Below are 68,563 nucleotides of genomic sequence, written 5' to 3' on the forward strand. Positions count from 1 at the left end.
TCCCTGCGCAATGAGGAGACGATGATCTGGGCTGTGGGTGAAACAAAGAGCAAAGTCGGTGGGTGGCAACCGCAGCAGAGATGCAGAAAACAAGAATCATTTCTTTATATATAAAATATGAAAATTAGATCAACCCAAAGAGGGACAGCTTGGAACTCCTTTGCCCCCCAGACACCCCAACTCCCAGTTCCGCGCTTGGCCGGTTCTGCAGCGCCCTGCTTGCGCCGGCCCCCTTGGGTCGCACCTGCTGGGGGACACCCCCCACCCACCCAACTCCCAGTGCGCGCTCCTCCCTCCCCCCCCCCCAAAAAAAACCCACCACCCAAGCCAGCTCCTTCCTCCTCCTCCCGTCGGGCGCCGATCCCTGGCTGCAGCCGGGGGAGGAATACCGCGAGAGTTGCAAGCGGATTCCCTCGGCCCGGCTGCGAAGGTAGGGAGAGTGGGGAAAGCGCGCGCGGGGCGGTGGGGTGGGGGCTTGGTTGTGGTTGTGTGTGTGTGTGTGTGTGCAAGTGTGTGAGTGTGCGGGCGACGTGGTGGCGGCGGCGGCGGCGAGGGGGGGTCTCCGCGCATGAGCCAGCGGCGGCGGCGGCGGCGCTTTGGCCGTGCGCATCGCTCGGGTGTCTGTGCGCGCCCGGGCCCCGCTGGCCGAGCGAGCGAGAGGAGCGCGCTGCCCGCCCGCGCCGAGGTAAGCCGAGAGCCCCCCGCCGATGCCCGGCCCTCGCCTCGCCTCCCTCCGGCCCTTCCCCACCCGGAGAGGGGCTTTTACTCCGCCCGGTGGCCCCGGCCCGGCCTCGCCGGCCGCCTCCCCTGGGCTCGCCCGCTTCCTTTCGCCCCGCGGAGCTGGAGAGACCCCGGGCGAAGAGGAGGAAGAGGAAGGAGGAGGGCGAGGGGGGCCAGCAGCGCCTTCCCCAAACCCCTCTCTCCTTCCCCCCACCCCTCTCTCCTTTTCTTTTCCTCCCATCCCTCTCTCTCTCTCTCTCTCTTTCTCTCTCCCCTTCCTTTCCTTCCTTCCTTCCTCTCTCTCTTTCTCCTCCTTCTACATAAAAAGTCGCCATTTTGCTTCATTGCTTTTCCTGGGCTTTTTAATTAATTATTTTGTATGCCTTCCGCCCCCCCCCCCAAACACCTCCCCGCGCGCTCGCCCCAAAGAGTGGGGGGGGGAGAGGCAGGCAGATTTCCTTTTTCTTCCTTTCGGTCTACGTATTTATATGTCTTTTTCTTCTTCTTCTCCTCCACCCCCCCCCCCGCACCTTATTTTTGCATGCACGGAGATCAAACGATCGCGGGTGGAGGGCGGCTGTCGCTGTTGGCAGGGGGTTTATTTGTGTGTATATGTGGTTTGTTTGTTTTTTAATTTCTCGGATTCCCCCCCCCCCATTTGCAACCCTCTCCCTTCCCAAACCCTCCTGCTTCTTCTCGCCCCCTGCAAGATACCCCCCTCCTCTCTCTCTCTCTGTGTGCATTTGCTTGATTATTCGAGCTTATTTTGGGGGGGGGGGAATTGGGGAAGGGAAAGAAGGGAGGTGGAGCAACCGAGTTCTGGAAATGTGGAAAAGCAGAGGAGGTTCGGAGCTTTCGAGTGCTTTGCTGCTTTGGAAAGCTCCCCTGGAAGTGGATTAGAGTTGGGTGAGCCTGTCTTCTCCCTCCCTCCCCCTCTCTCTCCCCCCCCCCCCCCATTGCAAACTAAGCGGCCTCGCCCCTGGGCAGCGACAGGTGGTGCGACCCCCCCCCTTCTCCAACACCCATATCATGCACTTGGTGTTAGGCACACTTGCCGAAAGTGGTGCAGAGCGAGCGGAGAGGTGGGTGGGGCCCAGGTGACGATGCTTGACCTTACCTGGTCAGGTCACTTGGAGGTCGCCAGGGCAGCCAGCTCTTGGGGGCCGCCCGCCCTGCCCTGCCCAGAGGTCAAGGCCAATGGTGTCCGAGATCGAGGTGAGGGCTGAGTCGGAGACCTGAACGACTTCCCTCCTTAATTGGTGTGATCCTGGCTCGAGTTGCACGGATGCACAAGCACCTAGGTTGAGAAACTGGAGTTTTGGGGGAAGAGGTGTGCAATCTGAGCCCTGGATCCCCGGCGATGGGGGCAGAGGGTCTGCTGCAGCGCTGCGGCTGGCCGTCGCAGCACACCTGCTTTCGGGGCTGGGCGAAATGGCTGCGACCCCCCTGCTGCCCACAGGCGGACCTCTTCCTTTGGGGCGCCTGGCAAGTCTCAGATGCCTTGCCCCTGGGTCATGCCTTTGCCTCGAGGTGCTTTGGTGATCCGTGAAGCAGCGAGGCAACTGGAGAGAATGAGAGCGCACAGCAAACATCACCGTCTTCTTGGTGGGCTGGTAGGAAGACCCAGAAGTGTGCATGCACACAGAAGCTCACACCCAGAACAAACTTAGTTGGTCTCTAAGGTGCTACTGGAAGGAATTTTTTAATTTTTTAATTTGTTTCGACTATGGCAGACCAACACGGCTACCTACCTGTAGCAGGGAAGGGCCGCAGCTCAGGGGAAGAGCACCCCGGTCCAACCCCCGGCATCTCTAGATAGGGCCAGGAAAGGCTCCCTGCCTGAAACCCCCTGGGGAGATGCTGCCAGTCAGTGTAGGCAGTATTGAGCCGGGTGGACCAATGGTGCGACTCAGTGCAAGGGAGGTTGCTTAATTCGGAGACATGAGAACTGGGGCAGTTTTAGGGACAGAGCTGAAGCTGTGTGTGTGGTACACAGAAGGTATGCTGGTCAACTCCAGGTAGAATTCCCTTGAGGGTTGCTGCCCGTCAGTGCTGGGCTATGTGAGCCAATTTGCTGCAAGGCAGATTCCAATGTTCCTGTGTCCCCCACCTGTTTTAAGGATTATGGGGGCTGGAGGCTCTGAAAAAGGAAATAGAGATCTTGGAAGAGGCTGCGGGATTATAATCCCCACCTGCACCCAGTCTCCCCATTTATTTGGCATTTATTTGAAATTTTCTATACAAGATGGGGACCATCAGCAGCCTCACAATAGCTAATTCGAACCCCCACATTCAGAGGCAGTCTATCTCTCAATATTAGTTGCGGGGGGAGGGGGCATTTTGCTTTTGCATTCTTCTTATGGTTTCCCTGGGGTTACCTGATTGGCCTGTGTAGGAAACTGGATGCTGAATTAGGTAGACTTTTTGGTTTGGTCTCGTTGGGCTCGTCTTAATGTGTTAATTGCATTTTCTTTCTTCACCTTTTGGTATCCTTATATCTCTTTGTAAACTCCTTGGGGCAGGGACTCCCTCTTCCCTTCTGCTCTATAACATGTCACATGGATTAATGGCAGAATGTCATCTATGTAATCGGGCTGCATTTTAGGAGAAGGCAAGTTTTCAGAGGTATATCCATCTGGAACAAAGTATGCCATCTAAACTTGATGTCTGTGGTGGAATATTTTGCATGTCTTGCAGAGGCAGGGCCCGGAGTCATATGAGGATGCTGTAGTTTGATGATGGTTTAATTTGTTAGGTGCACAGGGTGGTAGTCAATGAAGTTTTACTCCGAATAAGGTAACTGGTAAAGGGACCCCTGACCATTAGGTCCAATCGTGCCCGACTCTGGGGTTGTGGCGCTCATCTTGCGTTAATGGCCGAGGGAGCCGGCGTACAGCTTCCGGGTCATGTGGCCAGTATGACTAAGCCGCTTCTGGCAAACCTGAGCAGCGCACGGAAACGCCGTTTACCTTCCCGCCGGAGCGGTACCTATTTATCTACTTGCACTTTTGACGTGCTTTCAAACTGTTAGGTGGGCAGTAGCAGGGACCGAGCCACGAGCTCACCCCGTTGCGGGGATTCAAACCGCCAACCTTCTGATCGGCAAGCCCTAGGCTCTGTGGTTTAACCCACAGTGCCACCTGAATAGACCCATTGAAATTAATGGACCAAATTCAGCCATGTTTATTCCTTTCAGAGGATCATGCACTGAGTAAAACTTAGTTGAATACAGCCGTACTTTGGATCCCGAACGCATTGGCTCCCGAACAAATCGGTTCCCGAACGATCGAAACACGGAGGTGAGTGTTCTGGTTTCCGAACGATTTTCGGAAGCCGAACATCCGGCATGGCTTCCGATTGGCTGCAGGAGCTTCCTGCAGCCAATCAAAAAACATGTTTCGGGAGTTGAAGGGACTTCTGGAACGGATTCCGTTTGACTCCCAAGGTACGATTGTACCACCCTAAGAGTCTTGGAGGGTAGGTCACTATTATTTCCCATTTCACAGGGAGAAAAACTGAGGCTGACGAATTTGCAGATGTACCCAAGACTACAGAGTGAGCTCCAGTCCCCTGGTAAATTATTCGCTGGGTTCTACTGATAATTTGCCCGGAAAGTTTTTAATGAGAAGGATAAGTCGGATAGAGAGTCTTGGAATTCCTGGGCATTTGTTCCTCCTTTAGTTCCTTTCAGAAATGATTGATCGACGGCATTTAGCATCCTTTAAAATTATCATTACGGTGTTTTCACATTTGCCTTCTTACGCCTGCTGGGAGGCGATCGTTAATCCTCTGAGAAAGGAACCTTGAAATCATGGGATGTGCACACAGATTTCCCGTTCAACTGATGGAGGGGAATTATACCCGTTTTAAAGCTTATCCGTTTAAAAGTGCTGTGCACGGAATCTGTTCCATTCAAAACAGGTTCTTTTCTTTTTGTTTCCCCCCCCCCCGCCTTTTAAATGCAAGGTCTGCGGAAGCAAGGAAAAGGAAAAGAGTCCGTTTTTAATTTAATCCAGACTTTGGCGGGTGGGCGGAGGAATAGAGCTCTCCGTGTCCAAGAAGTTTTGTTGTAAGAAACGCTCTCTCTCTCTCTCTCTCTCTCACACACACACACACAAAACCCACACTGACAAAAACTCTACATACCTTGCATAAAAAGGAAAGGAAAGGGAATTGTAGAAATCCGTAGGAGGCTAGGAAATCATTTTCCTGTCACATAGACCTATGTTTACTGCAGCAAACAACTTTCTACGTAAACTGTGCTTTGCCTAGTAACCCAAGCACAGGGGTGCTTAACCCTTCCCTCGCTGTCGCTTTCTCCCCTGCAACCCATTCCTTCCAAGCCATCTCACCCCAAACGGCATCGACGTCTACAAATGAACCTTGCGGGGCATGTGGAACAACTCAGACGTAGAGATGGTTGGAGGAATGCAACAGTTAAGGGGAAGGTTTATACCCCGCCCCGCTCACTTGCCCAGGGATTCTTCTGTAAAAATGCCCCCGTCCTGTAGGGCACCTGCTTTGCGTGTGCATAAGGTCTTGGGTTCGATTCCCAGCATTTCCAGGCGAGGCTGGCAAACTCCTGTTTAAAATATCCCGGAGACCTGCTGCCAGTCTGTGCCAGTATTACTGATCCAGATGGATCGATACAGTTTTCTGTGGTCTTATGTCTTGTACTGCAAACGTGGGTTTGGGACATTTTGCTTTAGGAGTGGGGCTGCCAGGAGTTGAGATCTTGTGTGACAGCAAGCTTGGTGCCCTGGACGCCACTGCTGCCAGGCGGGCCACTTCCCTGCCTAGGATGGGGCAACTGTAGACAGTGCTGGTGTTGCCACCTTAATGATAGAGAGAGCTGCATCCTTGTTGAGATGCCGGTAACAGGGTGCTTGGGGCAGCCTGCTCCAGAACTCTCCAAACCTGGAGCTTCTCCCAGGCTGAATGATAGTAATACCCCACCCATGTGGATGGGTTGCCCCAGACACTATGGGCAGGTCCGACACATAAAAACAATAAAAAGCGATTTAGCGCTTTGCGCATGCGCGAATTGTCATACCCGGAAGTAACCCATTCTGGTACTTCCGGGTTCGGTTCGTTCGTATCCCGTGACGAACGCAGAATGAAGCAATTGTAACCAGAGGTACGACTGTACAGTGGTACCTTGGTTCTCAAACTTAATCCGTTATGGAAGTCTGTTCCAAAACCAAAGCTTTCCAAAACCAAGGTGCGCTTTCCCATGGAAAGTAACGCAAAGTGGATTAATCCGTGCCAGACTTTTAAAAGCAACCCCTAAAACAGCAATTTAACATGAATCTTACTATCTAACGAGACCACCGATCCATAAAATGAAAGCAATAAACAATGTACTGCAGTCACACAATCAACCCATCAGGTAGGTAGCCGTGTTGGTCTGCCATAGTCAAAACAAAATAAAATAAAAAAATTCCTTCCAGTAGCACCCTAGAGACCAACTAAGTTTGTTCTTGGTATGAGCTTTCGTGTGCATGCACACGAAAGTTCATACCAAGAACAAACTTAGTTGGTCTCTAAGGTGCTACTGGAAGGAATTTTTTATTTAATCAATCCATCAGTCGCTGAACTGGGTTCCGCATAGTCACAAAACCCCAAAAAAAGAGCTGCAAAAAGCAAAATAAATAGCAAAAAGATGACAGACCTCAGCGTAACACTCAAAACGGAAGTGTGGCACTCTAATTGGAAGCGCAACTGTCAAATCGTCAGCATAACACTCAAAATGGAAGCATAAAAACTCAGAATGGAAGTGTGGCCCTCAAATTGGAAGCGTAACACTTAAAACAGAGCACATTCGGCTTCCGAAAAAAGTTCACAAACCGGAACACTTACTTCTGGGTTCGCAGTTTTTGGGTTCCAAGTTGTTTAGTACCAAGGTGTTTGAGAACCAAGGTAGCACTGTAACATCAAACATTAAAAACTTCCCTATACAGGGCTGCATTCAGATGTCTTCTAAAAGTTGTATAGTTATTTATCTGTTTAACATCTGGCAGGAGGGCATTCCCTCGGAGCTGGACCTCAGTGTCCGGGCAAAACGATGGAGGTGGAGACTCTCCTTAAGGTATACAGGACTGAGGCCGTTTGGGGCTTTAAAGGTCAGCACCAACACTTTGAATTGTTCTCGGAAGCATACTGGGATCCAGTGAAGGTCTTTTAGGACACTTAACTTAATGAAATGGACGCCTCCGTGAAGTTTCAAGTATCCTCTTTTTAAAAATTAACATTAGCGAACATGTACACTTTAAAAAAAATGTTTGTTCATATTTTATTAAGAGAGTTTCAGTTAAAAGAAATGAAGTGAAGAAAGAGAGAAAGAAAGAAAGGGGGAACAAAACTGCATTTTTTCATTTTTTTACAATATGTGCGCTTCTGACAAATTTTAAAATGGAGCACTGGCGTTTATTGAGGTATTGACGTACATGACTTTAAAAACACAGACATACTGGGGAAATTGCACAATATTTTACTAGAAACATTTGAAATACATGAGTGTTTGTGTGTGAGAGAGAGACAGGGTGTGTGTGGAAAACACCCACAACAACCAAAGCTTAAAAACAAAATATTTATTAAAAACAGAGCCCGCAAAATCTTTATTGTTCCAAATTGAACAAAATTAGCTGAACGTATTAATGAACTGAATTAGGAAGTACAGACTCCTCAAGACAGTCATAGAAAAACAGGCCGGGTATTGCTTTGCATGTTTACTCGGAAGCAAGTGCCGCTAAACTAAAGGGAGATTATTTCCAAACCATTTATTTCTGTTAATGAAGATTGAGGAAATGGCACCAGAACACAAAGCAGGTGTATGGCGAAGTAGATCGAATCAGTATCTTTACTACGCCGCAGCAAGACAGGTTGGTAACTAGGGGTGGAGCAACAGCAACGATAATGTGATTAAATGATAATAACACCCAGACCGAAACCTGGAGCAGCCAAACACTTTGTGCATTTAAGAATTGAGGAAACTCACAACCTAATTGGCTATCAGTATAGGTTTAGGGATTCAGGGGCGCCGAATGGGGGACGAGACCCCACCTCCACCGTTTTCAAGGAGGGTGCCGGGGTCTCTCAGTATTTTGTGGCCGTGACGTGCCACGCCGGGTCTACCTGCCACCGTGATGGGCCTTGCGTAGCAGAGGCAGGCCCCTGCCTCCCCCCCCCCACCGCATGTGCGTCAGCCCCCCCCCCAAGCGTTGGGTGGAACCCGGCACGTATGTCAGGACTGTCCGCACTTCTGCTTTCCCCATGCCTAAAAGCACAGGTCCAGGCGGTTTTCCATTTGCCCCCCCGCTGCTTTCCCCGGGGAAACCCGTCCGCGGGAAACCCAGTCGGCATTTGGTCCGATTCAGCGGTACAGCGCTGGTTTTTCCAAGGAGAGAGGCGAATTGGGGTGTGTGTGAGCCCTTAGTTCCCAAACTTATGTCTGAGCTGGACCTGACTAGATGGAAAGTGGGTGCTCTCGGGATTTTTAATATCTCTGTTTATAGATGACTAGCATGTCAGGGAGATAGTTCTTTCCTCCCCGGCATGATAAGTTTATATGGTAAGAGTTTTGATGTTTTAAATCCAGTTTATGAGTCTCTGAACCGTTTGACCCAGAAAGAAACTGCCATTTCAGGCAGAACCAGGCCATTGCTTCTTTATTTGCAATGAGTGGTAGTCACCCGAGTTTTACTCTCTGCGGTGGCTCCCCATCCGTGGAATGCTCTCCCCAGGGAAGTTTGCCTGGCGCCTTCACTATATACCTTTAGGTGCCAGGCAGAAACAATCCTTTTTAACAAGGCCTTTGGGTGATCTGATTTACCGTATATCCTATGCTCTTTTAAAATGTGATTTTTCGGGGCGGTGTGGGGTGCTATTGGGTTGTTTTTATTAGTTATTGATATTTTTCTGTGAACAGCCCTGAGACCCCCGGGTATAGGGCAGTATATAAATTCAGTCAATCAACCAATCAATAAAAATAATACTCAGAGTAAACCCATTGAAATCAATAAGCCTAACGGAGGGCTCATCCAGATGGTCTTTCGTGACGAGTTTCTACGCACAGGTCCAAGCGGTTGTGTGTGTTTTTTGTCCTGACACTTTCCCCAGGAAAACCCACTTTTTACCACTGAATCGGAGCGAACGGCAATTGAGTTCCCCACAGATTGACCTTTGCTCCGAATCAATGGTAAAACGGCAAGGCGATAGCCTTCCAGTTTGGTCGCCAACACTGCCTCCCGTTAGCTGGTTTATATTTTGTACTCTTGTCTCCTCCAGGATTCAACTTTGCTGCTTGTCCATGAGTTCTGGCATTGTAAGAGGGAGAAAAAAGTTTTGTCTGTCCATATCAGTGTTTTCCAAACTCGGGTCACCAGCTGTTTCTGGACTACCAACTCCCATCATCCCTAGTTGGCAAGGCCAGTGGTCAGGGATGATGGGAATTGTAGTCTTAAAAAAAACAGATGGAGACCCACGTTTGGGAAATCCTGGTCTATATCCTTTACTTGACTCTTCAAAGAGAGCGCCACACCTTCCAAAAGAGGGTGGATTGCAGATTCTGGACCAGCTGCTCTCCAGGAGAGCGATAACCTTTGCATTGTGCACGGATCCTGTCCAAATCTCTTCTGTTCTGGCACATAAGAAGATGATGATTCTCAGTTCCGCAAATCCAATATCCAACTTCTCCCCTGGCTTCCACCCCAGTGTTAAATACTAACCCATGTGGTTGGCGCTGTGGTCTATTAAACACTGAGCCTCTTGGGCTTGCCGATCAGAAGGTCGGCGGTTTGAATCCCCGCGACGGGGTGAGCTCCCATTGCTCTGTCCCAGCTCCTGCCAACCTGGCAGTTTGAAAGCACTCCAGTGCAAGTAGATAGATAGGTACCGCTGCGGTGGGAAGATAAATGGCATTTCCGTGTGCTCTGGTTTCTGTCACGGTGTTCTGTTGCACCAGAAGCGGTGTAGTCATGCTGGTCACATGACCCGGAAAGTTGTCTGGGACAAACGCCAGCTCCCTCGGCCTGAAAGCGAGATGAGCGCTGCAACCCCATAGTCGCCTTTGACTGGACTTAACCGTCCAGGGGTCCTTTATCTTTACCTTTTTTTACTAACCCATGGGCTTTAATTGTCCCAGAGAAATAGACGGCAAGAAAAAGTTCCAGATTCAAGAGGCCTTTCAGAATTCCTTCTGTCCTCCTGTTCCACGGTTTTTGGTTTGTTTGTTTTTTGCTTCAGGTCGGTTTCCCAGGTATTAAGCCTAATGTGGTCCCAGGCAAAGAGCCAGGCAGAGCCTTTGACATTATTAATTAATGGCTAAGTTGCTGCAAATGGCCACATTGCAGATTAACCTTTTTTTAGGGGTGGGGGAGGAAGGTAAGAGTTGGGTCCCTCAAAGCCGAAATATAACAAAGGCTTCTGTCCTGAAGGAGTGATTAAGCTAAAGCTTTGCTTTCTAGCCTGATTTGCCTGATAATCTGGTTGTTCTACAAACGCTGGCCCAAGAGAAAGCAAAGAATTCTCTTCGTGCTCGCTTGGGCAGGGGGATTCTGCAAAATGACTTTCTTTCATTCTCAGGCATGGCAGAAACTACCCATTAGGCCAGGGGTCAGCAAACTTTTTCAGTAGGGGGCCGGTCCACTGTCCCTCAGACCTTGTGGGGGGCCGGACTATATTTTTTTTTTGGGGGGGGGGGGAAATGAACGAATTCCTGTGCCCCACAAATAACCCAGAGGTGCATTTTAAATAAAAACACACGTTCTACTCATGTAAAAACATGCTGATTCCCAGACCGTCCGCGTGCCGCATTTAGAAGGCGATTGGGCCGCATCCAGCCCCTGGGCCTTAGTTTGGGGACCCCTGCCTTTAGGCCTTCTGTGGGCCTGGGAGCAATTGGTGTTTTGCAGAAAATCTAGTTATTACCCAGGACCAGAAAGCACCGAGGGCCTTCTGGCGTTTCCCTCACTGCGAGAAGCAAAGCTACAGGGAACGAGGCAGAGGGCCTTCTCGGTAGTGGTGCCCGCCTTGTGGAACGCCCTCCCATCATATGTCAGAGAAAAACAACTACCTGGCATTGCCTGTTTAGGGAAGTTTTTTATTTGTGACATTCTAATGTATTTTTGATCTTTGTTGGAAGCCGCGCGGGGTACAAATAAATAAATAAATAAATAAATAAATAAATAAATAAATAAAACAGGTGGTGCAGGAGTGCTTAATTCCATGCATCCAACACCAGCCACCGAACGGCCACATTCACAGCTATGTGAATGTGCTATGATTCCACTTTAGACAGTCGTGGCTTCCCCCAAAGAATTCTGGGAGCTGTAGTTTAAGCGTCCTGGGAGTTGCTAGGGAAACACGCCCCCTTCCTTTCCTTTCACAAAGGTACAATTCTTAGAGTGGTTTAACAACCAGTTGATCTTCGTGGGGAACTGGGAGTTATACCTCTGAGTAGGATGGGGCCTGCTAGCAACTCTCGGCATCTTTAACCAAAGCTGCAGCTCCCAGAATTCTTTGGGTGAAGCCATGACTGTCCAAAGTAGTACTCTAGTGCAGGCGTCAGCAACCCTTTTCAGCTGTGGGCCGGTCCACCGTCCCTCAGACCATTTGGTGGGCCGGACTATATTTTTTTGGGGGGGGGGAATGAACAAATTCCTATGCCACACAAATAACCCAGAGATGCATTTTAAATAAAAGCACACATTCTACTCATGTAAAAACACCAGGCAGGCCCCACAAATAACCCAGAGTTGCATTTTAAATAAAAACACACATTCTGCTCATGTAAAAACACCATGCAGGCCCCACAAATAACCCACAGTTGCATTTTAAATAAAAGCACACATTCTGCTCATGTAAAAACATCAGGCAGGCCCCACAAATAACCCAGAGATGCATTTTAAATAAAAGCACACATTCTGCTCATGTAAAAACACCAGGCAGGCTCCACAAATAACCCAGAGATGCATTTTTAAATAAAAGCACACATTCTGCTCATGTAAAAACACCAGGCAGGCCCCACAAATAACCCAGAGTTGCATTTTAAATAAAAGCACACATTCTGCTCATGTAAAAACATCAGGCAGGCCCCACAAATAACCCAGAGATGCATTTTAAATAAAAGCACACATTCTGCTCATGTAAAAACATCAGGCAGGCCCCACAAATAACCCAGAGATGCATTTTAAATAAAAGCACACATTCTGCTCATGTAAAAACACCAGGCAGGCTCCACAAATAACCCAGAGATGCATTTTTAAATAAAAGCACACATTCTGCTCATGTAAAAACACCAGGCAGGCCCCACAACTAACCCAGAGATGCATTTTAAATAAAAGCACACATTCTACTCATATAAAAACACACTGATTCCCGGACCGTCCGTAGGCTGGATTGAGAAGGAGATTGGGCCGCATCCAGCCCACGGGCCTTAGGTTGGCTACCCCTGCTCTAGTGCTTTAAATTTATAGTGTGCAACTGGTTTGAGGCTGATGCGTTGATATAAGTATCCTGCAGTCAAAGCTGCTCTTGAGTCTTGGATTTTTTGGGGGGGGGGGGAGAGATGGCTTCCAATAGGAACCTGGCTTAACGCTCATCGTTTTATAGGAAAGACCACTTAAATGATTCATACCGAGAATTTAGATAAGGCTCACGTTTCCCTGTTTAGAACAGTTTCCCATTAATAAGGAAAATTGGAAATTTATCGCTCAGATCTCGTCATTAAAACCCGCTCCCTCTCCCCTCCTGATGTCTTCTCATGAAAATGAGAAGGAAGCAAAAGAAAAGGAGCCTCTGTATGGAGGGTCTCTGCAAGGCCTAACAGAGAAATCATGATCATTCACTTTTTCTGTGGGCTGAGCGTGTTTCCCAGAGTTCATTAATGGGGTAGCTTCAACCTCAGCGGCTGTTGAATTGCTGCTAATCCTGGCCTGGGGAATCTGTGGCCCTCCACACCTTGTTGGACTACAGCTCCCAGCATCCTTGACTGCTGGCCATGCAGGCTGGGGTTGATGGGAGTTGGAGTCCAGTGACATCTGGAGGCCTGCAGGTTCTCCAAGCCTGCGCTCATCATGTATATTTGGGAACAACTAGAACATGGCAGCTAGACTGGTGACTGGGAGCGGCCGCCGAGACCATATAACACTGATCCTGAAAGACCTACATTGGCTCCCAGTACATTTCTGAGCACAATTCAAAGTGTTGGTGCTGACCTTTAAAACCCTAAATGGCCTCGGCCCAGTATACCTGAAGGAGTGTCTCCACCCCCATTTTTCCGCCCGGACACTGAGGTCCAGCTCCGAGGGCCTTCTGGCGGTCCCTTCACTGCGAGAAGTGAAGTTACAGGGAACCAGGCAGAGGGCCTTCTCGGTAGTGGCACCGACCTGTGGAACGCCCTCCCACCAGATGTCAAGGAAATAAACAATTATTTTACTTTTAGAAGTAATCTGAAGGCAGCCCTGATTAGGGAAGTTTTTTAATGACTGATGTTTTACCGTGTTTTTAATATTCTGTTACAGGTAGGTAGCCGTGTTGGTCTGCCATAGTCAAAACAAAATAAAATAAAAAATTCCTTCCAGTAGCACCTTAGAGACCAACTAAGTTAGTTCTTGGTATGAGCTTAATATTCCAATATTCTGTTGGGAGCCGCCCAGAGTGGCTGGGAAAACTCAGCCAGATGGGTGGGGTATAAATAAATTATTATTATTATTATTATTATTATTATTATTATACAGGAATTGGCCTCCTGCTCTTGAAGAGGCAGGATCAGGCTGCTTTTTTATATGGCAGGTGACAGGTACAACCCAAGTCTTCCTTCTATCAAGCTCCATTCTCATGTCGAGCAATCGGCCTGTTTGATCGTGTCCTTTCTCCTTTGCTTTTAGCCATGGCAGATTCATATTCCTACAGAGGTGGAAAGAAAGTGGCTGGATCTAGCAAGACCAGCGCAGACAAAGACAGCAGCAAGACAGAGATGAAGATAAACCCGGCGTATGAGCAGTCTAGGCTTGGTGAGTAAGCGTACCACCTTTTCCAGCTGCAATAGGAAGGGCTTCGTTTGAATGAAGAGAACCGCCATTGGCTGGGGGAACCAAAACAGGGCCCTCTATATGTTGTTGGGCTACAACTCCTAGCGTTACCAGTGGTCCGGGGTGATGGGAGTCTGAAATGTGGATGGTTTCTTCCTGGCTACCTGTCTCACGGCAGTGCAAAGAAATACTTTTCGCTCCATAAGACTCACTTTTTTCCTCCTAAAAAGTAAGGAGAAATATCTGTGCATCTTATGGAGCGAATGGTGGTTCCTGGAGCTGAATTGCGCAGGGGCCAAAAGAGGATCATGCTTTTTATTTTATAAAGAGAAAAGGGGGTGTTGAAAGGACCCCCACTCAGCAGCTGAGCAGCAAGAGATCGGGAGAGAGATAAGAGTCCCTGGCTCCCTTTCAGCCCCGCCCTCCTTTGTTGAATGTGCTGCAGAGGGAGGTTGTTTGTTTCCCCAGCGACATGTGACTGGCTGATTAGATTATCTGTCTGGAAATTGTAGGAAAGGCTCCCTTTCCTTTAGAAGCTGCAGAAATGTGAGTTGAACCCCATAAAAATGGGGCTTTTCCTCTTTGCTTTTTTCCCTTTGCAAAAGGAGCTTTGCTTTTCCCCCTTTGCAAAAAAAGCTGCAAAGCTTTTAGCTGCTCCTCAAAAAACCAGGGCTTTTCCCTTTGCAAAAAAAGCTGCAAAACTTTTAGCTGATCCTCAAAAAAACAGGGCTTTTAGAGGAGGAAAACCAGAAAAATATTTTTTTCCTGGGTTTCATCCTCTAAAAACGAGGTGCGCCCTATGGAGCGAAAAATACGGTAAATAGCTAAGAAGCACATACAGGTCAGGGTACTTGATAAATTAACACTTTGGTTAAATAAAAGGTATTATTCCATTGCCTGCCAGCAAATGTTGTCCCCCACCGAAGCGAAACCCAGTGCTTCGGAACAGCAACTCAAATTGAAAATGGCCCTTCTCAAGTTTTGTGAGCTTTGCTGAGTTGAGAACACAGTTGGCTTCCGATGTCGGGCGCAGGTTGCCATTGCCCTTATTCAACGAACTGCCTGAACTTCCACAGTCTAAATTGGTTAGGATGTTGCCTTCCGTTCAAAGCGTACTCATAGAATCGCAGAGTTGGAAGGGGCACCCAAAGGTAATCTAGTTCAACCCCAGCCATGCAGAGATCTCAGCCGCCCAGCCTTTCCGTGCAGCATTAGCAACATTGCACGTGGGGACAAAACAGCCTAGGCGGGGTTGAAAGAGATGCTTGCCGCTTGTGTGAAAGCACATCTGACCAGCGTTATAGGTCTGGTAGGTCTTTTTCGTTTTCAAGTTTACAAGAACGCGCGGCAGAAAGGGCACAAGACAACGCAAGTGAGCAAGAATGCAGTGCAGGTCGAGTAGCCTGGGCTAGTTAGCTAGAACACTCTGCATATAGCATGCAGAGTGTTTGAGTGACATTCGCAGGGAAACCAAAATGCTTGTTTACAAAGCTATTGTACTACCAACTTTACTGTATGCTTGTGAAACATGGACCACTTATAAACGCCATCTCCAACTCCTCAAAAGATTCCATCAACCGTGTCTCCAAAAAAACCTTACACATCACCTGGGAAGACAGGCAAACTAATGTCAGTGTACTGGAAAAAGCAAAGATCACCAGTGTGGAAGCAATGATTCTTCAACATCAGCTTTGTTGGACTGGTTATGTTGTGCGGATGCCTGATGATCGTCTTCCAAAGCAACTACTCTATTCTGAACTTAAAAATGGAAAGTATAATACAACAAAATAAGTTTAAAGACTCAAGGCAAATCTTTTAAAAATGCAATACGTTGTTGTTTAGTCGTGTCCGACTCTTTGTGACCTCGTGGACCAGAGCACGCCAGGCACTCCTGTCTTCCACTGCTTCCTGCAGTTTGGTCAATGTTGGTAGCTTCGAGAACACTGTCCAACCATCTCATCCTCTGTCGTCCCCTTCTCCTTGTGCCCTCAATCTTTCTAGGGAGTATAAAATGCAGTATAAACACTGCCAATTGGGAAATACTGACCTGCGAGCGCTCCAGTTGGAGAAAAGCCTTTACCAAAGGTGTCATGGACTTTGAAGACGCTCGAACTCAGGACGAAAGGGAGAAACGTGCTAAGAGGAAGGCACGCTTGGCAAATCCACACTGTGATCAGCTCCCGCCCGGAAACCTACCAGTATGTCCCCACTGTGGAAGGACGTGTGGATCCAGAATTGGCCTCCACAGCTACTACGGACTCCCTGTTCAGACTGTGTTTATGAAAGACAATCTTACTCAGCTGCGAGTTATCACCTAGTCTTCTTGGTCATGCAGTAGAAAGCGTTTTAAATCAATGGACGTCCAACAAAATGTAAGTTGGACTGATGTATTAATTCAATCCACCACGTCATTCTTCCCCGTTCTGTTTGCAGGAAATGCAACTAACGATAAAACGGAAGGTAAAAGGAAAGGGAGGCCGAAGGCAGACAGCCAGGCTCTGAAGGATATTCCGGTAAGATTTTAATCGTATTTCATTTTTCCCCCCTTGGGAGCTGGGGAAAAGGAAGTAGGGACAGGATAGGACAAGCTTGGTGCATTTGAGCGCAGGAGGGTGCCTGATACTGGTCCCAGGTCTTTTCTCTGGGAAGCCTTTGATTTGATGTGAGAAACTGGGGGTTGCATGTTCAGAAATTTTTATTTCATTCCTCTTGCATTAAGTGGGTCTCCCTCCCCTCCCCTCTGCTCCATGGATGTTTCCTATATCACAGCTGCCTCTGATGAACCAGTGGAAAGAAGAGTTCAAGGCCCACTCCAGGGTGAAATGTCCCAACTCGGGCTGTTGGCTCGAATTCCCCAGCATCTACGGCCTGAAGTACCACTACCAGCGCTGTCAAGGGGTAAGGAGGATGGAGGTTTGTGTTCCGTTTTGGTAACCCATATTTACAGCTTGTGTTGTTGTCCGTGTCAGATGTGGCCCCTCTGAACTCTGCTTTGACCCTGCCGGAGCTTGGCCGCCTTACTTTATATGTATACACTCATCTAGGGAAGTGGGAGAAGAGATTCGATTCGATTAGTGTTTAAAAGGCGAACATGCCAAATTTGCACCTTCCGAAACAATGCGCGATCCAAAAGACAGCCCAACCTTTGAAATCTGTACTTCTCTGAATTTTGCAACGCAGTTCTCCAACCCAGAGTGCACAGGAAGGCATTTTAGTTTTCAAAGAAAAAAGAAAAGAAAAGTGCAATGTCAGGGAAGATCGTTGTGCAAAAAGGAGAAATTTGCACTAAAACGCCGAGGAATTCATGAGGACTTTAAAAATAATAAAAAAATCACAAACTGATGTGGAAATGTGGAGGGCTGAACTTAAGATTAGGAAAATGAGAAACTCAAGAGAAACCAAAACTGAAAGATATTCCCATCTGTGCACACCAACCCATCTGGTCACTGTCATTTTAACATAAAAATTGCATTATAAGACTAAATTACGAATCTTGCCCCCGTGGACTCTGATGGATTCTAGTACCATTTGAAGCCACAGAGGTATTTAGATTCTGCTGCCTTACACTGTGCTAGAAAACCAGTCCATCCTGCTCAGTATTGTCTACCCTGACTGGCAGCAGCTTGCCAGGGTTTCAGGCAGGGGACATTCCTCCCTGGAGATGCCTTGAAGACTAAATTGGGGGTGTTCTGCTTGCAATAGAGGTACTCTGCCACTGAGCTACCCCTGTCCTCTAATTTGCCTGTTTGTAGGATGCGGGTGGCGCTGTGGGTTAAACCACAGAGCCTAGAGCTTGCTGATCAGAAGGTCGGTGGTTCGAATCCCCACGACGGGGTGAGCACCCATTGCTCGGTCCCAGCTCCTGCCCACCTAGCAGTTCGAAAGCACGTCAAAGTGCAAGTAGATAAATAGGTACTGCTCCGGCGGCAAGGTAAACAGTGTTTCCGTGCGCTGCTCTGGTTAGCCAAAAGCGGCTTTGTTATGCTGGCCACATGACCCAGAAGCTGTACGCCGGCTCCCTCGGGCATTAACACAAGATGAGCGCCGCAACCCCAGAGTTGGACACGACTGGACCTAATGGTCAGGGGTCCCTTTACCTTTACCTAGGATGCTTTGATATGCATCTTCTTCCCTATAAATTATGCCCCACTTCCTAAACAAAAAAGGTTTGGAAAGGCCTTGCTCCAGTTCCCATCTATTCATCAGAAATATAGGCGTCTCCCAGCTTGTGCAGGTCTTCATTCCTGGCAACCGCACACACCCCGGGATGTGTGCGAGTGGGGTTTCCCCCCGTGGCACTCTTGCCACCTTTCAGTGCTGAAAATGGCTTGCATGTCTTTGCAAGTGAGGAGTTGCTTTGTACACACATAGAAGGAAAGAGGTAGAGATCCTGTTCCCACAGTGGCCAACCAGCTGCATATAGGAAGCCGACAACAAGAGACCTGAGGGCAGTAGCTCTCTCCCCACTTGCGACTCCTGCATTATTCAGAGGCATCCTGCCCTGCAACATAACTTTCTCAGATCCCGGAGAAGAACTTGGGTCAGGTGCAACATCATCGTAGCTGCAAACCCCTCTTCCAAAGGAGACCTGATGCATCTCACTCTATCCCGGCCTCCAAGAGAAAATCTTCCCTGCTTAGACAAGTTTGGGCAGTTGTTTGAAGTGGTGAATTAACTTCTTCTGGGACACTGTTGTTTGCGCTCTTCTGCACTGCTCTATTTACTTTGCATTTGTGTTACTTTGACAAATGCTTATTGATACGCTCCAAGTTGCTTTGAGCTTGGAAGGGAAATCGTAGCCGGAGGAGCAGGAAGGAAATGCCCAAACTTGCCTAAGCGGGGAAATTTTTAGGATTACACTTAAGTAACAGGAGTTTGCATTCATACCTCTGCAAGCCCTTAAGCTTAAATGCCCATGCCTTAAAGTTTGGGGGCAATGCCTGATACAAAGAGGAGAATCCAGCTTGTGGGACTGCTGAAAATGAATTACTCAAAATAAGCACAGCGAATTTATTTGCTTTTGAATTCGGTAACTACCTACACAGTCCATGTGGATACATACCAAATGTGTTTCATTTGCATAGCTCCAGGCAGATCGTGAAGTTCAGATGTTTTGGCAGAGAATTTGGGTTGCCATGGAGCTGGGGTGGGTGGGGAGAGGTCTGTAGGGACGCAGCGTGCAGCCAATGAACTGATCATTCATTAGATATATGTTGCAGGCCTCCTGACATTTTTAAAATTGATTTAGAAAAGTGCTCCTGTTTAGCAAGGCAGCAGTGTGTGTGTGTGTGTGTGCGCGCACACACACACACACTTTTGAATTGTTACTTATTTTTAATGTCCTTGCAAACTCAGAGGAGGCAATCTCCTCTCCCCCCTCCTTCACAGGAACATAAGAAGCTGCTTTATCCCAGGTCAGGTTGTCCCAGGTCAGATCTCAGTATTCTGTACACGGGGGCCCACCTGCCAATCACCTGACAAAGCCCTGACAGTCATAGAATCACAAAGTTGAAAGGGACCCCTGAGGGCCCTCTGTCAAACCCCCTGCAATGCAGGAATCTCCACGAAAACATCCAAAACAGATGATTGATGGTGCCTGCACACCTGAAATAATAATAATAATAATAATAATAATAATAATAATAATAATAATAATAATAATAATAATAATATACTTATCTATGCCCCACCCATCTGGCTGGGTTTCCCCAACCACTCTGATGTGCTTCCAACAGAATATTAAAAACACGATAAAACATCAAACATTAAAAACTTCCCTAAACAGGGCTGCCTTCAGATGTCTTTTAAAAGTTGTCATCTGATGGGAGGGCATTCCACAGGGCAGGTGCCACCAACGGGAAGGCCCTCTGCCTGGTTCCCTATAACCTTACTTCTCACAACGAGGGAACCGCCAGAACGCCCTCGGAGCTGGACCTCAGTGTCTGGGCTGAACAATGGGTGGGGAGACAATTCTTCAGATATACAGGGCCGAGGCTGTTTAGGGCTTTAAAGGTCAGCACCAACACATTGAATTGTGCTTGGAAACATACTGGGAGCCAATGCAGGTCTTTCAGGACCAGTGTTATATAGTCCTGGTGGCCGCTCCCAGTCACCAGTCTAGCTTCCGCATTCTGGATTAATTGTCGTTTCCGGGTAAAACAGAGAGAGAATGCTATGACGTATTTTGTTCCGATGCAGATGTATGTAGATGCAATGTCTTGAATGTCATATGCTTAATTAGGATCATGGAACTGTAGAGTTGGAAGGGACCCAAAAGTTGACACCTGGGTTGCCCTCGTTTTAAGCACAGCCCTAAGGAAGGGTCGCCTTCTTCCGTCTCTGCTCTGGTCCGACTTCCTTCTCCCTCTCCCTGCTTCTTCCAGGGTGCCGTCGTGGAGAAGCGGACCTTCCCGTGCCCGTTCTGCGAAGCCGCCTTCACGTCCAAAACCCAGCTGGAAAAGCACCGCCTCTGGAACCACCTCGACCGGCCGCTGCCGGCAGCCGCCGCCCCGGTGGAAAACAGGTCGCCGAAAGTCTCCGGCAAGGGCAAGAAACGGTACTGGCCTGTGGCCTTTGAGGCAGAGAAAGGGAGAGCTCCCTGACCCTGTGGATTTTGGGATGGAAGGAGGGGGTCAGGCGTGAGAGGCCCCGATGTCTTAAACCCCGCTTTAAACCAGCCCTCTGTGCTTTGCCCTAGAGCTGCCGAGGGTTCAGCTTCCCTCACCATCCATCCCAAACAGGCAAAGGTGGAGAAGGCCGCCGCCCTGCACCGCCCCGAGAACGGAGAATGTGCGGCCGTGAGCCCGGGCAGCAAAGACTTCCCGACCAGGGCGGCCGCCATGCCTGGCGCTCAGCTGTCGGGCGGCAAAGGCTCCAAGCATCAGTCGAGCAGGCAGGCCTCTGAGCAGGAGGAAGACCCCGAGAGGATGAAGCACAGTAAGAATAGAACAGCGACTCCCATCCACCCCGAGTCCCGGGTTTCCCCCGCCCAGTTTAAGATTTGAAGCATGCACTATGGTATTCGTGGTAGAAGTTTGAATCTTGAGACTTCCGGTTGGTCGCGAAGCCACTGGCAACCAGGATTCAGCCTCTCGGGGAGAATCCAGCTTTTTGGGTGGAAAGGGGGGCATTGCAACCTTTTTAAGCCGTGGGCCGGTCCACCATCCCTCAGACCATTTGGTGGGCTGGACTATTTTTTTTTGGGGGGGGGGGGATGAACGAATTCCTATGCCCCACAAATAACCAAGAGATGCATTTTAAATAAAAGGACACATTCTACTCATGTGAAAACACGCTGATTCTCGGACCGTCCGTGGGCCGGATTGAGAAGGCTATTGGGCCGCATCCAGTGGTTGAAGCACATTATTCTTGTGCCTGGAAATAGTTTTCCTTAAAGCTCGTGCAGGGGTAAGATCTTCCATCACCTGAGGAGATTCCACCCCCACCCCCTATTTCTGTATGAGTCTCCTTAACCTGAATGCCTCCTGATTGGAGAGAAGCAAGCCTATAACAGGGACTCATGCAGCAATGCAACGCGCAGCCTCCCTACCCACATTTGCTATCGAAGGGTTGCAGCAAAGATGTGGCAAAATGACCTACCCTGGAAAAGAGGCCCTTTGTAAGGAGGAGAGGTCCAGTGAAGCATCCGGGGGGCTCAGCTGACAAACCCCCCCCCAACAGCAGCATACAGATTGCGAAGTGGTGGCTTGTGGCTACCCTCTTTCTGCAAGACATGCCAAGAAGGAGAAGGCAGAATAGGTTGATTCAGAGCTGAGGAATCCTAGTTCGCTTTTGTTCAGGTTTCCATTGATGCTCCTGCCGTTTTGTTTTCTCCCCGAAACAAGTTTGAGCCATAGTAGTTGAGACACTGTCCGCCATGTCTTTGCATCCTTGTATAATCACACCTGTTTTTGGGAATGCCTTGCCTTAATCATATACTAAAGCCTCCAGCATCTATTTTGTCTATAGAGTCATAGACTTGGAGCCTTGTAGGCTTCTTAGTCTAAGTTCAGTAGAGAAAAACCAGAAGACCCCCCCCCCCCCAATTTTCTTCTAATGTTCAGCCAAAATCTATCCACCTGTAACGTGTCAGGTAAATGAAGTTCTGCACTCTGCAAAAGCAGAAAACGCCTCTTTTCTGTGTGGCACCCACCCACCCCCCAAAATGCATTTCGAGAGTGTTATTGAATCTTCATATCGGTCTTCTGTTCTCCAAGTTAAACATGCCCAATTCCTCCATTCTTTCCTCATAGGGCTTGTTTTCCATAGCTGCCCCTGCTCTTACTTGAAAAAAGTGTGTTTCTAGTCCTTATGACTGTGGGGATAAGCTTGAAAGCCCATGGGCAGTGAGAAGCCGGGGGGGGGGGGGGAAGCCAAGCAGGGCTTTCTTTTCTGTGTCCTGGAATAAGATTTCAGCCCTGTGCTTATTCCCTGGGGAGTGAAGCAGCAGAATAGGTAACGGGACCCCTGACCATCAGATCCAGTCGCGGATGACTCTGGGGTTGCGGCGCTCATCTCGCTTTACTGGCCAAGGGAGCCGGCGTACAGCTTCTGGGTCATGTGGCCAGCATGACTAAGCCGCTTCTGGCGAACCAGAGCAGCGCATGGAAACGCATTTTATCTTCCCACTGGAGCGGTACCTATTTATCTACTTGCACTTTTGACGTGCTTTCGAACTGCTAGGTTGGCAGGAGCTGGGACCGAGCAACGGGCGCTCACCCCATTGTGGGGATTCGAACCGCCGACCTTCTGATTGGCAAGCCCTAGGCTCTGTGGTTTCACCCACAGCGCCACCCGCAGCAGCAGAATAAATTAGGCAAAAAAGGGGCTTCACTGAAATGCTGAATTGCTCTACGTAGAGAGGGGTGTTGCACTCTGAGCTTACCGTGCAGGTGTTTGACCCAGTTTTTATTTCTGCTTTCTCCTTTTTGAGTTAGGAAGGAAACAGAAAACTCCTAAGAAATTTACTGGAGAGCAGCCGTCCATCTCCGGAACATTTGGACTGAAAGGTAAATGACGATTCTGATGCTTTCCTGTTCTTGGGAAGTATTTTGTAGAGTATTCCGAACTTTCTGTTGCCGGGCAGCACCTTCCGCCTCTAGTTTCATGGAGAGCCCTTTGTGTGTTGCAGAGGATTCTGGGAAAAATTCTAGGCAGTTGCCTTTGGTTTAAGCAGGGCAAACACCACCACTTTGAGCTGCTGGGCCTCGCTGTCACCTGGCATGAAGCGAGAGCACACCCCGAAATACGCATTTCAGGAGAAAATCAGCCGTGGCGGGCAAAATATCTTTGCGAGAAGTTTGTCGCAGGGAGATCTTGGGCTCATGCAGCACATAATTAAACTATGGAATCCACCAACACAAAATGTGACAATGGCTTCGGATTAGACAACTTCACTGAGAGCCAGTGTGGTGTAGTGGTTAAGAGCGGCAGACTCGTAATCTGGGGAACCGGGTTCGTGTCTCCACTCCTCCACATGCAGCTGCTGGGTGACCTTTGGCTAGTCACACTTCTCTGAAGTCTCTCAGCCCCACTCACCTCACAGAGTGTTTGTTGTGGGGGAGGAAGGGAAAAGGAGATGGTTAGTCGCTTTGAGACTCCCTAGGGTAGTGAAAAGCGGGATATCAAATCCAAACTCTTCTACTGAGGGCGTTAAGAACTATCCGCGGCTACTAGTCCATGTGACTTTGGCTACCTTCACACGGCAGTTTATTCCATTTTCACACCGTTTCCCTAACTGTTGATTTTCACGTTATATTTGGACGTAAAAGGCGCCTCTGTAGTGTAATACGGTGCATGTTTGGCACTCACTTCCACACTATTTGCAAATAGACCCCCCCCCCCCAGAAGCAAATAACATGGAAATGAGCAATAAGCTTGCACCTACATTCCCTTATTGTTCCCGAAGGGGCTTTTACCCCATGTGAAAGCTCAAACAAAATGCAGAACATGGGTCAGGAAACTTTTTCAGCAGGGGGCCGGTCCACTGTCTCTCAGACCTTGTGGGGGGCCGGACTATATTTTGAAAACAAATATGAATGAATTCCTATGCCCCACAAATAACCCAGAGATGCGTTTTAAATCAAAGCACACATTCTACTCATGTAAAAACACGCTGCTTCCCGGACCGTCCGCGGGCCGCATTTAGAAGACGATTGGGCCGCATCCGGCCCCCGGGCCTTAGTTTGGGGACCCCTGATGTAGAACATAATGGTCAGGGAAAAGTCTAGATTAGGTAACCTCTAGGTTAGATTACTGCAATTGGTTATACGTGGGGATGCCTCTGAAGGCTGTTTGGAAAGTCCAGCTGGTGCAGAATTCACTGGCAAGGCTGCTTCTCAGGGCAAGACAGTTTCAGCATACAGTGGTACCTCGGGTTACGTACGGGTTGCGTACTTTTCGGGTTACGAACTCTGCTAACCCGGAAGCGCAACCCGATGTGTGTGCGATTCGTGCATGCGCAGAGCGCTTTTTCGGGCTTTTTCGGGTCTAGAACGAATTGTTCGGGTTACGTCCTTTTCAGGTTACATACTGTAACCCGGAATGAATGAAGTACGTAACCCAGGGTACCACTGTATTGCACTGATCCTGGCCCAACTGCACTGGCTGCCAGTTAGTTTCTAGGCCCAATTCAAAGTGCTGGATTTGACCTATAAAGCCTTAAAACGGCTCATGACCTCAGGGACCGCCTCTCCTCGTGTGAACCTGCTCAGACTCTGCGATCATCAGACTCTGCGATTTATGTACCGTTTTGAACATGGGATTGGTTGCTCCTGCTGGTTGTAGCGTATCTGCCATATGAGCAGCGCTGGGCCCGCTTTTCAGGAAGGAACAACCCAGCCTGCTCTCACCGCTTTCAAAAGCAAAATCCTTCCTCTTCCCCAGGGCTGGCGAAAGCAGAGGACAAGGCGAAAGCACACCGGGCAAAGAAACTGGAGGCATCTCTGAGCGGCGCCGGCAGTGAAGATCTGAAGAAGAAAACGCCGGGGTCCAGTATGAGAAAGGATGCGGCCCCGACAGCAGCAGCTCCTTCTGCAACAGGTGGGCGGTTTGACCCAAGACCCTCAGGCTTCCCCCCCCCCCGCGTGTTACAGAACCCTTTTCATTCCGAGGGCCACATTCCCTTAAGGGGGGTCCGCATGGGTGGGGTCAGAGGCAACGTGGGCAGATTCGCGACTGCAAACGTTTGCTTTGGACAGCAGGCTAGTTTCTCAACACACACTTGCACATCCCTCGCTGTCCCCCGTCCAGGGAAGCCAGAGTCACGGCCAGGGTTCAAGGACGCAGTTGAGACAGGCAGGAATGCCAGAGGAGGGTGCGTGGCGGGATTGGTGAGCGGTGTGGCCAGGGAAGACTGCGTGGCTTGTGGAACTTGCTCCAACGTGACTCGGGGCGGAGCATCTGTTTGCATGCAGGAGGTCCACTGTTCAGCCCCTGGCTGGCACTGGGGGAGCCGCTGCCCGCCAGTGCAAACAATACTAATTTAGATGGACCAAATGGTTTCACTTAGCTGAAGGCATTTTGTTCCTATCTTTCAAGCCATTGCGGGGAAACCTGGTCATTTGAACAAACGTGGTCTGTTCACTGCACGAGGGGCGTGCATTTTTGCTATCGAAACTTGAGGGATATTAAAAAGAAACACAGTTATTTAAGTTGTGTGTCCTTTGTTTCTCAGTTTGATCCTTTTACATGGCTTTGTATGTTTTGTGGTATTTTATGCATTGCGATTTGCTGTTATTTTTATTGATTATAGATTGGTAATTCATTATTGTGGATGATAGGTGTTCAATTATTATTTGCTGATGTTTAATGTTACTGTTTACTATTAAATTCTGATGGATTGCTGAATGTTGCTTTGTTTTATACAAGCTGTTTATTTTAAAGTTATTGTGACTTTTTGTATTAGATTCTTACTATTAATGTTTGATGTTCTATTACGTTTTTGTATGTGTTGGAAACCGCCCAGAGTGGTTGGAGAAACCCAGCCAGATGGGCAGGGTATAAATCATAAATAATCATAAATTGTTGTTGTTGTTGTTGTTGTTGTTGTTGTTGTTGTTATGGTGCAACCCAGCCAGGTGGGCAGAGTATGAATATATTGTTGCTGTTGTCGTTGCTCTTGTTGTTGTTGTTGTTGTTGTTGTTATACTTTCCAGTATTACCTTTTGAAAGTGCACTTTGTAGGTTAATTTGGGCTTTTCTTAAGTGTCCCTCAAACCACTCCTTTTGGCTCTTAAGATCCAGGCAAGTAGGTATCTGGAGCCAGGGGGGGGGGGACGTGCTTCTCTGGGGAATCTCTTCCTGGCTGGAGGAAGGCAGGATGTTCGGAGCAAAGCACAGCTGCAGCCTCTTCCAGCTGATCCACGTTCCCAGCTTTCGAGTCTCTGATCGCCGAGTAAACAACTCAGCAGGCCTAGCCTGTTGCTCGACAGTGGGAGCAAAGCCAAGCCCATGGCTGCTTGAGACTGTGTCTCGGCTCGGCCTCTTTTTGGCTGTGCTCCCTCACGGGGGGGGGGGGGCATATAGATAAACACTGCAAGGAGTCCCAGAGCTTGCAGACAGACCCTATGTTTGCTCAGATGTCTCTGTGCTTCAGAATGGAGCTGTTGCCGAAGCCACGCTCCATTTTCCTTTCCTGTGCGGTGTCGGCGGAGCTCAGGGATGATTGTTGTAGATGAGTTTTGCGGGGAGGCGGTGCGTCTTCTCGCCAGCCAGTCACGATTCCCACGCTTTTTAGTGCATTTCCTCGTGACCTCCCAAACCGCAAGCAGCCCTTAAAAACAAAAAGAGGCGTGTTGAAAAGAGGAGCAAAAGACTTAACTTAGTAAAACCTCACTTGTTGTTACTTGATCTATTATTCTTATATATATATGTATTTTCCTTTATCTATGTGCAGGAGTTGGTAAAGGGACCGCTGAGGGATAAGGATATTTGTTTAAAAAGATGGGTGCTAATTAGAGATAAGTTTGTAATATAAGCAGCATGTAATGGGGAAGAAAGGGAAATATCTGTGAAGGAGAGTGGGAAAACACTTTTTTGGGAAATTGTGTTAAATGAGTTTTAACTTGGCATTGATTTGTTATAAATTTGGAAAACGGGTAAAAATCAATTGGCACCAAAAAGGAAAAATGTGAATTAGTTGGACCAGAGCAAACTGAGTTTCCAGTGCATGCGATCAAACACCAGCCCACCAAATAGCGGATGTCTATAGGACACTCAGGATTTAGCCCCAGACAAACTTCCCCTCTTTCTTTGCCTGAAGTCATGGGCTGTCTTTCCTCATTCTCCTCATTCTCCAGCGACCCCAGAGGAGCAGTGGCAGCGGGCAATCAACGAGAGAGGGGAGGTGGCTTGTCCGACCTGCAGCATGATCACCCGGAAGACGATCCTCGGCCTCAAGAAGCACATGGAAGTGTGCCAAAAGGTAGGAAGCCAAAATTGGATGGGGACAAACCCTCTCAGTGGGGCTGAGAGACTTCAAAGAAGTGTGACTAGCCCAAGGTCACCCAGCAGCTGCATGTGGAGGAGCAGAGACGCGAACCCGGTTCACCAGATTACGAGTCCACCGCTCTTAACCACTACACCACACTGGCTCTCATTAAACAATAAAAAACTTCCCTGAACAGGGCTGCCTTCAGGTGTCTTCTAAAAGTCAGATAGTTGTTTATTTACTTGACATCTGATGGGAGGGCGTTCCACAGGGCGGGCGCCACCACCGAGATGGCCCTCTGCCAGATTCCCTGTAACCTCGCTTCTCGCAGTGAGGGAACCACCAGAAGGCCCTCGGAGCTGGACCTCAGTGTCTGGGCTGAACGATGGGGGTGGAGATGCTCCTTCAGGTATACTGGGCCAAGGCCGTTTAGGGCTTTAATGGTCAGCACCAACACTTTGAATTGTGCTCAGAAACGTACTGGGAGCCAATGTAGGTTTTTCAGGACCGGTGTAATGTGGTCTCAACAGCCACTCCCAGTCACCAGTCTGGCTGCTGCATTCTGGATTAGTTGTAGTTTCTGGGTCACCTTCAAAAGTAGTCCCACGTAGAGCACATTGCAGTAGTCCAAGCGGGAGATAACCAGAGCATGCACCACTCTGGTGAGACAGTCTGCGGGCAGGTGGAGCTGGTAGACAGCTGCCCTGGACACAGAATTGACGTGGGCCTCCATGGACAGCTGCAAGTCCAAAATGACTCCCAGGTTGCGCACCTGGTCCTTCAGGGGCACAGTTACCCCATTCAGGACCAGGGAGTCCTCCACACCTGCCTGCTGTATCTATATGGATATAGATACAGGCAACTCCCCATTTACGTGGAGGTTATGGTCTGAGGCACTGCGCGCGTAAGTGAAATCACATATATTGGGAACACCATTGACAAAAGCCTACAGACTCCCCAATCGCTCCATCCAAACCTCCTTGATCAAACTCCCAACTCTCCACAAGCCTCGGAAAGTTGGTGCAAGGGCTCCTGGGATTGCACTTGCAAAGGCTTGTGGGATTGCTAGGTGCTGTTTTCATGCTGTTTTTGCCCTTTCTGCACTCTTTAAGGGTCGTTTTTGCCCTTTTCCTAGTCACTACCAGGTTCACAGTGATGCACATGTGTAAATCGAGAGTTGCCTGTATATTTTATTGTTTTATTGCCCGTAAGGGCTTGGCGGGAAAAGCCCTGCTACTAATACTAGTATTATTATTATTATTATTATTATTAAGGGTAAGGCTATTGGCTGTGATGGCTGTACTCTGCCTCCACCGGGCCGGAGGCAACAACACATCTGAAAACCAATTTTTGGTGTGTTGACCTTTCGTTCCGCTTGCTTCAGCTGCAGGATGCCTTGAAATGCCAGCACTGTAAGAAGCAATTCAAGTCCAAAGCCGGGTTGAATTACCACACCATGGCCGAACACGTCAACAAGGTAGGAAACTCTTCTTGCGTGTAAAACAAGTAAATGAATATTCTGCACTGTGGCGACATTCTGCCTTGGAACAAGCCGGATTCCACAGCTTGTGTGCTTTTTGCAAGTTTGCATAATTTCCCTTGTCTTCCGACGCATGTTTTCGGAATTTGTGCTATTTATTGCCCTTCTAATATTCAAGAGGGGGGCAGGGAAAAGGGACAAGAAGCTGTGCTGGGCACTGGTGCCACCACACCCCATGACTATTAATCTTGTTCCACAACCCATCTGGCACCTGAAGTCTCACCAGGTGTTGCCCACACACTTTGGAACGTCCCTTTGTAACCACAAGGGCTGGAAAACAAAGGAAAGCAGAGATTCTCACTTTTTTGCACTGGCATCGCACTGCAATAGATGCATAGTCTTGGGCAGGGGTAGGCAACCTAAGGCTCATGGGCTGGATGCGGCCCAATCCGGCCCACGGACAGTCCAGGAATCAGCATGTTTTTACAAGAGTAAAATGTGTCCTTTTATTTAAAATACATCTCTGGGTTATTTGTGGGGCCTGCATGGTGTTTTTACATGAGTAGAATGTGTCCTTTTATTTAAAATACATCTCTGGGTTATTTGTGGGGAATAGGAATTCGTTCATCCCCCCCCCAAAAAAATGTAGTCCGGCCCACCACATGGTCTGAGGGACGGTGGACCGGCCCACGGCTGAAAAAGGTTGCTGACCCCTGGTCTTGGGTAATGGTGCCAGGGTGCTTTCTGCTGGCGTTTTTCCTGCCTTTTATAAAATCCCTCTTTCTGAGGTGTGAGGCAGACAAGGGCCCACGGCATGTACGAAAGGCCTAGATGACATCGCAGGTTTTCTCGATTCCTTCCCTGCAGCCAGTTCCTGTGGAAGCCGCTGCCCCTCTCAGCGAGCACGAAGAGCGGGAGAGGCTGAGGAAAGTACTAAAGCAGATGGGGAAACTAAAATGCCCTGTTGAGGTACTTCTTTTTGCTCTTGGCTAATATTTCCAGCAGAGAAAGAGTTGGGGAAGCCGGTGGATTTTTCAGTACAATCGCATCTTACTCATGTTTGTCAGGCGCGTTTGACGTTAGGTGGTTGAAGGCCAGCGGATTGAAATCCCACAAATTTAACGCCCAGAAGGCAGAGCTCAAAAAAAAGCTAATTGTTCAGGGTTTCCCCGGCGCAGAAAGAGCTTTTAAGCTTTCCGCCTTGCTTACGGGGATCTGGGATCTTGGGATCTCACGGGAGCATTCCAGAGCCCTGTAAGCAAGGCGGAGAGCTGTTAAGCTCTCTTGTTTTGCTTTGGGGCGCAAGGCAGAATGGATGTGCTGTCTTAACACAGATAAATCTATGGCCCGCAACTGCACTTTACATTTAAAGCAATATCACACCCCTTTAAAAAGTCATCGCTTCCCTCCGCCCAAGGAATTCTGGGAACTGTAGTTTGTTAAGGGTCATGGAAGTTCTCTGGGAAGATGGATTGATTGTTAAAATACCCTGGATGTTGTAGTTCTTGGGGGCAGGGAAATAAGCCCCCCCCCCAAAAAAAACTCAGTTCCCAGGATACTTTGGGGGAAATGGTGCCTGTTTAGAGTAGTATGATACTACTTTAAATTTTGATGAAGGTTTCCCCTTAGCCATGAGTAGCTTTTCTTGCTGCCACCACAACTTTTGCAGGCTGGGAGATTACAGAACTCCTTTCTGGCCTCCTAGCAAGAGCAGGACTCATGATCAGAAAGCAGCTCCAGCAGACACTCTATTCCAGCTCCCTAAGTTGACACAACTGCTGGACAGAGAGCCTACAGCTGTCGGCAAATCTCCACCATGCTGCCCTCCTGGCCAGGTGAGGGGAGGAAAGGTATATTGCAGAGGGGAAGTGGCAATAGCCACCAGAACTTTAAGAAGAGCATGGCTGCTGAATCAGGCCAATGCCCCCCCCCCCGTCTGATCCAGCATCCCGTTCTCATGGTAGCCAGCCAGATGGCCCAGGTGGGAAGCTGGCAAGCAGGACTTGAGCCCGTTGGCATTCTCCCTGCTCTGAACAACTGGTTTTCAGAGACACCCTGCAAAACAACCATTGTGGTTAGTAGCTGTAAGGACTTTCAGTGGTTGCTCATGAGAAATCAGGCAAATGCAGAACTTCTAAACACTAAGTTCTTTATTGTGCAGATATTTACAGTGGAGCTAAAATAAAGAAGTCCAGCTCATCCCTCTGCAGAGTCCGGGAATGTCCGTTTCTGGTTCTTTGCCCAGCATAAAAGGCGCGGGATCCTGAACCCCCGCCTCCCCCCCCCACGTCCTTCCTCTCTGCTAAAACGGGGCGACGGAAAGGGTTCCTCTCCCCCTCTTCCCGCTTGGTGCAGAGGCTCTCCATTCCTGCCTCAGCCCCTGCTCCCACTTCCTTTCCCCATCTCCCCCTCCCCACTGGAAGATCGATTGCTTCCTCCGCTGGGGGAAGATGACGAGCTGCTCAGCGGAGACGGGGGTTCCCTATACTGAAACAGCCCTGGGCCCACTTGCAGCTTCGGCGAGGGCGAGGGCGATTTCCTGACAGTAGCCATTGATAGCTTTAGGTAGAAAGGTAAAGGTTAAGTCCAGTCAAAGGCGACTATGGGGTTGCGACGCTCATCTCGCTTTCAGGCCGAGGGAGCCGGCATTTGTACACAGACAGCGTTCCGGGTCATGTGGCCAGCATGACTAAACCAGTTCTTGCACAACGGAACACTGTGATGGAAGCCAGAGCGCACGGAAACGCCGTTTACCTTCTCGCCACAGTGGTACCTAATTATCTACTTGCACTGGTGTGCTTTTGAACTGCTAGGTTGGCAGAAGATGGGGCAGGGCAACGGGAGCTCATTCCGTTGCAGGGATTCGAACCGCCGACCTTCCGATTGGCAAGCAGAAGAGGCTCAGTGATTTAGACCACAGCGCCACCCGCGTCCCTATTGACAGCTTTCTGAGCTGGTTTCCCCTGCTTTTGAACCCATCCAAGTTGCTGGCATTCCCACTGTGCTTCCCACCACGTCACGTCTCTCCTGTCTTGCTTCCTGCAGGGGTGTGTGGCTACTTTCTCTAGCCTTATGGGGTACCAGTACCATCAGAAGCGGTGCGGGAAGCAGCTGTCTGAGGTGGAGAAGCCTGTCTTCACCTGCCTGCACTGCGGGAAGACGTACAAGTCGAAAGCAGGACATGACTACCACGTGCGGTCGGAGCATCCGTCTGCGGTAAGGCTTCCCAAGCCTCTTCCCTCCAGCCCAACAGTGTCATGCTGTTGAGTATCATTATACTGCAAGACATTACGTTTAGCAAAGTGTTTCCTCATCTTTTATTTTTAAAATAGAAAAATAGTTTTTATTTGCATTTTTAATACAAAAACAAGCAAAAAGACCCGCACACACCCTTCCCTCCAACCCCCAATTGTACAGCTTTCATACCAGTCTCGACATACAACTAAATACCTAGTGATTCCCCTTCTACCCTTTTCCTGGTTTCTGTACTTTTTCTACTAAATTGTGTATTCCAAATTTATTCCTCTGCTAATTTCTGTTAGCGCCTATTCTGCTGGGTTTACTCAAGACCAGCTCGGTTATTTGCTTGTTTATACTGGTTCTTTAAAATATTCAAGGAACATTTTCCAATCCTCCTTATATCCTTTATCACACTTTTCTCTTACCCTATTCGTTATGCCTGCCAGTTCAGCATATTCAAGCATTTTAAACTGACACTCTTCTTTGGTGGGTACCATACTCGTTCTCCACCTTTGTGCCAGTAAAATTCTGGCCGCGTTGGTGACATATAATAATAATAATAATAATAATAATAATAATAATAATATAATATCTCTTTTTTTACCATTCCCAAAAAGAAATGTCTTGGGCTTCTGGGGGAAGGTTTTTATGAATTCTCTTTTTTAAATCATTGTAAATTACTTCCCAGAATTCCCTGATTACTTTACAAGGCCACCACATGTGGAAAAAGGTTCCTTCTACTTCATTGCATTACCTTTTTCTTTTACCAACATTTTTGCTAGTTTGGCAAGGCAGCAGTGACCTGCTGTTGGTGTTTGTGCAAAACCCATTTCTCTTCTCAGGCTTTGTCTCAGCTTGCTAAATTTGGTTCTTTGAGTGCTGCTGATTTTAATACTCCTTATTTTAATGATTTTTTGTTGTTGTTTTGGGTGGCTCTGAACCATCTTGATTCCCCCCCCCCTTTTAATAGAAGGCAGCGTTATAATTATTTTAAATACAGTGCGGCAACATCTTGCACACATTTAACATGCACGATTTCAAGTGTACGCGGCTGAAGGCAGGCTGGTTGAAAGTGCGCAAGTTAAATTCAAACCTGGCAGGGAGCTTAAGAGCTCATTCTCTGGCTTGTGGATCCTGGTGACAGCCCTTGACATATAGTATCCAGGCTTTTTCATGCTGATGCAGAAGATGGGGGTGACCTTTCCCAGTCAACACTGGTTGCCATTCTTTGGGTACCCCTTTCCACCTTCACCCCCTTCCCCCCTGTCTTCTTAGCCTCCTGAACAGCCCGAGATGAAGCCTGAAGTCAGCCTCGTCGAAGATTTCGAGAGGACTCCGAGCGGCAGGATCCGACGCACGTCAGCCCAGGTCGCCGTCTTCCACTTGCAGGAAATCGCCGAGGACGAGCTAGCCAAGGACTGGACCAAACGGAGGATGAAGGACGACTTGGTCCCCGAGACAAAGCGAGTGAGAGCCTGTCACTTAACCTGACTTTTGCTGAAGGGAAAACAGGTTCTGTGGTCTTGGTCTAGGGCACCTGTTGGGGTGTGTGGCTGGGGGATTCTTCAGCTGGCTGGTTTGGAAACAAATTGGAAATCAGACAGGCTCTCTCTGCGCCTGACCGGAGAAGCCAAGCTTGGGCTAGCGTTTTTACAGAACCAGGTGCAGCTCTTTGGACAGCAGGGCTCGCAGCTTCAGTACCACTCTCTTGTTGCTTGCAGCGATCATGCTTCAGCCAGGGCTAGCAGGCCTCTCCACCAGCTACTAGCGTTGTACTGAGTTAGCATGCTCCAGTTATCTCTCGCTTGGCTACAGCAGTGCACTCTGGGGCTACCTTTGAAGGTGACCCGGAAACTGCAACTAATCCAGAATGCGGATGGGAGCGACTGGGAGTGGCCGCTGGGACCATATAAAACCAGTACTGAGAGATCTGCATTGGCTCCCAGTATGTTTCCGAGCACAATTCAAGGTGTCGGTGCTGACCTTTAAAGCCCTAAATGGCCTTGGCCCAGTATACCTGAAGGAGCGTCATTCATTCAGCCCGGACACTGAGGTGCAGCACCGAGGGCCTTCTGGCAGTTCCCTCGCTGCGAGAAGTGAGGTTACAGGGAACCAGGCAGAGGGCCTTCTCTGTGGTGGCGCTCGCCCTGTGGAACGCCCTCCCACCAGATGCCAATGAAATAAACAACTATCTTACCTTTAAAAGACATCTGAAGGTGGCCCTGTTTAGGGAAGTTTTTAATGTTTGGTGCTGTACAGTGGTCCCTCGGGTTACATACGCTTCAGGTTACAGACTCCGCTAACCCAGAAATAACGCTTCAGGTTAAGAACTTTGCTTCAGGATAAGAACAGAAATCGTGCTGTGGCGGCGCAGTGGCAGCGGGAGGCCCCATTAGCTAAAGTAGTGCTTCAGGTTAAGAACAGTTTCAGGTTAAGAACAGAGCTCCAGAACGAATTAAGTTCTTAACCCAAGGTACCACTGTATTGTGTTTTTAATATTTGGTTGGAAGCTGCCCAGAATGGCTGGGGATACTCAGCCAGATGGGTGGGGTATAAATAAATTATTATTATTATTATTATTATTATTATTATTATTATTAGCCTACTAGATGTGCATATGCGCAAGGTCCTCAGTGTTTTCTTTCTCTGCCCCTTGCCCCTGGTTGAGCTCTCCTTCGTCACACTGCCTGTGACAAAATACACTCTTGTTGATTTCATCCAGTTAAAGATTTGTTCATGTCGGTGAAACAGTGACACACGCACTCCAGTCAGTCTTTTTAAACTTGGGAAAATGAAAATAACAGAATCGTTTTTTGGGGGGGGGGGAACTTGTTTAAATAATAAGCGGATTAAAAGAATAATAATGCAGGTTTTTTTGTAGAGCTGTGTTCTAGATGCTGAAGTTGATTAACCACTGCTTCTCGTCCGGCAGCTAAATTATACCCGTCCTGGGCTTCCGAAGCTGAACCCGAGGCTTCTGGAAACCTGGAAAAACGAAGTGAAGGAAAAAGGACACATCAACTGCCCCAATAACGTGAGTGACTTGTTTTCTGCAGGACTGATTTTAAAATGAAAGGGATGCCCCCCCTCCCCCGTTATGTTTTATGCTGTGTTGTGGACATGCTGCAGATTGGAACAGATCTCTTCCTGAGTTCTCACGTTCTTAAGGTTTCTTTTTTTATATAGTATTTTTATTCATTTTTTTTAAAAAATACAAACAGTAAACACAAAAATACACACAATTCTTATATCACTTTCACTTTTTCCATAAACTTTCCCCCCCTTTCTGGTTTTCATTGCCGATCTTCCTTAAGCAGTTTCCACCTCCATTAATTTATCACATATTTTCTTATAAAATAATTCTTATCATCCTAATTCTATATTTCTGCTAGGAACCTCTAGACACTTCCCTAGAATTTCAGCAATATCAAACATTACAACATTTCTTTAAATAAACTTTAAATTCATTCCTCACGTTCTTAAGGTTTCATGGCCAGGGTGCCCAGCCCCTGAGTCGAAAAAGTTGCCTCTCCCTGATCTCCGGGAAAGGCTTGTTAACAGGGTTGTGGGGAGGTAGGAGGGACGTCGTACCCAGAGCAGGTGAGAGGCATTAGCCAGTTAGCCACTTTGAAAAGGTGCGTGGCTCTGAAACAGATAGCATCTCTGCCCAGGCGATTAGCCCAATTTCCCTTTCCACATCAGACTTGCAACCGGCGGTGCCGTAAGATCTCCTGTTGCCCAGCAGGCCTCCTGTAACTGCTTGAAAGCGCCTTGAATTTTCAAAGGTCCATTTAGGGACGTGTTTTGCCTGCCAGAGACGGAGCCACATGACTCCCATTAGCAGTAATTAGAAGCATGTGGCAAGATCCCAAAAGGCAGATCGCCTGTAAAATTAACATTGTGGCGACGAGAGGGAGCCTGCAAAGAAGGAGGGCCTTGTGGGAATTTGGAGGGGGGTGGGTCGCTGTAACCCCATGAAAGCGGGAAATGAGGGGGGGGGGAGAGAGAGAGAGAACAAAACCCTACTTAGCATGTGCTGCGCTGTTTTCGCTTCCAGTGCTGCGCTGCCATCTATTCCAGTGTGTCCGGTTTGAAAGCCCACCTTGCAAACTGCAACAAGGTAAGGCGTTTAAGAGGCTTATAGCCCAACTTCATTATCATTATTTATTAAATTTGTATGCCGCCCTTCATCAGGAAGATCTCAGGGCGGTTCACAGCATAAAAACACAAAATAAAAACACAAAATGCATAATGAAAGCAAAAACAAAGCAATAACCACCCTGCTGCCACAAACACATATCAAAAAGGACACATAATGTTAATCAGGCAAAGATCTGGTTGAAGAGGAACATTTTTGCCTGGTGCCTAAAGATGTACAGCAAAGGTGCCAGGCGAACCTCCCTGGGGAGAGCATTCCACAAACGGGGAGCCACCGCACAAAAGGCCCTGTTCTCGTGTTGCCACCCTCTGGATTTCTCATGGAGGAGGCACACGACAAAGGGCCTCAGATGGTGATCTCAGGGTCTGGGTCGGTTCATATGGGTAGAGGTGGTCCTTGAGCTATTGAGGTCCTGAGATGTTTAAGACTTTATAGGTCAAATTCAGGACTTTGAATTGGGCCTAGAAACTAATTGGCAGCCAGTGCAGTTGGGCAAGGATCAGTATAATATTGCTCCATTGAGCAACCTGGCCGCTGAATTCTGCAACAGCTGAAGTTTCCGAACCTTCTTCAGAGGCAGCCCTACGCATAACGCATTGCAGTAATCCAACCTAGAGGTCAGCAGTGTATAGACGGCAGAGGTTAGGCTATCCCTGTCCAGATAGGGGCGCAGCTGGGCCACCAGCTGAACTGATGGAAAGCACTCCATGCCACTCAGGCCACCTGAGCCTCAAGCAACAGCAAAAGATCCAGGAGAACCCCCAAGCTACATACCCACTGCTTTACTCGGGGCAGCTTCCAACAAATATTAAAATACATTAAAATGTCGCAGATTAAAAACTTCCCTAAACAGGGCTGCCTTCAGGTATTTTCTGAATGTCAAGTACAGTAGTTGATTATCTCTTTGACCTCTGATGGGAGGGCATTCCACAGGGCAGGTGCCACTACCAAGAAGGCCCTCTGCTTGGTTCCCTGTAGCTTTGCTTCTCGCAGTGAGGGAACCGCCATAAGGCCCTTGGCGCTGGACCTCAGTGTCTGGGCTGAACGATGGGGGTGGAGACGCTCCTTCAGGTATACAGGACCGAGGCCGTTTAGGGCTTTAAAGGTCAGCACCAACACTTTGAATGGATTGCAGTAATCCAATTTGGAGGGTACAGGTGCCTGGAAGACAGTGACCCTGCTCCAGAAACGGCCATAGCTGACTCCTAGCTGAAGCAGGCAAAAGGCACTCATGCCCACTGAGGTCACCTTGGCTTCTAGCGACAGAGGTAGATTCAGGGGTACTCCCCGACTACAAATCTGCTCCTTTGGGGATGTGGGGAGTATAACCTCACCCAAAGCGGGCCATCGACTCATTAACCAGACTCAGGAACTGCTCACTCATCCACAGCTACCCTGCCTCCTGGTCTTCCCAGGATTCAGACACACCTTGTTGGGTCTTATCCATTCCAGCGCTGAGCCCAGGCACTGGCCCAAGGTTTGCATGGCCTCTCCACAGAAAGAAAAGAGCTGGGTACCGTCTTTATGAATGTACCTCGCCACAAATTCCCTAGTAGCTGCTCCAAGTGATTCTGTGCAGATGTGAAGCAATGCGCTCTACGTGGGGCGACCTTTGAAGGTGACCCGAAAACTACAATTAATCCAGAATGCGGCAGCCAGACTGGTGACTGGGAGCGGCTGCCGAGACCATATAACACCGGTCCTGAAACACCTACATTGGCTCCCAGTACGTTTCTGAACACAATTCAAAGTGTTGGTGCTGACCTTTAAAGCCCTAAACGGCCTTGGCCCAGTATACCTGAAGGAGCATCCCCACACCCACCGTCCAGCGCAGACACTGAGGTCCAGCGCCAAGGGCCTTCTGGCGGTTCCCTCCCTGTGAGAAGTGAAGTTACAGGGAACCAGGCAGAGGGCTTCCCGTCAGATGTCAAGGAGAGAAGCAACTGTTTGACTTTTAGAAGACATCTGAAGGCAGCCCTGTTTAGGGAAGTTTATAATGTTTGATCTTTTATTGTGTTTTTAATATCCTATTGGAAGCCGCCCAGAGTGGCTGGGGAGGCCCTGCCAAATGGGCAGGGTATAAGAAAATAAATTAATAATAATAATAATAATAATAATAATATGTACCCTGCGGCATCCCACAGCACAGATGCCAGGGTGCTGAGAGGGAGTCATGCTATGCTATTCCCTGAAACCAACCTCAGAGATAGGACAGGGGTGACTGCAAAACAGTACCCCCAGTGCCTGTATTGGAGGATGCCATAGCCAGTGGTATCCAAAACCCACAAAGAGGTCATATAATTGCAATGTTGAGAACCCTTCCCTGAGCGCATAGGCGGAAATCCTTTTCCCAACTCTCACTCCCCGCCCTCAGCTTTCAGCGCCCTCTGCCAAATTCAAGCCCCTCGTTCATTTTCTGACGGCCCAGAAAAAGGCTGGCTGGTTCATTCGGATGATTCCGATTGTGTGAAGATGCACCTTTACTCGATGTCAGACGCTTGCCTGCTTCACATTAATGCCGCAGATCCAGCTGCAAGCATGCTCCCGCGACTCCCGCTACCCCCCCCCTCTCGCTGGGAGCTCGTACATCATCTCATTGTCAATAAAGAATATATTACGCATTCTCTAGTGGCGGGTGGAGGCAGAGTAGGGAGCTCATTCGTTTTCCGCAAGGTCAGCGATAGCAGAAATCCAGGGTTTTAATTAGCTGCTCGGCAACCCAGAAGAGAAATTTCAAAAGCTTTATTGATCAGGTTCGGCCATAAATTAGAGGAAGCCTCTACTCCTCACAGCGGGCTGCAGTGTAGAATGAAATGCTGCTCTGCTCCACGTGGCAGCTTGGGTAGGCTGGCACAACGTCGGGGATGGCCAGCTCCACGAGGGGTTGAAGCTGGGGCAAGAGGAAGACGTTGCTTCAGCAACAGACAGCTGTTAGCTTTTTTTTGCCTTGCACAACACTTGAAGATAAATCTTTACTTGTCAGGTTGGCAACAGTTGAACAGGTATTATTCACTTCTTCTTCTTCTTCTTGTATTAAATTTATATATTAATGAAAGCAATGTGTTTCTCTCCCTTGAGCCCAAGAGAGGGCTTAGTCCTTTTGCTATCAAAACTGCTTCCTAGCAGTGCATAAGTTATTAATCCATAGCTTGCCTGTCCTCACAAACTCCTCCAGACGGCGTCTGCTGCTTGAAGTCACCACGCTCCCATGTTCTCAAAGAAACAACGATAACCAAACAAGCAACCCAACTGCCACCATTTATTCTTTGTGAACTACATTTACAATGCAAATACACTACAAATGCTAACAACCACCTCAGAGTGGACCTTAGGTAAGGCGGGGGCTGTAATCTCCTCTGCCAAAAAATCCCTCATCTTTTGCCCTCCATCTCACCTGAGCGAGCCATGTGCACCCTTCCTGCTAAGTTTCCAAATGCACGAGTGCAGGATAGATTCTGAGATGTCCCGGTGATAGTTAACCCTTCCCCGGATCCCCAGGGGAGGTTCTGCCCCGCACCTCAACCCTACTCCATACAGTATATGAAGGAGCCTGAATATCCCCTGGAGCCTGGATGGCACAGTCCCAAGGACAAATCTATCCTACGTAGATGATCAACGCATCTCCAAGATATCCTCAGGGGCTGAGCTCACACGGCCGGACCTTTGTATTGCAGGGAGACCACTCCGTGGGGAAGTATCGTTGTCTACTGTGTCAGAAGGAGTTTAGCTCAGAAAGCGGAGTCAAGTACCACATCATTAAGACTCACTCGGAGGTAAGTACTGGGCCTTGTTCAGAAAAAGTCAGAAGCCCAAGGCAGTATAAGTTCCTCAGCTACGTTTATTCAACATTTGCGCAGTGACGACAGCTCACTCATAGGAAAACAAGAACAGAACTCACAGGACTTTGGGGGGGTGTGGGAATTCCCCCACTGCAAAAGCTGTAACCCTTGTGAGGCCTACAGGACAGTGGTCCCAGTGAGCTGGAATAAATCATTATTCTTTTCTAATAATATAGGAGCGAATTTCAAACTTCCCAGCTGTCTGAAATTAGTCCCCCAGATTTGCTGTCTTATTTTCTAGTAGCTAATGTTTTTTTTCGGGGGACCCAGGTGGCGCTGTGGGTTAAACCACAGAGCCTAGGGCTTGCAGATCAGAAGGTCAGCGGTTCGAATCCCTGCCACGGGGTGAGCTCCCGTTGCTCGGTCCCAGCTCCTGCCCACCTAGCAGTTCAAAAGCACATCAAAGTGCAAGTAGATAAATAGGTACCGCTCCGGCGGGAAGGTAAACGGCGTTTCCGTGCGCTGCTCTGGTTCGCCAGAAGCGGCTTTGTCATGCTGGCCACATGACCCGGAAGCTGTCTGCGGACAAACGCTGGCTCCCTCGGCCTATAGAGCGAGATGAGCGCCGCAACCCCAGAGTCGGACACGACTGGACCTGATGGTCAGGGGTCCCTTTACCTTTACCTTAATGTTTTTTTTTGGGGGGGGGGTTGTGGGGAGGGTTTCATGATGGGGAGGGGACTTTAGGCCGTTCATCATACCTTGCATCAAAGGCAGTCTAGGTAACTCCCTGTCAGGTAGTGGGCAGATGAGGAGCAGTGGTGGAGACCGCCGCCCCAAGAGCCTTCCAGAGAGAGGAGGGAAGAGGGTATGGACCCAGGATTGCGGAGGTTTGAGATGGGACACTTCCCAGAAGAGGAAGAAAACAGCTGGGGGATCATGGAGGGTGAGGAACAGGAGCTAGCTAGCAGATGCCCTAGCCCTGAACAGGGACAGGAGTCAGATGTAGTAGAAACAGTATAGCAGCTGGTTGACGCCATGCCCCTGGAAAGAGAACCAGGCGTGCCCTTCGTGTCTCTAAGCAGAAAGCCAAACAGAAATGGAAAGATTCCCTTGTTGGCCACCGTAGGCAGCAGAAGGGGTCTGAGATGTAGAGGAAGTCAGCGGCCAGGGGGAAGAGCGGGCACTCTGGGCAACAGCTCCAGCTTGAGAGGAGTCCCATTTCCTGATCTCCGTGTATTTCTGATTCCAAGAAACGTACTGAAAAGCAGCTCTCTCTCTGCGTCAGGGGCGTAGCAAGGTAAATTGGTACCCGGGGGCAAAAAAATTTGTCAAACCCCCCCCCCAAAGGCATGGGAAGGTCAGGTGGTACCTGGTGCGGAAAATTTATTGTCAACCCCCCATTGATTCCCCCCCCACAAAAATGGTTTAAAGTTATTTCATATTTTCTTACAAAGGAACAATAACAAGTAATAAAAAAAACCTTTTTTTTATATCCCACCCTCCCCGGCCGAAGTCGGGCTCAGGGTGGCTAACATCAGATACATAACATTGGTATAAAATCAAACAATAATTAAATTACCTCCTAAAAACATCTCAAAATCAAATTAAAGTCTAATTAGATGGCTTTCCACAGGGTCAGGGTTGGGAACAGTAAGTGCTCCACTGAACTGAAATTTCAGCCTTCACAACATAGGAAAACAGCCAAGTGAACAGCTATTTTGGTGGAGGAGGGTCAAGATATTAACCGATATGCATGAAATTTCATATATAGCTATATAATCCCTAGTATAGTAAGATAAGACCTTAGGAGCAGGCATTTAAAAATAATAATTTTTTTTTAAATGTTCCTTGATAATTTGTCACCCCCTCCATTATGGAACACGGGGTGGCCCACCCCCTTGCTACGCCCCTGCTCTGCGTGTCTGGATTCTCTGGGCAGTTAGCCAAGTGAGCTGCCTGTTGGCTTCCCTCCCTAAGTCTACTTTCGTTTCCTTGGTTCACCCAATTTGGGGGAAGGGTTTGGGGGCGCACCCCCAAAACCGAAGCAGGGGATTGCAGCCCAGAATGGTTCGAGGCCTTGGCAGTGGGGATGAGGTGCTTCATTTAGTTTAGCTTTTTTTAAAAAAAGTTCCAGTATACACCACATTTGCTGGTAGTTGTGGCAGTGCCACGAGTAGCAGTTGCGGCACAGCTGCAGCCGCTGCTATTCCGTGCCGCGTCCTAATCGAGCCCCCAACTCTGTGCTCCTTTCCTCCCTTGAACGCAGAACTGGTTCCGGACTTCCACGGAGGCCATCCGGAAGAAAAAGATCAGCGAGCCGACCGCTCCCAGCCACGAGGAGAAGAAGAAAAGCACAGACGGGAAGAAGAGAGGCCGGAAGCCGAAGGAGAGGCCTCCGGAATCTTCCGCCAAAAGCAAAGAGATAAGCAAGACGAACCATAAGAAACCGGCGGGGCCCTGGGAGGCCGCAGACTTCAGCCCCGATGAGAGAGAGCGAGGTAACAAGCCCCCCCACATCAAGAAAGGGGGGTCCAGCAAAATGCCAGAGAAATAAGCCGTCGTTTTTTGGGGGGGAGAAAAACAAAACAAAACTCTCTGATGATTAGTTTACAGCCCAGGGTAATGGGATGGAGGGAGGGGAGAGCTACTCCCGGTATATGCTGGGCCCCTCCAACTTCTGCTTATCCCTTTTTTTAAAACGAAAAAAAACCACTTTAAATCACGGGACATTTTGTTTTCACCACTGGAAGAAGAGAACGAAGCGAGGAACGGCCGCTGCGATTTTTTTTCCGTCGGAAACCTCTGCGGATTGTACATAACCCCCCTGCTGCGCTGGTGTGGGTCAGGCGCCCCGCGTCCACGGGCAGGTGGAATAGTAAGGTGGTTTGTCGGTGCCCTCCTTCCTTTCTTCCTGCTTGCTGAATTCGAACCCGGTGCCGCTCAAGGGAAGAGAGGGAGAGCGAAGGAGAGGGAAAGAGAGAGCAAACGGGGGGGTTTGCTCAAGCAAAGGGAGAGGAAAGTGCAATAGGGACCCAGGCTTAAGCTGGTCAAAATTCTTTTTTTAAAAAGCTATTATTATTTGTGAATTCCTTTTCAGGTAGCAGTCATGTGTTAGGAAATAGAGCTGGTGGGAATTTTACAGATGAAATTATTGTCGTGATTGTGGTTGCGAACCAGCTTTCTTTTATAATTTTCATAGGAGATGCTTTTTTTTTACAAAGGAAGAAACTAAAACAAAAACCCAATGAGGTCGTTTGACGACGGACATTTCGGGATTGTCGTTTCGTTAGGTTCTGTTCACGTTTTAAACGTTACTCTGATTTGGGACCCGGTTCCCCCTTTTCAGTTTTGGGAGCTATATCCTTCCGTTGTCAAGATTTTGGGGATTAGGGCGGGGAAGGGGGAGGTTTTTGGCAATGAGACATTTTTGGAAGCAGACCTGTTGGGAGTTTTGAAAATGGCCGTTCTCTCGCTGCGTAAATTATCGCCTGGGAGCCCCTGCAGGGGGAAATCGCAAACATTTTTTTTTTTTTTTGGTAAGGCATATTTCTTTGAGGGGAAGCTTTGAACGGAAACCGCTTATTGCGGTGCGAAATAAATTTCAAGAACGTTTATTCTGCCTGGAGGATATATCAAACCATAAAGCAGCCACAGAGCCGTGAATATCTTCTGGGCCTCAGCTCCATCCTCTCTGCTGTTCCCTTGTTGAGCACAGAAGGTCTGAAGCGGGGTGTTGAGTCGCGTTTGCCGGAATCTTCCATGCGGTCGGAAATGCTCCTGCGGTGTAGCGCTCAGAGCATTGGATTAGGACCCGAGACACCAAGGTTCAGATCCTTAGCTTGGCTGTGAAGCTTGCCGGGTGACTTTGGCCCAGTCACAGCCCCTCAGCCTAACCTACCTCACAGGGTTGTTGTGAGAATAAAATGGGGAGAGAAAGCACACACTGCCCTGAACTCTTTAGAGGGAAGGCGGGATCTGAATGTAATAATAAGCAAGTAAATAAAGACAAAAGCAGAGTTCCCAATCCCAAGGAGGCTTAACCTCACATTCAGGAAAACACGGTTAGAAGTCACCCTTCAGTCCTTCCCTGCTCTGTAGGCGAGAGTTGGGGACAGATGGGGTTTGATATTTCCCGCTCATGCAGAATGCCTGAACTTCGCTCGTTAAAACAATAATACCAGGAAGGTCTCACCAACTATAATTAAATCATTGACCTCTGCAGCGCTGGGGGGTGCCAACCGTATTGGGCACATTTGGGGTCTTGAGAAAGTGCCGTGGGCACCAGTCACAAAATGGCCGCCGCGGGGATGTGCCGTCATCCAAGATGGCTGCCGCGGGAGTGCGGCATGATGCAAAAACAGCCGCTGGGGAAGGGGGAGCCAACAGGATCCGAGCAGAAAGATAGAACAGGCTCTCTCGTGCATTGTGGGTTTCTGAGGTGAATTTTGCTGAGACTTTTTGTTTTTTTGCAGGCTTCATTGGAGGTGCAGAGGCCGCCTTGGTTGGTGACTCCTGCTATAGAGGGTGGGAAGTGTACTTGGATAGGATTGGGTGTGTCCTGGCGTGTTATATTATGTTAATTCAGCATAACGAACGCCTCAGCATTTACCTCAGCTGGTGGGGGCCTTGAGTCGGAACCAGTCTCTCCGCCATCACATGGCGAATGGAACCAGTATATGCTGCCCGATATCAGGAATCCTCAAAAGTACTTTTTGGCTATATCCTAAAGCGCCAGATTTAGGCCACAGGAAAAATTGTCTAGGTTCTCAGTAAAGTGATAAAACTATCTTTCCGCCATCTCTGAATTTTCAAAGGATAGACAAAGCTGGCATTGAGAATGGTCAGGCATGCTGGGAGTTGTAATCCAGTGATGGAATAATGGAGAAATCAGTCCCATTTAACTTCGATGAAGGTGTAGCTCTAACGGTCTTCCCCAACCTCATGCCCTCCAGATGTTTTGGAGTACGGCTGTTATGGCTGATGGGAGTTGTGGTCCAGAACATCTGGCAGCCACCAGGTTGGGAGAAACTTGAGTTGTACCAACCCTGCGGTATTTGGCATAAGAAGCCAAATGGAAGTCTCTGAAGGTTAGAAGACACTCTGGGCCTGTCTGCTATGAATGCGGTTGGCAAGTCTTGGGGTTTGAATTGACGATTTTAGCTTCAGGGTCCCTAGGAGAAGGAATGGAATGATCAAATGAGGAGCCAAAATATAGGATGGCTGTGTTCGCATTGAGAGCTTTTGGCATTCACACACACAATCATAGAATCAGAGATTTGGAAGGGCCCCGCAGATCATCTAGTCCAACCCCCTGCAATGCAGGAATCTCAGTACTGGTTGCTTAGCAACCAGTACACATCGACCTTAAGACTTTGAGACTCTATTAGCTGAAGAAGAATCACCGAAACAGGGCCTTGTCCTGGCACATTAATTTCACCTGGTATATAAACTTTAAGAAATAAATCTATCCCTAAGAGACTTGAAAAACTTGAATCAATTGAATCATCGTTGTGGCCTGAGTTCTTGTTTTTCTACTATTTTCTGCATCGCTTCTATCAAGAACTCCAACTTTTTTAGGAATCTCAACTAAAGCATCCATGACAGATGGCTATCCAACATCTGCTCAAAAACCTCCAAGGAAGGAGAGCCCACAACCTCCCGAGGGAGACTGTTCCACTGCTGAACAGCTCTTACCATCAGAAAGTTTTTCCTGGCGTTTAGTCGGAATCTCCTTTCTTGTCACTTGAAGCCATGGGTTCGGGTCCTACCCTTGGGAGCAAGAGAAAGCAAGCTTGCTCCATCTTCCATGTGACAACCCTATAGATATTTGAAAACGGCTATCGTATCTCCTCTCAGTCTCCTCTTTTCCAGGCTAAACAGGCCCAGCTCCTTCAGCCGTCCCTCATCTTGAGCTCCTAGTTTCTTTCCCTTAACCAGCCAAGATGCCATCCTTCTGAATTAAAGGTGCAACCCACTTGACCTCTATAGCTGCAACATCCCAACAAGGCAGAAGTGCTTGCGGAGGAAGGAGAACTGGGCATCAGTTTGTTTGCTTGTTCGTTAGCCTTGTTTGCTTTTTGAAGTTTGCACTGCTGAAGACACAAGCTTCTTCCCTGTAGCGGTCCCTTCAAGCTGGCCGGGGCTGATGGGAATTTGGAGGGCGCCAGGTCGGTGAAGCTGGCTTTAGAGTGATGTGCAGACAAGGCCAATAGCAGCATGACCCAGAAATGCTTTTCCTGCACCAGGGTAAGAGGAGGCCGCAGTATCTCCAGAACAGCTTCTGCTCTTTTAACGATTTCTTGTCTCCGGCCTTTGGCGCTATCGCCCAAGCAATATCTAATTTAATGGTTTTAGCACAGGAAAAACTTGGGATGGAAACTACCCCCTAATGAATAACAAGGCCGAATGATCTCTCCCATCCCCTCTCACATTGAATTTCAGAAGGTAAACCTTTTTGTTAATTAAGCTCCTGCCATTATTTCTCTCTCTCCCTCTCTCTCTCCGCCAGTTCATAGTCCTTTCTTCACGCTGGAAAGACCTCATTCAGTAATTTCAGAGGGGCGTGGAAATCATTAACGGCATGCCTAGAAATGTCAACTTAACTCTTTGTCAGGTTGGCTCTCTGGGGAAATCTAAGGCTGCGTGGCCTGCCTTGGCGGCTGAATTAAAACAGCTATATTTCTCCCAGTATCAAGGAGTTGGCAGGCAAAAGTCAGAAGGACTTGCACTTATTTAATCAAGCCCCTCAAAGTCTTGGGTCTGTTGGAACCAAGATGCCGGCTACTTTTTTGCGCACAAAGAAGCTTTTCCTTGGCCGGCTCAGTGCAGGGAACCCACAGATGCAAGACCTACCAGCTGGGTCACCTTTAACAAGATAGCTGCCTGTTGTTGGTTTTTTTTTTTTTGCAAAAGTCTCACAGTCTTTGAAAAGCAGAAAGGAGGAGGAAGGGAGCAGAGTTCGGCAGTAGGACACCTGATCTACATAACAGCCCCCCCCCCCGCTTCAATCCCTGGCGCCTGCAATTAAGTGAGGGTCATCTCGCTTGCTCACGCTCCCCCCGAGGACTGCTCCGCACCAGATGCAGCCGCAACCCAGTGTTCTTGCCAAGCGGCCAGGATTGGCACAGTTTTGCCAGCTCAGGGTGGCAGGCGGGTGCACCTGCACCAAGCAGGTGTACGGCCACATTCAAACACTACGTTTTCATGAGTAGGCTTAAAGCGTGCACACTTTTCATAGATTGCAAACTCTATTCTGAGAAATCTTAATGCTGTTCCTCAGTAACATGCCGTATATAGAATCATAGAATCCTAGAGTTGGAAGAGACCACAAGGGCCATCCAGTCCAACCCCCTGCCAAGCAGGAAACACCATCAAAGCATTCCTGACAGATGGCTGTCAAGCCTCTGCTTAAAGACCTCCAAAGAAGGAGACTCCACCACACTCCTTGGCAGCAAATTCCACTGTTGGACAGCTCTTACTGTCAGGAAGTTCTTCCTAATGTTTAGGTGGAATCTTCTTTCTTGTAGTTTGAATCCATTGCTCCGTGTCCGCTTCTCTGGAGCAGCAGAAAACAACCTTTCACCCTCCTCTATATGACATCCTTTGATATATTTGAACATGGCTATCATATCACCCCTTAACCTTCTCTTCTCCAGGCTAAACATACACAGCTCCCTAAGCCGTTCCTCATAAGGCATTGTTTCCAGGCCTTTGACCATTTTGGTTGCCGTCTTCTGGACACCTTCCAGCTTGTCAGTATCCTTGAACTGTGGTGCCCAGAACTGGACACAGTATTCCAGGTGAGGTCTGACCAGAGCAGAATATAGTGGTACTATTACTTCCCTTGATCTAGATGCTATACTCCTATTGATGCAGCCCAGACTTCCATTGGCTTTTTTAGCTGCTGCATCACACTGTTGACTCATAAAAGCGTGTATGGTTCAAAATGGCCCTCGAAACAAGTACATGGCTTCAGTTTTTTTAATTCCCCACCCCCACCCCACAAACCACTGTACTGCATTTCTTTTCTGTGGGAACAAGGGCTGCTGTTTCTCTATATCTGTATTCATATACCCATTTTGGGACCATAGGAAGCGAGACATTGTGGATGAGAGAGTACGGGTTATGCCAGCCCTGCAGAGTAGCACACTGTAGTTACGGCAATCCTGCAGGGTAGTCTATAGAGATGTGGCACCATATTTTGAGCACTCCCCCCCTCCCCCAGGGAAATGCAGTGGGGACGAGGGGAGGGCTCTCAAGCTCACGGTAGGAGCAACGTAGGGTGGGGAAAGGGGCGATTAATTGCTGTCCCACCCATATGTGGGGTGGATTGGGGGGTGGGAATCTTGTGGGTAGGTTGCTGCTGCTTGCAAACAAACAAATAAATAAATGGATATATTTGTTTCAAAAGGCTTTTGCACAAAAAAAGGAAAGGGAAGAGAAGAGGCAGTGGAGGCTGTTTCAAAATAACTGATGAAGTAGTGACCTTTGGTCAGGACCAGCCCTACCATTAGGCAGGTGGGAAAAGCAGTGTTTTTGTGGGTGCCACGTAGCCTGAGCTCTCTAAGTTAACCTGCTGCCCTCGGTTATAGAAAAGGATACTGCCCCATCACCAGTGTTGGTATTCAGCCAGTCCAGTCGCCTTCCATACATGGAATTGGGAAGAGACCGCCACCTTGTCCTTTGCCTCAGGCGGCAAAACGTCTTGGTTTTGCCACCCCTGGAGAAACCGATGCGAAGGTAGATCAGCAATCCCTCCTTAAAGCACTTAAACCCTTTGCTTCCCCTCCCCAGATTGATGAAAGGCGCCCCCCCCTCCTTTAGCGGCGGTGGGGGAAAGGGAAAGCACAGAGTTGCAAAGAAGTTCTCAGATGCAAATTCCGCAGATATAATCAGCTCTCGCTTTGCAAGCCAAAGCCATCCTCTGTGCTCCACAGCCTCACTTTATAGATTTGCTACGTGTGGTTTTAGCAGACCCAGACCGTTGGTAAAGAACAAAGCGGGAGGGAGGGGAGAGGTTGTTCACGTTTGTTGTGCCCCTTAAGTGGGTAGGCAGAAGGCAGCCAGAGATAAATAGCAGCTTATAATTTCTTGACTTTTACCCCTGGAAACCTGGCAGCTGGGTAAGCCATCCTACCTGACCTAATAGGACTGGCTCACTTGGCAGGGCAGCCCTGGTCCACAGCAATAGCCTTCTGGCAGCAGCGCCACTGTTGCTTACTGGGAGGTTGGCGGTGGCGGTGAGGTTTACACTGTGCAGTTGCCCCAATGAGAGCACCACATTGCCTCTTCCGGTGCTGGGGCAACCCAGCTGCCTCGCCCCTCCTGCTAAATGGCAGCAATTCGTGTGCCAGGAGGCTGTTGCTGTGGGTGTGCCACAGGCACACAGGGAACCAGGCAGAGGGCCTTCTCGGTAGTGGCACCCGCCCTGTGGAACGCCCTCCCACCAGATGTCAAAGAGAAAAACAACCACCAGACTTTTAGGAGACATCTGAAGGCAGCCCTGTTTAGGGAGGCTTTTAATGTTTAATAGATTACTGCATTTTAATGTTCTGTTGGAAGCCGCCCAGAGTGGCTGGGTATAAATAATAAATTATTATTATTATTATTATTACGAGAGAACCATTCCTCGACTGTAGTGCGGACTGTCTGAATGAATACTGTGATGGTATGGCATCATCTGTGCATTCAGGAAGTCCCAACTTCACTCTGCTGCATCCCTCCCTTGTCCATGGTCCACTCAGGCTGCCTCGCTCTTCCATCCCACCCGAGTCCCTTCCTTCCTTCCTGCTTGTTTCCTCCTTCACTTTCCCTGACTTTAAAAAATCTCCTTCCTCCCCTTCACTGTGTAATTCCAGAATAATTGGAAGAACAACCCGAGAACAAGCTGACGTGCCTGTGGGTGCCAGCACCCTGGTGTCAGATGATTCCCAGTCCCGAATGTAACCCTATACTCTGTCCATCCCTAGTTCTAGCGTCCATGATTACCCCATTCACCTATGGCGAGCAACAATCGGGCTGCAGGCGGCTAGGCAAGGATCCTTCCGTAGAATGGGAGAGAGCTGGTTCATTTACATTGTGTCCCGCTGGTGATAAAGTCATGTCTGGGCAAGGCAGCGAATGGAAATGGTTTTGTATGCTTCCAACGACGTGTTTGCAAAGGTTATGCTTTCTGCTAGACAAACTCCCGGGCTGTGCAATGCTTTGCTTTTAACCCTGGCGCTTTCTCTCAAGCACTTGCATTATCTCAAGAAATCCAAATAACAAGTCACCAATGTTATTATCTCCTTATTGCAGAGGGAGGTTAAGACTTAAGAAGCTAGTCTAATAAGCCAAGCCAGTGAGTTCATAGCTGTGCTGAGATTTGAGCAGGGGTCTCGTAGCTTATTTGCTTAATGCAAGATCCCTTCCATTTACGGCTTTGGGACCGAAATGTAGTCTCCCTAGAGTACATCTCGTCTACTGATCCATGGAGATATCATGGCAACAGCCCGTCTCCAGAGGCACGAGTGACATATTTCTAGTGTCCTCCAGAGGCTGGCTGCAAAATAGACTTTGCCGGTTGGGTCGGACTGCACGTTTTCTCGCTGGTTGTGTGCGACAGGCATTCGCGTTACAGATCCTTTCCTGGGGATTCGGGGCGGGGGGGGATGCAAAATCGCCTAGGCAGAATCGTTGCCTTTGCTCTCGTGCATTTCTGCTTATAGACTGGTGCAAACAGATTGTTTAGTGAGAACAGCCGAAATGCCTCAAGGTGAAAAGAGTGAACTGCAGCCCTAAGCAGAGTTTCGATTTCATGAGTACTTCAGATGAATGGGGTTGTAACCTGGAGGGGAGCACCCAGGGTTACAAGCAGCAAATTCTGAAATGTGGAAACTCTTTGTGACAACCCTGCCACTCCTAAGTAATGAATTTTTGGCTACTGCAGACATTAGGGCTTCAGTACCAAGCCAGTTTGTTTCTTACCCCCAACTCCCGCCTTGCTTAACATGTAGGCTGATGAAGAGTTCTGTTGAACTCAAAAGCTTCCCGTCGTGTGACTTTTATGATAGAGCAAATAATAAAAGGAACTTTGCAGTTTTTCAGAATAAAAGCAGTTCAGTCCTTTAGCCATTCACGCTAATGTAACATACCTCTTTTTCTGCTTAGCTTATTTCAGGTGTAGGAATCCTGGGACCCCCCCCCCCCCGGGGCTGTTGCATTACCCATTACCCTTGACCTTTGGCCATGCCGGCTGGGGTTGATGGGAGCTGGAGTTCAAATGCTCCCTGCCCCTGGCTTATTTGGTGGGTTGTTTTCCCCTTCTCTTATTTGGCATGCCAAGGAATGGCAAGAAACAGCCCAGGAGACGATGCCATCACCTCCGCTGTGGAATGCGTGGTGGCGCTCCATCCCTGCCCTGCTACATTCCTGGGAGTGTCCCTGAATTTCCGCTCCCAAGAACCACCTCCAAACCAGACCTGCTACCTCAGTTTTCTTAATGAAAAGCTATTCACCTCAACCTGTTGTTGATTTCGAGTGGTGTACGAAGGATGAACTAGTTCAGGACCCCCGTGAGTCACCCAGTCCAACATCTCATTCATGTTTGTTTATCTGAGTTGCATGTTTGATTGGGGGATGCCAAGTGAGCTGGAGATAAGTCTAGAAGGGCCCTCGACACAAGCTCACGCGTGATCCAAAGGAATGATCTGGGCCGTGCTCCCCAAACCTGGTGCCTTCCAGATGTTGCTGGACTACAACTCCCATCATCCCTGACCATGTTGTTGGCGGATGATGGGAGCCCAAGTCCAACAATCTCTGAAGAGCACCCAGTTGAGGTGGTGAGCCTGGATCATGAATTCTATTTCTTCGGCTTCTGAAACTTCCTCTTCCCAGTCCCACCACCACTCCCTGGGCTCTGAGCCTTCTTCGCTGAACCATGGTTTAGTGGTTAAGAGCAGTGGGCTTGTAATCGGGTGAACCGGGTTCACTTCCCCGCTCCTCCACATGCAGCTGCTGGGTGACCTTGGGCTAGTCACACTTCTTTGAAGTCTCTCAGCTTCACTCAACTCACAGAGTGTTTGTTGTGGGGGAGGAAGGGAAAGGAGATTGTTAGCCGCTTTGAGACTCCTTAAGAGGAGTGAAAGGCAGGATATCAAATCCAAACTTCTTCTTCTTCTTCTTCCCTTGAGGATTCCTCAGCTGGTTCCTCCTATCACTCCTCTGTGCCCAACCAGTCCCTGACATGATGCTTCCATCTTCTAACACTTTTCTTTATTGGGGGTCTTTCGCTAGGCCAAGGGTGGGGAGCCTCAGGCCCAGGGGCTCAGTGTCCAGGCCTCTCCATCTGGTCCTTGGGAACTCTCGACAGGCCACACCTCTTGGGCCCAGCTTTGTGCCTGCCTCAAGCGTGTTTGCATCTTGGGTGAAGGACAGAGGGTGTGTGTGTGTAGGAACTCACCTACTTTTGCTTCTGGCCCAATCTACCACTGGGATGTGGCCCCCAGAAGACATGCCCGAAAGGGGATATGGCCCTCAGGCTGTCCTAGACTGCAATAACACTCTGGGGGGTGGGAATCTAAAGCCATAGAGCGTCCTCCTCCTGGGGAAAGCCATCAGCATCTTTGGACTCTTGTCCTGAAGAAACTAGATGTATTGCAGCCTTCCCCCAGCTGGCTGGAGCCGATGGGGTTTGGAGTCCAAACATCCGGAGGGCACCAGAATGGGGGGACACTGCCTTAAACAGATACAGCTAGGTGACGGATCTGAAGTTTGAGTGACGTGCGTCTTGGGGCTAAAGGGGCCGTTTCACAAGACATTTTGTTCCTGAACTGCGTGGCTCTTGTGCTGTTAACCCACTTGTAAGCGAAGGACATAGAAGTTTGCACTTAGATTTAAAAAACCCCAAATAACAGGAAGAGAAAATATATCTTCAATAACTGAAATAAAAAGTGTGGAGACTTTACAAATTTACGCATGCTTTCCTGTGCATGGATTATTTTGCTCCAGTCTGAACATTTGTGAATTTTTTAAAAAAACTAAAACTAGATTTAAGAAGGGTTGGGAACAATGCATCGCTGGGAAGGGGCTAAGGTGGGTGGGTGCAAAATTTGATGGGCTGTTTTGGGGCGGGGGAGGGAACTGGAAGAAGAACTCCTACCTCATTTTCCGGCCAGTGCAACCCAAACTTCCTCTGGCTCATAAGCCTCTAAATGACTTCAGGGTTTTGTTTTGTTTTCCTGCCTCGACGAGGGCCAGGAGCTTCTTTTTTACACAACGAAAACCGACGTTGCTCAGGGTTCGTCGTGAGCAGCAGCCTCTCGTCCTATCTGATCCTGTTCTCGCGTTTGACCTCAGAAAAGCTCTGCCGGAGCTTTTCTCCCTGCGGCTGCTGCACTCGCGACACAACTGAATTGTATGAGTGGCGGGTTGTTCCATCCGAACGGGCCATTCATACTGGGTCGCCGTCATTCCTCCGCAAATTGTGTTGCGGCCAACGCCATAAATTATTCCTAGACCAGCTAGCAAGCGAGGCGTAAAATTTCGGTTTCAGGGAATATAGGGTCAGGCAGAGAGCATCCTATATGTATTTTAAGCCCCCCTGCCCCTGAATTTCTAGAAGCAACCCACCCCTTTCCACTGCTCCCCAAAACTTGGGCAGATTCAGAAGTTGCTGCTGAGGGGGAGGGTGGAGGAGCTCAAACAAGAGGTGCTCTTTGCAGCATCAGCTGATCTGAGTAGAAATGCTCGCAACTTCTTTTTTGAGAAGCGGAGAAGGTCATTCATTGTGCATGCGCCACACCTGCATTCTTAGGATTATTGGGGGCATCGGGTGGAAGTCGCCAGCTTTTGGCCTCCTTCCTCCCGTGAAAGGCACCCCGTTGAAATACTCCCTACCGATTTAGGTCCAATTTGTATACGCAGCTAGAGGAGGAAGAGAATGAACGGGCTGCACCCTTCCACAAGGTCCCCACCCCAGGTCCGGCCTCTGGCATCTCAGGTTAGTAGGCCATTGGTAGCAAGTCATGGGGGAGCCTTTGCCCGCAGAGCCTGGGAGAACTGCTGGCAGTCAAAAGTAGGCAGAACTGGAGCGAGGATGACCTCGGGCAGATTTCTGCCTCCAGACTGGCAGTGGAGAGTCCAGTTCTGAATCCTCCTCTCCGTAAAAGCAAAGAAATCAGAACCTCCTTGCGGGCAAAGAAGCAGCACTTCACAGTTCATTTATTTGTTATTTATTTATTTAGGAAGATTATTGCGCTTTCCCTTGCAAAATACTGTAAATACATGCAGCCAGAGTGGGCTCGCAGCATACAAATTCATATAAAAACACATGGAGCTTGGGGTTCTAGCTTAGCTTCTCTCCCCCCCCCCCCAGCTCCTCTTCTAGGGTGTGGCTTTGTCATTTCGAAAGCACAGGAAAGTGTTCAAAAGTCGATTCCTGCACCTGCAGCCTGAAATGGTATAGTCACCTCCCTCGTGTCAGGACTCTCCCACTTCATACCGCCAGCTGCTCTCCCCCCCCCCTTTTTGGACGCTCAGGCCTCGGATGTCATAAGATGTATTTTTGTGTGTTAGCTGTGGCTGTCCTTGAGCACTTTTGAGCACTGGTTATGTTATGGAGTTGTCAAGGGGGGGGGTGCAGTACCCCTTGTGAAGTGTGGTTGGCTTTGAACGTCAGCTGTTGACAGTGAAAGCTCAGTTTGTTGCCACCAGGGGCTGAAGCTAGCATTTCTGGGGAAACCTGCATGCAAGGGGACCATAGCAGAGGAGTCTCACATGGCTGAGACCTCACACCTGCCCTGTGCCTTTGGGGAAGGTTAGGTGCATCTCCTGTGCATGCAGAATGTCCCAGGGTAAAACCCGGAGTTGGGAGAGACTCCTGCCTAAAAACATGCAGAGCCGCTGCCAGTCGTCGTAGACAGTACTGAGATACATGGACTAATTGATTCATAGAATCACAGAATTGCAGTACCCTGTACGCTCAGTCATTAAAAAGTAAAATAGTAAGGGAGGATAGGGGAAGGCGATCTGCAGTGCTGTCACTCCCGAACAACACCCCTGGGCCGTGTGGAAGTTTTTGGGAGTGAGCTTGCAAGTCCAGCATCAGTCTTCCTAAGTTAGTAAGACTTGGAGGGGCAATTGAAATCCTTTACAAGTTCCGTAGGGTGGCCTGGACTCCCAATTTCCCAGCAACCTTAGTTGCAAACCTTGAGCTCCAAAGCTGAAAGTTTGTGATAGAGGAGCTAGCTCCCCGTTAGCAGAGTTGCTAGCGCAACTCCAGCAACTATATTAACTTTATATGAGACGACATTTTCTCAGCATGAAATAATTTGCATGGAGGCAAGCCAGGGAGAGACCGGAAGGGTTTCAGACCCTTAGCAGCGTTGCTTGTGTGGATGCTATGGGCTTGCAGTTCCACGCAGCCATGACCTTCGCAGACCCAGGATTGTCACGCTCAACCTGACCTACCTCGCAGGCTTGTTGTGAGGACGTACTGGAGAGGGAGGAACCTTTAAGCTCCTCAAAGGACAGGTTGGATATAGCATTGAAAGTTTATTATCAGCTCTGCATAAGAGTGTTCTCGCAGGTTGACGCACTTTCGTGGTGGCACAACTGGAGATAATCTTAACTGCTATAGGATTCTCACTGGACCAGCAGTGGTTTGTGTTAAATTAGCGGTGGTTTTGTTGCCACTACTGCAATAAACAACTTCAGCGATAGTTTACTAGTGTATCCGGGGGGGGGGGGGGGCTTGTAAAAGACAGCACAGTCGGTTCTGCCCTGCAGCACCCATCTGTCTTCCTAGGCATAAAATGTTTGGTACAGTGTCCCATTAGAAAATGCACCATTCTCCCACGATCCTTCACTCAGTGCACAGGAATGTGGGTTAGTTAGCCGCAAAATTTATTAACATGGAGTCAAAGCAAGAACTGCAACTGTTGTTTGAACCCAACAGAAAAACCGAATCGTCAAAAAGTGCAGAAGTTATTGGAGGAATTGGTGTGGAAATCCACTCCCTCCCTTGAAAGGGAAGGTTTAAACCCTAATTTATTCCTTGATGGCTTGCTAAAGTGAGTCCATTCGCACTGTTGCTTTCTCACCAAGTGGTCAAGTTTCTCGGTCACTTTGGGATGGCGGTTTGCATCACTGGTCATTTGGCCGAGGTGAAGTCTTCGAAAAGCGAACTGTTGGATTTCTATGAGGTCGGGGAGGAGGGATCGATTGAGTTGGCGGCTTCCCACAGCTTAAGTTGCATTTAGCTCTGCCACATCTTAAAAAAAAAAAAATGCTTTTGTAAAATGAAGTGGTTGCACTGATTTTTTCCCCTATGGCACTTGGATGTCCACTTCTGCTGAAGAAACATTTTGCAGGTGAGAAAACAGCTATTTGAATCCACACTGAAGCTTTTCATATATCTTGACAATCAGGTCCTCCATGGTAACGGGGTAAGTGGCAAATGTGCCCAAAGGATCTTTGCATGCACTGAAATTCATGCAACTCCCACCCTGGCCCTATGCAGAGTTAGACTGTGCCTAAGCCCAGTTAAATCAAGGAGCGCTGAAGCTTCTAATTCTGCCTTAGACTGGACTGTAAGTCGCATTAAAATCGGAAGGCACAATGTGCTCTTGTGCTCGATGCGACAAAAAGGGCTACAGATAGGGAAACAGTCCTATGCATCCATCAGAATGTGCTTGGGCCCTGTTCTTGCCATGCGCTCTTTGGGAGACCCAGCCCAGGAAAGACCCAGGGGCCTTTCCTCCAAGACTGCCACATACAAAGCTAGCATACCAGTATAACTCAGCAGAGGGCTGTGCGGAGGAATTTATCATCTCACTACTGTAGTTCTCCAACCCTATGGAGACCAAACATCACTTCCTAGAACGATGCATTCTGAATCAAGAGACAATCATCCCGAACATGGTGCCCATCAGTGGGATGTGGGCACACACAACTCGCCCCCCCCATCAAAGTGGACCCAGGGGCAGTTCTGTGAGAGAGGGGGAGGGAGGGGAGGGGAGGCAATGATCCGTTGGAAGCTGTGCTTTGGTGTGACTCTCATGTGTTTCCATGCGTCCAAGGAGGCCTGCCCCCGTGATACATTTCTCACCCATATATCCGAAACCATCTTTCCTTTTCCCCTCCCGCTGCCTCCCTTTCTTCGTGGTACCCATTCCCGGGCATCTCCAAATGTTGTTTTGGGGTTTTGTTTTGTTTTGTTTTTTTGTCTTTTTATTTGTTTCTTCAGATGCCAGGCATAAGTGTATTTTGAAAAGTTAAAATGAAAAAAAAAGATTTTCAGTCTATCACTTGTAACCATATATAAATATATATATATAAATATATATTAAAAAGTGTTTATTTGCAAAAAAAAAAGGAAGGACAAAAAAAAATCCAACACAAAAAACTAAAAAATGTTTTAACTGTAAACTCTCTTATAGACTTCTGATTTGTGATGACCTGTCCTTTTGGTAATCATTGACAAAATAATTCCTCAGCTTGAGTACTGTAATAAAATAAATATTAATATCGGCGCCACTGAAAACCCTTGAAGGGAGAAATCTATGTACTGTATGTATTTAAAAAAAACAAAAACCCCACAGCTGTATGAAATAAATGTTTATTGCCTTTTTTCATACTTGGCGTGAGTTTCCTTGTTGGTGAAAAGAAAACATGGCGGACCCTGACCCAAAGAGCCTTATGCACAATTCTGTATTGTGCTCTGATTCACAACTTTCAGGAATTATTTTAAGGTGGCATCTGCGAATGCATTAACCTCACATTCAACTACAAGTTACAGGGCTGATTCACACATAATACTAAGCTATCCTTCTCCAACCTTGTGCCCTTACGTTGTGTAGGACTGCAAATCCCACCAATCATGGCCAATGGTCGGGGATGATGGGAGTTGTAGTCCAAAATCTCTTGAGGAACCTAGGTTGAGGAAGCCAGCACTAAACAACGGAGGAGCCTTCAAAGGTCATCACATCCATGTTCTTTCTGTTCCCCACTTGATGGACACCTGTCATTCGTGGACTGAAGCCAACCATAGTTTGCTGAATTTTCTGAACTGCTGGGGGGACTGCTTGTTTCCAGAGGATTGGGAACGAGCCTGGTTTTTCAAGCTGATTTAAGCTGAAACTGCAAACCATGGTTTGCCTTAAAAGAAGGAGGGATGAAATGGTCACACACCAGAAAGGAGTGGATCCCTGGCTTGCTGTTTCTCTGTGCAAATCCAAGTGTTTCACCACGATTCATTCAAAGTTACATGCGTCTTGCCATTTGAATTAGGTGCATTTTGTATCTTGAGTTGAGCTGGTAAAGTGAACAGGGTACTTGCTGCTAGAGAGAGCTGAAATCCTTTCAACATGATGTTCTGGGTCACAAATAATGCTAAGGCATGGCATGTTTAATAAATCACAGATTAACCACAAACAGACAAAAAGTTTACAGTATTTTCCATCTGCTCCTGCCTTATGCTGAATGTACAGTAGTTTGGTGGGCATCCAGGGTGGGGTGATCAGACAAGCCATAGTTAATGAAGAGTGCTAGGTTCACCAAACCATAGTTAAAGGCTTGTAAGCCAACAACCAACCATGGTTTCAGATGGTGGCTTGTTGGCGGTAAACAAACAAACTGGGCAGGGTTCACACATAATGTTAAAGCCAGAGTTTAATAAGCCATTGTTTACTGATTTCTGCAAACCAGACCTATTTCCACCCATATATTATGGTGCAAGTACAGGCAAAGCTGCTGGTACGGTTTTCTAGCAGCGAATTCCATGTGCAAGTCTTTTCCACATTTTTTATAACCCCTCTGTGTTTACGCTGTTGGTTGAAAAACGAGACGCACTCGAGAGACAAAAATCGACACGGCTTTTCCATCTGCTTCCTGCAGCCGAAGCCTGACAGCTGTCCTGAAAGCTTGTAGTTGTAAAAAAAAACCCAAAGCTGTTTTCGTGGAATAAACATGGCGCATCAGGGAATGGGTCGCTGGAGCCGCACAGTGGCGCCTGGCGTGTTGGCGCTGAGCATCAGGTGGAAGCTGACTGGAGCTCGCAGCTCTCCTGGGAATGATCTGGGAACACGAGAGGGGTCTCTTGGGAGATGTTGTTCCTGTCGTTCGCAACAAGGGGGCACGGATGGGAGGGCACAAAAATGTTTCTGCCTAACGCCAAGCACTTGTTTGTTTGCTATGCCGCTGGGAAGCTTGCCAATCTGGCAAAGACTGATGATTCTTTCTGTCGTAGCTAAATAAGACGCTGACCATGGCACCGCAAAAATTAAATATACCACCGTGGGGTTTTCTTTCTTTTTTTCTCTTTAAATAATTTTTTTTTTAATTTTCCTCCTTAAACAATATTTTCAACAATACAATAACAAAGGACTTTCTGCTCTGCCGAGGGTGTGATTTCCCTCCTTCCCTTCAGCCGGTTTTCCACTTTCAAGTCCCATCTCGCACTTTAGTTCTTTAACTTCTATTGTTCACATTGTAGGGTTTATTTCAATCCTGCTAGTGTCTTCAAATTTTTTGCAATTATTATTCAAAAAAATAATGAATTTACTCCAATCCCTACCACCGTGGGGTTTTCAGGGGAGGGGACAGGAATTATTACAGAGAGCACTGAAAAGAAAATTGGAATCTATTCTATCATCGCTGCCAGCTTTTTCAAAAGGCCTTTCCATTTACACCTGGCTTCTCGCATAGCTCAGTTGGTTAGACCGTGATGCTGGTAATACCAAGGTCGCAGGTTCGATCCCCATATGGGGCATATTCCTGCATGGCAGGGGGTTGGACTAGATCAGGGGTTGGCAACCTAAGGCCCGTGGGCCGGATGCGCCCAATCACCTTCTCAATCCGCCCCGTGGGTGGTCCAGGATCAGCGGTTTTTTACATGAGTAGAATGTGTCCTTTTATTTAAAATGCATCTGTGGGTTATTTGTGGGACATAGAATTCATTCATTCCCCCCCCCCCAAAAAAATAGTCCGCCCCCCCCCCATATGGTCTGAGGGATGGTGGACTGGCCCACGGCTGAAAAAGGTTGCTGACCCCTGGACTATGATCCTCGATGTCCCTTCCAGCTCTTCAGTTCTATGACCTTCCGCATGAAAGAATATAGAAGACTTGACATACCAAAAGGAAAGTAAAAACGAACCGCAGGTACGACCTCAGATTACACTGATGGGCAGCAAGTTCTCATTTTTTACTTTGCAGTGTTTTCCATGGAGATCATTGAAACTTACCTTGTAATACTGGTTTAAATAAAGAGAGTTGTATTTATTTGGCTTGCTTGCCATTTGTGTGCCAGTTTTGACAACATTTATCGTCTGGTTATCCCGTTTGCTGTTACTAGGTGGTATGAATAGTTTTGATTTGTTGGTTTTTAAAAAATAATAATAATACTATTACCTATATTAAAACAGCAGCTTGTGTCCAGGCTGCCTGATGAGTCATAGGATAATAGAATCAACCAGACTGGCACCCTATATCCTTTTAAATGTGTTTGTGGGAAGAGGTGGAGTTACTGGCATGTTTCGTTCTTGTTTTTGCATTTTGTGTTTGTATCTTGAATTTTTATGCTGAGATCTACGGATGAAGGGCAGTATGCAAATGCAAGAAATAATAATAAAAAATAATTATGGTGCTGGAAGGGACCCCAGGAGTCACCACAGAGCTACAATTTCAAGATCTCCTTGATAAGCAGGATTGACTGTTAAACCACTCTGAAGTTTGTAGCTCTGTGAGGGGAATAAGGGTCATGTGACAACTCTCGTCACCCATAATAAACTGCAGTTCCCAGAATTCTTTGGGGGAAGAGCCATGACTGGTGACTTGTGACTGGGAGCGGCTGCTGGGACCATATAACACCAATCACAAAAGGATCTACACTGGCTCCCAGTACGTTTCCAAGCACAATTCAAAGTGTTGGTGCGGACCTTTAAAACCTTAAATGGCCTTGGCCCTGTAGACCTGAAGGAGCGTCTCCACCCCTATCGTTCTGCCCGGACACTGAGGTCCTCCTCTGAGGGTCTTCTGGCGGTTCCCTCTCTGCGAGAAGCCAAGTTACAGGGAACCAGGCAGAGGGCCTTCTCGGTGGTGGCTCCAGCAGATGTCAAGGAGATTATAGCATCATGGAATCTGAGAGTTGGAAGGGACCCCGAGGATCCAGTCCAACCCCCTGCAATGCAGGATTCTCAGCTAAAGCATCCATGACAGATGGCCACCCAAACTCTGCTTAAAAACATCCAAGGAAGGAGAGCCCACCACCTCTCGTGGGAGTCTGTTCCACTGCCGAACAGCTCACTTGAAGCCATTGGTTTGAGTCCTACCCTCAGTAGCAGGAGAAAACAAGCATGCTCTATCTTCCGTGTGACAGCCCTTGAGATAAACTGTATCGGGAAGTTTTTTTAAAAAAAAGTTTGATGTCTTGCTGTGTTTTTATATTATGTTGGGAGCTGCCCAGAGTGGCTGGGGCAACCCAGTCAGATGGGTGGGGTAGAAGTACAGCCGTACCTTGGTTGTCAAACAGAATCCGTTCTGGAAGTCCGTTCGACTTCCGAAAACGTTTGACAACCAAGGCGCAGCTTCCGATTGGCTGCAGGAGCTTCCGGCACGCAATCGGAAGCCGCATTAACCGTGTCAGACACTCAGCTTCCAAAGAACATTTGCAAACTGCAACACTCACTTTTGGGTTTGTTCTGCTTGGGAGCCAAAAGGTTCGACTCCCAAGGCATTCGGCTTCCAAGGTACAACTGTAATACATTATTTTTATGAAGACGATGCCTTATTAACGTGCAAAACATGTCTTCAACCTTTGCCAAAAACTACACATGGGAGGCATCTCAATTGGGTTGCTGCTACACAGAGCAGACATGATAGGATTTCCAGTGTGGTGTAGTGCAGTGTTTTTCAACCACTGTTCCGTGGCACACTAGTGTGCCGCGAGATGTTGCCTGGTGTGCCGTGGGAAAAATCTGTTTATTTGATTCCTATTCAAGAGAATTACTTCATATATAGTCAATATAGGCACAGAGTTAATTTTTTTAACATTTTCTAATGGTGGTGTGCCTCGTGATTTTTTTTCATGAAACAAGTGTGCCTTTGCCCAAAAAAGGTTGAAAAACACTGGTGTAGTGGTTAAGAGCGGTAGACTCGTAATCTGGTGAACTGGGTTCGCGTCCCCGCTCCTCCACATGCAGCTGCTGGGTGGCCTTGGGCTAGTCACACTTCTCTGAAGTCTCTCAGCCCCACTCACCTCACAGAGTGTTTGTTGTGGGGGAGGAAGGGAAAGGAGAATGTTAACCACTTTGAGACTCCTTTGGGTAGTGATAAAGCGGGATATCAAATCCATGCTCATACTCCTCCTCCTCCTCTTCTCTCATGCTGAGGGCATTCCTCCAAGGTGTGGGATCATGGCAATAGGTGATTTGATCAATAGGCACAATGTTGGCTGGGTGTGTGATGGGTATGCAAAATAAAGAGGGGGATGATCTCCAGGGTCCCTTCCAACTCTACAATTCCATGATTCTATGAAGTACCACCAGCCAATCATAGGGTTACAATAGACCATTCTATAGTAATTACAACCCACTCCATTAAATCTAAGCCAATCTATTAAATCTAAGCCAATATGTTCAGATTTTACACAAAGATTTCAAGCTACATGCGTGCCATGAACCTTTTAGCTCCTCAATATAGTGCTCTTATTCATTAACTTGCGATGGCGCAATGTGGTTATCCATCACCGATTCCTGCATTATTCTGTCAAGTCCATGTGCTTGCCATACCAGGGGCTGTGGTTTTTTTTTAAAATCTATAAACTATTCTTCAATACCCTTTTTCAATAACTCTTGATTCATTATCTTATTCATTAGCTGGATTCAATTCTTATCCAAGAACAAACGATTAAGTGAAATTGTTCCCTGCATTCCTTTGCCAGAGATGTCTACGCTTTTGTGCCAAGCTTAAAACTACCAAGAAAATGGGCGTCTTTAAGAAAATGCAGTTTTAAGGAAACGGAGTTTTCTCCTCCGTATGATCTCACCTTTGCACTCTAAAGTGCGGCACGAACTATCGTGGAAATCGGCCTGTTTCATGAGAGGTTGGCATTCAAGACTCCACTCGCAATTCCCATCAGGCCACTGGGGGGCGGTCTTGACACAGCATTAAGGCATTGCACAAAGGCTACCGTGACTGGTCACCAGAAATCTCAATTCTCCGCTTCTGCAAAGCTAGCTCTAGCTGTGTGGTCTTTTAGGGCCGAAAAGGCTAGCTTTGCACCTCGGATAGCTCAGTGGGTATAGAGGGTTGCGGGTTTTGAGTCCCACCTTCAGCAAAAAATTACTGCCTGGCCGGGGGTTGGGCTAGATGACCCTCGTGGTCCCTTCCAACTCTACAACTCGATATGTTTCTATGAAAGGCATTGGCCTTTCTCTAGTCCAGGAATGGCAATGCTTCACAGAAGCAGAGGTGCACCTAGGGGTCCTTTGCGCCCTTAGAGGAGGAATGACCGGCTGGGAGGAGCACAAAAGGAAGGAACGCCATGGTGTGTCTGCAGCGGCACAACCAGATGCCTTCGTCTGCCTCAGCTGCAACAAAACATGTCTCTCCTGTATCGGTCTCTACAGCCACAGCAGGTGCTGTAACTCTCAGACAGTTTGACTTCACTCCTAAAGGCGCCCTCTTCCATTGTCTCCCAAGACAGATGGGTGCCTATATATAAAATAATAAAATAATAATCATAATTTATTATTTATACCCCGCCCTTGTTGGGCAGCTTCCAACAAGAGATTAAAAATACATGAAAACATCAGTCATTAAAAAATTTCCCTAGCCTCCCTGGACACAGAATTGACCTGCGCCTCCATGGACAGCTGTGAGTCCAAAATGACTCCCAGGCTGCGCACCTGGTCCTTCAGGGGCACAGTTACCCCATTCAGGACCAGGGAGTCCTCCACCCCCGCCCCCCCTGTCCCACCAAAACAGTACTTCTGCCTTGTCAGGATTCAACCTCAATCTGTTAGCCGCCATCTATCCTCCAACCGCCTCCAGGCACTCACACAGAATATAATATATATATATAATTGTGGGAAGGGGGGTGTTGGTTTGTTTTTGTTTTGTTCTTTGTTAACGTATTTCATGTTCTTATTTTGCAGCTTCATGCTGTGAACTGCCCTGTGATCTTTGGATGAAAGGCACTATACAAATTTAATGAGTAAATAAGTATTCGTTTGGTTAACCAGAAGCGAAGCCATGCTGGGCTTCAAAAACAAGCACTTGCACTTTGAATTATGTCTCCCCACATTATTATTATTATTATTATTATTATTATTATTATTATTATTATTATTATTACCAATATAACAAAGGTAGAACCATCCAACTTCGGATTGTGTTTGGAAGCAGACCAGTTGCTGTTGGCGTTCTTTCAACTAAGGTGAGGTATGTTCCCTCCTGGTTCAAAATTGGGAAAGGAGTACGACAAGGCTGTATATTGTCTCCCTGCTTATTTAACATATATGCAGAATCCATCATGCGAAAGGCTGGGCTGGATGAATCCCAAACTGGAATTAAGATTGCCGGAAAAAATATCAACAACCTCAGATACGCTGATGATACAACCTTGATGGCAGAAAGTGGGGAGGAATTAAAGAACCTTTTAATGAGGGTGAAAGAGGAGAGTGCAAAATATGATCAGAAGCTCAACCTAAAAAAAACTAAGATCATGGCCACTGGTCCCATCACCTCCTGGCAAATAGAAGGGGAAGAAATGGAGGCAGTGAGAGATTTCACTTTCTTGGGTTCCATGATCACTGCAGATGGTGACAGCAGTCACGAAATTAGAAGACGCCTGCTTCTTCGGAGAAAAGCAATGACAAACCTAGACAGCATCTTAAAAAGCAAAGACATCACCCTGCCGACAAAGGTCCGTATAGTTAAAGCTATGGTTTTCCCAGGAGTAATGTACGGAAGTGAGAGCTGGACCATCAAGAAGGCTGATCGCCGAAGAAATGATGCTTTTGAATTATGGTGCTGGAGGAGACTCTTGAGAGTCCCATGGACTGCAAGAAGATCAAACCTATCTATTCTTAAAGAAATCAGCCCTGAGTGCTCACTAGAAGGACTGATCCTGAAGTTGAGGCTCCAGTACTTTGGCCACCTCATGAGAAGGGAAGACTCCCTGGAAAAGACCCTGATGTTAGGAAAGATGGAGGGCACAAGGAGAAGGGGACGACAGAGGATGAGATGGTTGGACAGTGTTCTCGAAGCTACTAACATGAGTTTGGCCAAACTGCGAGAGGCAGTGAAGGATAGGCGTGCCTGGCATGCTCTGGTCCATGGGGTCACGAAGAGTCGGACACGACTGAACAACAACAATGTTCCCTCCTAGTACTTCATAACAGCTGCATTTTATACAAGCTGCAGTTTCCAGGCCATCTTCCAGCCCCGTGTGCATTGCATTGCGGTAGTCCAGCTGTACATTTTAAGGAAACATTGCCTTGCCCTTTTGCTGTGCTCCCCTCCAAAATATCAGAGAAATTCTGAGACCCAGGACAACCGGGTGGAGATGGCCTGAGTTTTAAAAAGGATGTCTTGCGCGTTGCCAGAGTGAAATTTCCATTATTCAAATCCCTGTGCCTCCTTAATTTGCATGCGGGTCTTCCTGTGCCCTCACGGGAAGCTATTAATGGCTCCCCAGGACAGCTGCTCTGACTGTCAGAGAGATACCAGAGAGGAGGCTGTGTTGCCTGCTGCCTTCTTGACCGCACGTGTCTTTCCTGCAACAGCAGATAATATTCTATCAGCAGGGAGGGCGTGTATGTAAAAACAGAGGATTCTCTTGTTCCGGAATCAAGCTGAGGGCACCCTTCCTTTTACAGGAACGCCTCTTCTGCTCAACAAATGTCTGGCGTGTGTGTAATAAGAGTCCGTCAGGGAGAAATCGAACCCTTTGGGCTCCAGGATCCCGAGTGGCTGGTTAGATTCCACAACCCCATTCGCAACTTGGCGGAATAATTTACGGGAAGCTCCAAGCCGCAGACATCAGGAATTCCACATTGGTGCTCTCCCTTCTGGGCCTCACCCCACTCCTGTGGGGCCACAGCTGTGCTATATAAATATCTTCAGCAGATCTTGGGGGGGGGGGCGGCGGGGAGGATTGAGGGCAGCGATGACAAAGTCTCCATACTCTGCATCTTGTGGGGAGTTGGTCAGCCAGGGAGCCGAGAATAACAAGGTAGCCCAGTGCTCCCATTTCCTAAAGAAGAAGAAGTTTGGATTTGATATCCCGCTTTCTCACTACCCGAAGGAGTCTCAAAGCAGACAACGTTCTCCTTTCCCTTCCTCCCCCACAACAAACACTCTGTGAGGCGAGTAGGGCTGAGAGACTTCAGAGAAGTGTGACTAGCCCAAAGTCACCCAGCAGCTGCATGTGGAGGAGCGGAGACGCGAACCTGGTTCACCAGATTATGAGTTCACCACTCTTAACCACTACACCACACTGGCACTAAGGCAGGGGTGGGGAGAACTCTGTTTCCACCCAAGGGCCGGATTCTCTTCTGGGCAACTTTCCAGGGGCCACATGGCAGAGGCGGGCAAGGCCAGCAGCAGATATAAACGTCACCTTTGTACAGTAGGATACTTTCTGCACTCGCCTCCTTATCTTCCACCCACCAAGCAAAAGGCATTATCAGAATTCAAGAACGTGTTTCAGTCAAGCAAAGGCACTCAAGGAAGGTGTGAAGCAGGGCTGGTGGTCGTGGCCATGGGAGACAGCACCAAGGGCCAGGTGAAAGGGCTTAAGAGGCCACATTGGGCACCCAGGCCAGATGTTTCCCCACCTCCTCATTGATTTGGTAGAAACCTCTGGCTGTGATTGGCTAGGCTGCTGTGAGATCACAGAGAGGGCAGGCGCTGCAGTCCTTGGCGATAGTGGTGAGCAAGCTATCGTTCAGGAAAGCGTCTGCTGTGAATGAGGAATTTGATATATGGCATGTTACTGAGGAACAGCATTAAGATTTCTCAGAATAGAGTTTGCAATCCATCGGGCTAGATAACGTCATGGGGATTCCAGAAAAGTTACATAATAGATGCACATTTAACTGTCACTTAAAACCTACAAGAGAACCATTGTGTGGTAGTGTCCTTAGGCTAGCCACAGTTTCTCAGTCTAGTCTACCTCACAGGGTTGTTTTGAGGGTAAAATAGAGAGGGGGAGAACCATGAACACCGCCTGCAGCGAGCGTATAAATATAACAACAAGTAAACATGCATTATGCATCCGGTGAGGTTGTCTCAAACCTATGTGTCTACTAGCATATATAAAACAGACAAAAATGTGTATTTTCTGTATATATGTATTTTAAGAAAGCTGGAGAGGGAAGAATATATGACGTACAGATTTTACAAATCCATTAATCTATTATTCAAATCACCTCAATCTACTCTTAATAGGTTGTACCAACCTCCTGGGAGCCCCATAAACCATGGGAGAAGTCTTCATGCTCAAGCCCCATTGGAATGAATGGAGCTGCCATAAAATGAATGGACACGTGGCAAACTGCGCTTGGGCAATGGTTCAACCATCTAGAAGAAATAGTTTCCCTCTAAACATTGGGGTTGGACTAGATGACCCTTGGGTACCTCCCAACTCGTGTTTACTTCCCCATAATAAACGCACCGAAGGTCTCAGATGGTAAGTTTTACGGAATTAAGTTCCACGACAAACTAACCCGTGATGGTGACTTAACTTGAATCATCCAGAATGGAAAGAAGCTCGTTGCACAAGCACTTTTTCCATGGTCCAACAAGCTGTTTAGGCTTCGAACGGCCACCCCTCCAAGGACCAGAATTTTTTTCCTGCCCCCAGCCCAAGAAGATCTCAACGATTTTGGTGGCAATGCAAGAGATGGAACAACATGAAAGCATTTCCCATTGCAACCCAAATTGGCAAAATCTCGACCTGGAGTCAGAAAAAAATGGCTGTGGGACCAGATGACACCCCCAAACTGGGGGTTAAACATGCACACACACACACACCACTTCCAGAGTGGTTGGCCTGGTCCCTAGAGCTGGAAGGGACCCTAAGTTTCATCCAGTCCAACCCCCTGTAATGCAGGAATATGCAGATGTCCCATACGGGGAATCGAACCTGCAACCATGGTATTATCAGCACCATGCTCTAATCAACTGAGCTACCTGGTTTCAGGCGTTGTGTGAACCTGATTTTTGACAGCTTTCATACATCATTTCCAGACGACAAGGTTTAATAATAATAATAATAATAATAATAATAATAATAATAATAATAATTTATTTGTACCTCGCCCATCTGGCTGGGTTACCCCAGCCACTCTGGGCAGCGTCCAGCAAAGTTTAAAATACATTAACATATCACACATTAAAAACTTCCCTAAACAGGGCTGCCTTCAGATCTATTCTAAATGTCAGGTAGTTGTTTATCTCTTTGACATCTGATGGGAGGGCATTCCACAGGGCGGGCGCCACTACCGAGAAGGCCCTGTAGCTTTGCTTCTCGCAGCGAGGGAACCGCCAGAAGGCCCTCGGATCTGGACCTCAGAGTCTGGGCTGAGCGATGGGGGTGGAGACGCTCCTTCAGGAATACAGAGCCGAGGCCATTTAGGACTTTAAAGGTCAGCACCAACACTTTGAATTGTGCTCGGATAGTTCTACAGTATATCCTCCTCCTCCTTTTTTGGTTTTTGGTGGCTCTCCTCCTTAGCAAC

At 48.2% G+C, this 68,563-nt stretch overlaps 1 protein-coding gene across 5 annotated transcripts; it reads left to right on the top strand.

Moving 5' to 3' along the window:
* The first annotated feature begins 327 nt into the window (after positions 1 to 327).
* ZNF512B (zinc finger protein 512B) lies at positions 328 to 42,486 on the top strand. 5 transcript variants are annotated; one of them, XM_033153759.1, is made up of 17 exons: positions 328 to 430; positions 13,608 to 13,733; positions 16,185 to 16,264; positions 16,521 to 16,664; positions 20,135 to 20,307; positions 20,449 to 20,687; positions 22,682 to 22,759; positions 24,636 to 24,791; positions 27,050 to 27,174; positions 28,565 to 28,657; positions 29,528 to 29,629; positions 31,706 to 31,876; positions 33,176 to 33,367; positions 34,833 to 34,934; positions 35,958 to 36,020; positions 39,734 to 39,832; positions 42,108 to 42,486. In XM_033153759.1, the coding sequence occupies exons 2-17, from the start codon at positions 13,610 to 13,612 to the stop codon at positions 42,393 to 42,395; spliced, it is 2,229 nt and encodes a 742-aa protein (XP_033009650.1). In that variant the 5' UTR covers positions 328 to 430; positions 13,608 to 13,609; the 3' UTR covers positions 42,396 to 42,486. The 5 variants fall into 5 exon arrangements, with proteins under 5 accessions (XP_033009650.1, XP_033009649.1, XP_033009651.1 ...); XM_033153758.1 differs by lacking the exon at positions 328 to 430 and adding an exon at positions 635 to 685; XM_033153760.1 differs by lacking the exon at positions 328 to 430 and adding an exon at positions 635 to 685 and having other exon boundaries at positions 22,688 to 22,759.
* Positions 42,487 to 68,563: the final 26,077 nt, after the last annotated feature.

Source organism: Lacerta agilis, chromosome 6 (genome assembly GCF_009819535.1).
Source record: "Lacerta agilis isolate rLacAgi1 chromosome 6, rLacAgi1.pri, whole genome shotgun sequence".
NCBI classification, from domain to species: Eukaryota; Metazoa; Chordata; class Lepidosauria; order Squamata; family Lacertidae; genus Lacerta; species Lacerta agilis.

Excerpts from the sequence above, each read along its gene's own strand:
- ZNF512B (XM_033153759.1), top strand. The coding sequence starts at position 13,610 with ATGGCAGATTCATATTCCTACAGAGGTGGAAAGAAAGTGGCTGGATCT. Across the intron at positions 24,792-27,049 it reads AGCAGCTCCTTCTGCAACAG|CGACCCCAGAGGAGCAGTGG; the intron begins GTGGGCGGTTTG and ends CTCATTCTCCAG. Across the intron at positions 33,368-34,832 it reads TGGTCCCCGAGACAAAGCGA|CTAAATTATACCCGTCCTGG; the intron begins GTGAGAGCCTGT and ends CTCGTCCGGCAG.